Raw genomic sequence first — 63635 nt, forward strand, 5'->3', positions numbered from 1 at the left:
ATGTCTCTGCCTCTCTCTGTGCCCCTCATGAATAAATAAATAAAATTTTTTTTAAAAAAGGTCATGTTGGCTGCCAGGCAGAGAATGAGTTATAGAGGTCAGACCTGATAGAGGAGGTTAAAAATTCACTGTGTAGTAAAGAGACCAATTCAAGTTCAAGTTCTGCACTAACTAGCTGTTTCTTTAGGAAAGTCTAACAAAGGACTTAGGAGTACCCTTTCACATTTACATGAGGGTGTACCTACCTAGGGCTTTTCCTTCCTCAGACCTGCAGGGGGCAATGTTTGTTTCATGTCTCTCCTGTTTTTGCTCACCACCATATAACCCTAGGGCCTCGCACAGGACCTAGCATGGGAAGGCTCGCCACAAATATTTGTTGAAAGAATAAATGAGCAAATAATATCGTAAATATTGGTCCTTGGCAGCAGATCTCTCTGACCTTCTGGTTCTGGAGGTTATCCACCAACCCAATACCCTCTCAGCAATAGGGCTGTGTCAGGGAGGAGCATTGGGAGAACATCTGACTCCATCTCTTCTGGCTAATTAGAAAGGACGAATACCCACCATTTGCTTCAACAGGGATAGAACTGGAAGGTATTACGCTGAGTGAAGTAAGTCAATCAGAGAAGGACAATCTGATGATTCACTCATACGGGGAATATAAGAAATAGTAAAAGGGTTTACAAGGGAAAGGAGGGAAAATGAGTGGGAAAAATTAGAAAGGATGACAAAACATGAGAGACTCCTAACTCTGGGAAATGAACAAGGATAGTGGAAGGGGAAGTGGGCAGGGTATGGGGTAGCGGGATGACAGGCACTGAGGAGGGCACTTGATGGCATGAGCACTTGGTGTTATATATATGTTGGCAAACCGAACTTCAATTTCAAAAATGGAAAAATAAGAAACAGCCAAGGAAAGACCAGAACAGGGCTTCTGGTTGCCCCTATTAATAGTCATGTACTCATTACCATCTGGCAAAACAAACAAATAGGTGCTTTCAATATTTAAAATAAAACTGTTATCTTCTTTAAAAAGAAGAAGAAGAAGGAGGAGGAGAAGAAGAAGAAGAAGAAGAAGAAGAAGAAGAAGAAGAAGAAGAAGAGAAGAAGAAGAAGAAAGAAGAAGAAGAAGAGAAGAAGAAGAAGAAAGAAGAAGAAGAAGAGAAGAAGAAGAAGAAAAGAAGAAGAAGAAGAGAAGAAGAAGAAGAAGAGAAGAAGAAGAGAAGAAGAGAAGAAGAAGAAAAGAAGAAGAAGAAGAAGAGAAGAAGAAGAAGAAGAGAAGAAGAAGAAGAGAAGAAGAAGAGAAGAAGAAGAAGAAGAAGAGAAGAAGAAGAAGAAGAAGAAGAAGAAGAGAAGAGAAGAAGAAAAGAAGAAGAGAAGAAGAAGAAAAGAAGAAGAAGAAGAGAAGAAGAAGAAGAAGAAAAGGAGAAGAAGAAGAGAAGAGAAGAAGAAGAGAAGAAAAGAAAAGAAGAAGAAAAGAAGAAGAAGAAGAAGAAGAAAAGGAGAAGAAGAAGAGAAGAAGAAGAAGAGAAGAAGAAGAGAAGAAGAAGGAAGAAGAAGAAGAAAGAAGTAGAAGAAAGGGTTTGGCTAGTAGGCCTCCTGCCCTGGACATTGGGTGCTGGTTCTAGCCACTTCCAGTGCTGCCAAGGACTGGAACCACCCCCAAGCTCATCACCCCCACCAAAGATGCTGGGAAGGCTGTGACGAGGAGGGTAGGGGTAAAATCTGCACAGTCTTACAAGTTGTTGTTTGCATTTTTTAAATCTTTTTTTTTTTTTTTAAGTAATCTCAACACCCAGCATGGGACTCAAACTCACAACCTGGAGATCAAGAGTCAGATGCTCTACCACGGAGCCAGCCAGGTGCCACCCAAGTCATTGTTTGCATTTTTAAAACTTCTAAATTGTAAATGTCCCAAGCAAGAGACTATTGCATTCAACAGGGTGTCTAAATTTCTACAACTTTCAGGCATTTATTCTTTCTAGAGGTATTGAGATGCCAAGATGCAAAAATGGATCAGTGTGGGCCCTTTCTTGTGGAGAGACTGTTTTTGGTTTTTATTTACAGTGTGAGGCTAAGGGGGCTGAGGGAGTGTGCAGCCCTCCCTCTTAGGCTCTGGGAGCCAGCCCCTACCTCTTTCTGTGCTCCTCCCTGTCCCCCCTTACTCCAGAGTGGCTTCCATTCCTCCCACACATTGGGGCAGCCACCACAGCAGCTTCACCCAGCAGGGAGCCTGGTCAGTACAGGTGGGCAGCCAGCCTGGCCTGACAGATTGTCCTCAAGTCCTACTCAGGGGCCACCAGGCCTGCCTTGTGTGCTCAGGCGCAGGTCACCTTCCCAGTCTGTCACACCTGTGCCCTTAGAAGCTCGGGAAAGAAGGAAGCAGCTGGTAGAGTAAGACCCAGATTGAGATCCCTTCCCTGGCTCCAAGACCATGACAAGTTTTCTCTCTACTTCAACAATAAAGCTGAGTTCTTAGAGGCAGCACCTGCCTCATAGGGCTATAGCAAAGACTCAAGTGAGCATAGTAAAGCACAGAGCCCAGGCTGGCAAATGACAAGGACAATAAACCACACTACGCCAGCTGTAGTCCTCCCTCTGGAACTGGTACTTCCTGGCCTCAGTGACTGCACAAGTGGCAGAGCTCTGTGGGTCATATGCCCCACTGAGCCCTCTCACTCACTATATTGCTGATTCAAAGCAGGGTCTGCTTTGTCTGAAAGTCCACAATCCTCCTTCCCTGCCTACAGCCCTTGCCCCTGGGAGTTTTCAGTCCAATGGAGGAGGTGAGGTACAGCTCCCACATAATGCCAAGGCAGGAAAGAGAAAGGAAGGGCGCTCGCCCTCAGCTGACCCCCACCCCCCAATCTGGACCCACGCATCTCCCAAGCGCTCACCAGAGATTGCTCCTGTCTTCTGAACATTCCCCCTTATTGCTGACTTTACTAGAAGATCAGAGAGATCAAGCCCTCACTCAAGGTCACAGAGCCAGTGTGATGCAGGCCTCCAGGCTAGCTCTCCAAGGCCCCACAGTGAGTTTTCTCCAGCCTTGTCCAGGACAGTCTTCAGCTCTGGAGCACATGTATATGCACGTGCACATACTCCTGGCCTGCCCTGGCCTCTGGCGCAGCGTGGAGCCACTACAGTTTGAGCCAAGTCCTGCACCCTGCAGACCTGTGTTCTTATCACGAGAATAGGGCCAAAAGACCCCATTCCCAGAAACCTCTGGGAACAGGAGCAGGCCCAGCAGGCCCCAAGCCCTGTTCCACAGCAACTGTTTCCATGGGGGCCGTTGGGGCTGAGCAGATAAAGAGATCCAATCAGGCCTGTGGCCAGCAGCTCCACCGTAGCTGGTGGACGGTTCTTATGAAAGTGCTTGCAGAATCTTGAGGTTTTGAGATGGCCAGGGGAGGGTGGGCGGGAAGGTTCTTGGGTATTATTGTAGCTAAAAGGTGCCAGAGAGGGAAGGCTCCTTTCTGGTCCAGGGTCTGGGCCACAACAGCACCCAGTAACCCAGAGCTGGCCCAGCCCAGGGAGACCAATGCCACTGACCAGGGGCACCAGGTCCTAAAAGATGAAGAGGAGCAGATCCATTCCCTGGCCCAAGAGCTGTGACGGGCAAGGTCAAAGCTGATCCCTCCATTCCACAAACACTTATTAAGGCTTTATACCAGGCATTGTGTTAGGTGCTGTGGCTACAGTGAGCAACAGAACAGGCACAAGCAGGCCTTTAGGGAGTTGGAGCTTAATCAGATCCAACCACAAAAATACACATGTAGTTACAACGATGTCAAGTTCTATGAAAGGAACTGTAAGAGCAGGAAACAGGACGGCCCAGCCACCTGAGTCCTGGCCGGTGGGGCCATGGCAGGCAAGGCTCCCTGTAGGTGGGACCTGAGGGTCAGTAGGAATCACCAGACACAAAAGAAGGGCCTTCATGTTTGAAACCGACAGCAGGTAGACACAGGCCTGCTGTAGGAGCTGGAAGCCAGTGGGTTTAGAGGGCAAGGAATAGAGAGAGGAGATGGGGCTCTGGGGGTGGGGGGAGGTGGCAGGAGCCTGACCGTGTGAGCCCGGGGGCTCCTTTCCTTAGGGGACGGCATATGGAGGTCCAAGACAAGTCAGCAAAGGGAACAGAATGCTTACGGGACCAGTGGTGCCAAATCCCCCAGGAGCCTCATACTCCCATGGCCGTCAGGGAGGGAGGGGGAGCAGGTGAAGGGCTGACCCACAGGATACCCTTACCCTTGCTCTGGCCTCCTTCTTCCCAGTCTCCACCAGCCTCATCTCCTCCCGTCACCCCAGGATGTCTCTTTGGTGAGTCTCAAACAAATCCCTCCCTCCTGTGCGGCTCAGTCTTAGGCTCTCATTTTGCCCATTTCATTTTCAGAGGAAGAGCTCTCCTGCATAAGTCCCCAGCCTCTAGGTCCAAGCAGGCCGCAGCCTGTAAAGAGCCTTACCCATACCCAGCAGTGAGTTCTGGACTCCACATACGGAGGGAAGAACTTACCCATGCCTTGGAGGGAGCCAAGCTTCCCAAACACCCAACCCTGGGTGTAGGTGGGTGGGGCATCCCACTGTGATGTCCTCTGCAAGTGGCCTCCATGCTTAGTTGGCTGTCCATCCTCATGTCCTTTGGATGTACCCACTCCAACTGCCCCCAGCACAGGTTCCTGCCCTCCCAGCCTTACACTGGGGATAGTCATGGGGCCCACCTAGCACCCACCTAAGGCTCTATATCACTGCCAGTGTGGTTCCCTAACCCCTGCCACACCCCAACTAACTGGCCTATCAGGCTCAAGGTCCTGGGAGTGTCAGACTGCCACCTGGAGCAGGAAGGAGAGACCCCCACTGGGTGGGGGAGGGGACATGTCCTCCTTTCCAGGGTGGAAGAGGGTATGGAGTTAAGCTGGGACACAACACAGTTCACTCGTGTTCCACGAACATTTCTGAACACTGGCCACAGGCCCGGCCAGTGCAAGGTGCTAGGTACACAGCTGTAAATGAGATCAGGCCTGGGGCCCCAAAGGACTCAGGGGCCAGCCCAGGAGGTGGACATGGTGAGAGTGTGGCCTTCGGTTCACAGCCTGATATGTGCTGAGAAAAGCATCGGTGCTCTGCTGATATAACCCAGACTGTGTTGGAGGGTGAATAGGAAAGGGATGAAGGAAAGCTCCCTGGAGGAGGTGACTTCTTAGCTAGGTTGTGCGGTTGAGTAGAAGTTAGTCAGGCAAAGGGACCATTACAAGGACTGAGACATGAGGGAGCACATAGCGCTTTCAGAAAGCACCATGGAGACCAAAGCTGGAGTGTGGTGAGCAGGTGGAGAGGGGTGAGTGGAGGCTGGAGAGGTCCTGCAGGGCCTGGAAGTGTGGAGGGATTTGGGCTTCCCTGGGCTGCTGTGCAGACTCCCAGAGACCATGACCCCGGGCCAGGCGCATCCCCAGTACAGCACATAAGCAGCCTCTTCCCCACCCCTCAGTGCTCAGAGCCCCATGCTCCCCCTCTGCCCTCCTCCAGGCACCCAAACTTGGGGTGTGTGAGGAGGGACTTGCAAATGAAAGCCTCTTGACTTGTCTTTTGTCAAAGGCAAGTGGAAGGGCAAAGCACCAGCACCAAGGACAGGGCAGAGGATGCAGTCACCTCCATGCAGGCAAGAAGGGGTGCACTGTCTGTAGGAAATGTGGGAAATTCTAATAACACAGACAGAAGGGTGGGCTGCTCCTGATGACCCACCACCGTGCATCACTGTCAGTGACGAAGACCTGTCCCCAAAGACATCTTCTGCCGGTCTCGATGCTACACAACTGTTGCAATTATTGTTGCTTTAATAACATGCATAAGCTTCAAATGAATGTGTCCTTATTGCTTATCCTTTAATGAGCACCGCGTTCTCCCTGGAGCTCATGTGGGAGGGTTCTCGCTCTGCGTGGCTCCCCTGGCTGCCTGCGTGCATCCATCCGGACAGTTCAGTCAGGGCGCGGGCTGCGGCTGCGCTTGGCTCCTTCTGTCCCCTGCTAGTGCTGCATACTCTTGCTTTTATTTTTATTTATTTTTATTTATTTTTGAAAATGAATATTTTGAATCTGAGAAGCAACCACAATATTTCATGTTTACAAAAGTTGACAAATATTACAAATATCAAATTCAGAAAAATAGAATACCCTATTTCTGTGAATTAACTGCTTAACACAACTATAATACTTTTTCTTACATTTTTCTGGCTACAAATACTTTGTCTCCTTATGTGACAACAATTTTTGGTATCACTTTATTTTCTAAGGAGAGGAAAGAAAGATCATCTTTCCTCCAGCATCATTGTTAAAAATTTGGGGTTTTTTAATATATATTTTTTTATTCATATATATTTTTTAGAGATTTCATTTATTCATTCATGAGAGACACACACAGAGAGAGAGAGGCAGAGGCACAGGCAGAGGGAGAAGCAGGCTCCATGCAGGGAGCCCGACGTGGGACTCGATCCCGGGACTCCAGGATCACACCCCAGCTGAAGGCAGTGATAAACCACTGGGCCACTGGGGCTGCCCTTTTTTGTATATTTTTTTATTGGAGTTCAATTTGTCAACATATAGCATATCACCCAGTGCTCATCCCATCAAGTGCCCCCCTAAATGCCCGTCACCCAGTCACCCCAACCCCCCACCCACCTCCCCTTCCACCACCCCTAGTTCATTTCCCAGAGTTAGGAGTCTCTCATGTTCTGTCTCCTTCTCTGATATTTCCCACTCATTTTCTCTCCTTTCCCCTTTATTCCCTTTCACTAATTTTTATATTCCCCAAATGAATGAGACCATACAATGTTTGTCCTTCTCCAATTGACTTATTCCACTCAGCATAATACCCTCCAGTTCCATCCACATCGAAGCAAATGGTGGGTATTTGTCATTTCTAATGGCTTAGTAATATGTATACATAAATTGTATACATAAACCACATCTTCTTTATCCATTCATCTTTCGATGGATGCCGAGGCTCCTTTGGAGAAGGACAAACATTATATGGTCTCATTCATTTGGGGAATATAAAAAATGGTGAAAGGGAATAAAGGGGAAAGGAGAGAAAATGAGTGGAAAATATCAGAGAAGGAGACAGAACATGAGAGACTCCTAACTCTGGGAAACGAACAAGGGGTGGTGGAAGGGGAGGTGGGTGGGGGGTTGGGGTGACTGGGTGACGGGCACTGAGGGGGGCACTGGACGGGATGAGCACTGGGTGTTATGCTATATGTTGGCAAATTGAACTCCGATAAAAAAAATAATTAAAAAAATAAAAAATAAAAAAAATAAAAATAGAACTGCCCTACGACCCAGCAATTGCACTGCTGGGGACTTACCCCAAAGATACAGACGCGGTGAAACGCCAGGACACCTGCACCCCAATGTCTATAGCAGCAACGTCCACAATAGCCAGACTGTGGAAGAAGCCTCTTATTTTTAGACAATGGGTTTGAGGCGACAGCAGGGACATGGTGACTGCAAAGATGAAGAGATAGAACTCGATTTCCTTCAATTCCGTCACTTTCTGTGACCATTTGGAGTCATAATTTGCATTAAACATTTGAAACAGGACAGCCCGGGTAGCTCAGCGGTTTAGCACTGCCTTCAGCCCGGGCCTAATCCTGGAGGTCTGGGATCAAGTCCCATGTCAGGCTCCCTGCATGGAGCCTGCTTCTCCCTCTGCCTGTGTCTCCACCTCTCTTTCTGTGTGTGTGTCTCTCTCATGAATACATAAATAAAATCTTTAAAAAAAAATTTTGAAACAGTGAAACAGGGTGAACTGCAAAGTACAGTGGGTTTAAAGTGCAAATTTTACTTCATACGTGAAGAGTTTACTGAATGTGGATATCTTTACCACTGAGATCAATTCTTCTTTTAAAATTTCAAGTTGTTTGTTTTAAGACTAAAAAACAAATTGGGAAAATAGGAACTGTGATAATATATTAACTATTATAATAAAACCACCAATATGTAGGTAGCTTTCCCCCTTTATTTAAAACACAGTCGCAGGGGATTCCTGGGTGGCTCAGCAGTTTGGCGCCTGCCTTTGGACCAGGGTGTGATCCTGGAGTCCTGGGATCAAATCCCACATCAGGCTCCCTGCATGGAGCCTGCTTCTCCCTCTGCCTGTGCCTCTTAGACTCAAGGAAAGTCTAAAATCCCTCCAGTGAGGTTCCAGTGGGCGTCATGAAAAGCCCATGGGGGGAGTATGTGAGGCTTGTGGCCCCTCTTCTGGTCTCTGTGTGTTTTTGCCCTGACTGCAGAAAAAAGCATGGGTCAAAGCAAACCACTGTGAGACCTGCCAAGGACCCCATGTGGCCTGACCTGCCTCCCAGTAAAGGTCACAGCTGCAGAAGGGTGCAGGTACCCAAACTGGAGAGGCCCTGGAGGGCTTCTCCCTCCATTACTGTCAGCCCACTCGGTTTCCAGTGGCCCAGAAACTGGCACCTGCAATGGCCTCTCTGACATGAGGAGGAGGGCTCAGAGAGCCAGATCCAGAACAACCCTAACTTTAGAGGCCAGCCTCCCTCCCTGACCTCCCTTCCTCCCTTCCTTTCTTGCTTTCTTCCAGGTGCCAGGGCCTGGATGGTCTACACTGCCTCCTGCCTTCACCCTGATGATAGTTGCTCCCCTTGTGGGAGAGCCTGGAGTGAGCTCAATAAAGGAAGCACGTGGAGGCCAAACAACAAGGCCTATACAGCATTACTGAGTAGCCGCTGTGTGCCAGGCACTGTGGTGCCATTTTACATGGATTCCTGTAAGGTAGACATAGTAATGACCTCCATTTGACAGTGACGGAGTGGGCTCAGGGGTGGAGCAGCTTGCCTGAGTGAATGACAGTCAATGAGCTCCTAAAGGCTCAGGGCTGTGGTTCTTGGAGGGAGGTTTCCTGGAGACTCAGACCTGGAAGCAGGGGTATGGGGGAGTCATCCATGGAGGGTTGGGCCTCTGGAGCTTAGAGGCAGGGTCTGTGGTAGGGTGGCAGAGAGCAGGCCAAAGGGGCAGCAGAACCACAGGGCAGACCTAGCTTTTCCTTGGGTCTCCTTGCCTGAACCTTTGCCTGCCAGCCCATCCCTGGCCACATCCCCTGGGAGCGGGCCCTCCATAGATGGCTTGTTCAGGGCCCCTCGGTGGTCCCTTTCTATCTGCTTGCCTCTCATCCCTACCTCCAACAGTCAATGGGCCCCCCTCCCTGAGACCAGCCAATGGGACAGGGATGAGGCTAGAAACAGCAGACATTTGGACCACCCTGAACAACTCACCCCTGCTGAAGAATTGGAGTCCTCTCTGAGGGGAGAGCAAAACTCATGCCAAGTCTTCTTTAGGAGGCATCCTGGGAAAGAGGGCAACCCAGGGTAACTATACCCCACCTTGGTTGCCAGTCTTCTGAGGCAGCTGGCTCCCTGTGGGCAGAAGAGGTGAGGTGCATTTGAGGAGCACTCTACAATTTTAAAAATCTCTGCTTCCTGAGGCTCACTGTCCCCATCTCACAGGTAGGAAAGCTGAGGCCCAAGGAGCCATGTGATTTACCCCAGGTCACACGGGGACAGCAAGGAGGAACTCGGTGTGCTTTTAGCCACTACACAGTGACTTTCCATCCAGGCTGCCTTGTCACAGGAGACAGGCACCTGGTTAAGAAAGGGAGATAAGATCCGCAGGGCTCTTGCCTTCAACTGGAGCTTGTGAAAGACGTTGCTTAAGGGGTGTCTCAAGGGCAACCGCTGCCAGGGCTGGGGGCACTGGGGTGGGAGGCGGGGTTGCGGATGATGGGGAGAATGGGGCTCGGAGCAGGTGCTGGTGGCACCGGGGAAGGGATGACCCTGGAGCAGGAGCAAGGACAGGCAGGCTGTGGGGCGCCGGGGGTGGGATGGGATAGGACGGGGTGAGGATTCTGGAGCGCAGCAGCAGCTGGCACCCTACTCCGGGGGCGGAATATGATGGGGCAGAGCCAAGGACCAGCGGCTGGGGACGCCCTGGGAGGAAAAGCAGGGGTAGGAGGAGGCGCGGCCCTTGGGGGCCTTCTACCCTTCTGATGTGGAAATGGAGGCCCGGACAGGGTCACACAGGGAGTGACTGAGCCAGTCCAGACCCAGGCCCACTGCTCAGCGCTAACCACTGAGACACCGGAGGAAACCCGCTCAGAAGCGCGGAGCCCGGGACTCCGCTTGGGGGGAGGACTTTCCCCGCGTGCTACCGCCCCTCTGCAGGTGCTTTCCCTGTGACACCCGGGGGGGGCCCCGATGCAGCCCCTTATTTTCACGGCCCAGCTCTGCCTCAGCCATCCCCTCACCGTCTCCTTGGCATCTTGCAAGGAGCTGGCAGGGACAAGCAGTAAGGGAGAGGGGTCCGAATCACTGACCTGACATCATTCCTGCGCTCCATGAACATTTACTGAGGCCCTACTGAACGCCCAGCCTTGCGCTGAGGTGTCTCGGGAGATACAAGAGTAAGGCCGCCCCAGTTTCTGCCCAGTTGGGGGAGGAGAGGAGCCTTTCCAACAGTCTGGTCCAAGTCCCACTTTAGGGTCATGGAAAGTCAGTTCTGGAGAGGGCAAGACACTTGCCCAAGACCATACAACTTGGTTAGTGGCAGGCCCAGGCCCAGTCTTCTGAGGCACATGGCTCCTTAATCTTCCAGCAACTATTCATTGAGCAGTGCTCCAGGCACTGCCCTGCATGTGGAGGGAAATACCAGTGCACTCAGTAGCGAAGAGGGTGGGAGTGGGGTGCTTCAGTTTTACAACTCCCCTGAAAATTAGAGGGAAGTTCCAGGGCTCCACCTCAAGAGGCTGGGCTTCCCCTCCCCCACCCTGGGACAAGATATAAAAGTCCCTTTCCAGACACTTCCAGAAAAGAGGAGGAGGTCAGCTTAGAGACCTCCAGGTGAGAAGAGAGCAGGGGACCCACCTGTGTGCAGGATGTGGGTGTCGATCCCTTGCCCCGGTATGGCTGGGTGCCTCATCGCCAAGATGAAGCTGTTCCTGGCCCTGGCAGGGGTCCTAGCCACACTCATTCTGGCCCCACTGTGTGAGGGCACTGGCGCAGGTAACATCCCTTTGGACAGCCAAGGAGGAGGGCAGTGGAGGGGGAGGTGTTTGGGTCTGGGGAAGCCCGCGGCTCCTCTGGACTCTGAGCCCCCTCCTTTTGAACAGCCTCCCCTAGGACAGTGGAGACCTCGGTCCTTCGGGGCTGCATAACAGAGGCCAAGTTACTGGTGGATGCTGCCTACAATCACACTCAGAGGAGGTGGGTCTGGGAGGGTCAACGAGGTGGGTGGGCTCCAGCCACGGTCATGTCAGCCATCACCCTGCCCCCGGGCACCTTGGGGCAGTGCCATGTCAGCAGAGAGCCTCCCTTCCATCCATCCTGCCTTCTCATACTGCCCTGACTGTCCACCCCCAGGCTGGGGCTCTGCTGGGGGCTTCTGCTGGGGGCTCTGCTTCCTCTCTCCAGTCCTTGCTCTCCTTGTGCAGCATCAAGGAGCGCCTCCGTAGTGGCCTGGCCAGCCCCTTGGACCTCCTGTCCTACTTCAAGCAACCATTAGGAGGCACCAGAACGATGGTTCGGGCTGCCGATTATATGCATCTGGCCTTGGATCTGCTGGAGGAGAAGCTACAACTCCAGGGGTCAAGTTCCTTCAATGTCACTGGTACTGTGCTCCCCACTGAGCCCCAGGGTCTTCTCTGGCCTGGGAAGGTGGGGTACACAGCCTGGGCTGTCAGGAGGGAAGGGGTAAAGTGATGGGAGGTATGGAACAGACCCAGTTGGGAAGGAGCTAGGACCCTGGACCCAGGACTCTGCCCTCTGCCCCAACCCCAGATGTGCTGACGGAATCCCAGCTTCGACTGCTGTCCCAGGCCAGTGGCTGTGCTCCCCAGGACCAGGAGGAGAAGTGCAGCAACAAGTATCGGACCATCACTGGGAAATGCAACAACAGGTGTGTGCCAGAGGCCACTCCTGACCCAAGGGCCCCTCCTTTCCCTCCCCCACACCCTCACCCCATGCTCAGTGGTCTCTGGGTCCAGAACCCTTGCTGACCAAAGCCTACCCACTGTTGCAGGAGAAGACCCTTCCTGGGGGCCTCCAACCAGCCCCTGGCCCGCTGGCTAGCCCCTGAGTATGAGGACGGGCTGTCACTTCCCTTCGGTTGGACACCCAACAAGAGGCGTCATGGTTTCCTCCTCCCTCTTGTGAGTGGGGGCTGAAGGTCGGGAGGAGGTTCCACTACTTCTCATCATGGGGAGTAAGAGCACAGCCCAGAGCCAGCTGGAGTCCGGGCTCTCCGCTCGCCAGCTAGGTGACTCTGAGCAAGTCATACAGCTGAGACTCAGTTTCCCCAGCTATAAAATGGCAGTAAAAGCCACTTCATATTGCTGGTGTGTATATTAAATAAGGTCTTTAGTATAAACATCTATGTAGGATGTGATCTAGTAACCTTAGCCATTATAGTTTTGCTTTTTCTGAAAGAATTAGTGTCAAAAAGTATCTTAGCTAATATAAAGAGCTGTATGTCTTATTTTATGTCTATTGATCTAAGTGATTTCATGTGTATTGGTTTATCATTCTTCTATTCATATGTCAGTATAACAGCCACCTATTTATCCACCGACATCTATTTATTAATTCTTCCTCCATCTATCTATCCAGTTCTCTCTGTATTTATTACTCATCACGTACCAACTGGTTCATGTATACAAGTCACTTCTGTCATCTAGGTACCCGTTAGTCTATATATAAATTGATCTATTGACCTCTTTGGAAGAGCTGTAGGATTCCAGCCAGCCAACCTGGCCTTTCCCCTTCTCTACTCCTGGAATCCTCAGGAGCCACACGGGGGGTCATCCTCCTACACATGACAGCCACGCAGTGGGTGGGACAAGGTAGGAGTAGGGAGGGGAAGGCAGGAGAGAAGGAGAGACTGTGTTCACTCCAGCATGGCTGGTCTGCAGCCCCATGCCCCATGTTGACCATCTCTCCACCAGGTCCGGGCCGTCTCCAACCAGATTGTGCGCTTCCCCAATGAGAGGCTGACCTCCGACCGGGGCAGGGCCCTTATGTTCATGCAGTGGGGCCAGTTCATTGACCATGACTTGGATTTCGCCCCCGAGTCCCCAGCCAGAGTGGCCTTCACTGCAGGTGTGGACTGTGAGAAGACCTGTGCCCAGCTGCCTCCCTGCTTCCCCATCAAGGTATCCCCACCGGTCCCCCAGGTCCCAGCTATGGCCTCCACTCTAGGCCAAGAGCTGGAGGTGGGGGTCTGTAAGACTGAAGCGCCCTCCTTAAAGAGCTGTCTTTGATGCTGGAGTATCAGACAAAGGAGAGGAGCACGGCCCCTGCACAGAGCCCCAGTTCTGTGCATGTCCTCGGGGTGGGGCTGGGGGTGGGGCTGGGGGCGGGGCAGTCTGCAGGCAGGTTTCGGGCTGGCTTCACTGACTACCCTTGACACATGGATTGGATCCCAACAGGAGAAGCCTCTGGGCTGCTGCTCTTGAGAGCCTTTAGGGTCTCTTAGCTCTTGCCTTCCTCTCCTTTCTGAATCAGTCCAAGGGTCCTGCAGCTTTCACCAATTCCCAATTTCTGGGATGGCGTTGTGAGCAGGATGCTGTCCTTCAGGCTGAGAGGCAAGGATGGAGTGGAGCACTAGGGAAGAAAGACAGACTCCAGAAAGGAGAGCCTTTCTGGGGATATAGAGGGGGACACATGTGCATACACTCCCACATCCATTCACCCCTAACAGGTAGGGCGACATTCGTGGGGCACGACACGTGAGGGCTCGTAGCTGATTCTTCCCTGGTGCAACCTTACCCGTTCCTTGAGCACCGGTTCAAGGGCAGTTCCTCGTGGGAATCTTCCCATATTTTCCTAGCATACCTTTCACTTTTGGCTTTTAGATCAAGCATAGCAAATAGCGCCTCAATTTAGAGTTATACTCTCTATGTGTGCACCTGTTTTCACTGAATGCCAGCTTCCTGAAACCTGTGCTGGATTTTGTTGACTTTTGTTGGTCTCCAAAGCACTTGGCATAGAAGGGTGCTCAGGAAATGTCTGTAGGATTAAATGGAATGAGAGGGGCACAGGCCCAAATGTCAGGAGAACTAGGTCTTAATCCTTCTTCTCCCGCTATCTAGTTGTCACTTCCTGTCTCTGAGCCTCAGTTTCCCCATCTGTAAAGTGAGGATCAAAGGCCTCATCCATTTCTCACCTTTTATAACTCTATGATACAAAGTGCTAAGGATGCTCAGATCCACCTGGTGAGTAGCACGAATCTGGGTGAGTGGAGGAGGGCTTCCTAGAGAAGAGGAGTTTCAAGCAAGGTTTTGAAGCAAGTGAGGGATGATCCAGAAGAGTGAGCTTGCTCTTGGGGGGGCCCCTTGTCACTGGCTCCTCTTCCACCTCAGATCCCACCCAATGACCCCCGCATCAGGAACCAACGTGACTGCATCCCCTTCTTCCGCTCGGCACCTGCATGCCCCCAGAACAGGAACAAAGTCCGAAACCAGCTCAACGCGCTCACCTCCTTCGTGGACGCCAGCATGGTGTACGGCAGCGAGGACCCTCTGGCCACTAGGCTTCGAAACCTGACCAACCAGCTGGGGCTGCTGGCTGTCAACACCCGCTTCAGCGACAACGGCCGGGCCCTGCTGCCCTTCGACAACCTGCGGGACGACCCCTGCCTCCTCACCAACCGCTCTGCACGTATCCCCTGCTTCCTGGCAGGTCAGTCGCCAGCCATTGGTCTGATGAAGAGTAAATAAGACCTGGTACAAAAGAGTTTAATTCAAAGCCAGCAAATGACGGTGTGTAAGGCCCCCCTTCAGGAATTTGCTTTCCTCCCTGGCCTTGAGGGGAAGCTCTCTACAGGAACTGGCTCTGCCCAATCCTCTCTCTGTTTCCCCTGGGCTCCCTGGGGAGAGCAGCCTGATCCCCAATTCCATAGCTGGGGAAAGGTCTAGCCCTTAGTGGAGAATGCTGATGGATGCAGGTCGTGCGACAGATGGGTTCACAGTCCCAAAGTCAAGGTTCCTGGAGTCAGCCAGGTCCCTCTACCAGGAATCCATGGACCTGATCACTTGTAGAATAGAATCATCAGGCCCAAGTTCAGCAGCTGCTCTGTGCTTTCCCACCTTGCCTGAACCTGTTTCAGTAATTTGGGGTCTGAGACCCCACCGTCGTCCCCCTCCTGATCCCCTCCTGTGTGGGGCAGAGGGTGGCAATCAGTGAGGAGCCTCGTAGCAGAGCTGTGGAGATGGAGGTCCAGCAAGGGCCTGCAGCTTGGCCCAGGTCACAAACTGCTACCACCTCTTCCTAGTCCCCAGAGCTCTGTCTTGGCAGAAAGACATTTCTCTGGGAAGTGCTGTGGTGACTCTGAACTTGGGGTTTTCAAGGTGACTCCCGATCATCGGAAACCCCCAAACTGGCAGCTATGCATACCCTCTTTATGCGAGAGCATAACCGGCTGGCTACGGAGCTGAGACGCCTGAATCCTCGGTGGAGTGGAGAGAAGCTGTACCAGGAGGCCCGAAAGATTGTGGGGGCCATGGTCCAGGTAGGGAGCCCTAGGCCCAAGTATCCCCTAGGAGATAATATGGCATGAGACACCATTTGAGAGAGTGGCTGCCATTTTCCTTAATACATCCTTTGGGGATATGCCTCAGATTAGCTAGGTCTGGGTGACTGGGAGTCTACCTGAGATCTCACCTGTACCCCAAACTCTGCTGCTGTGTGACCCTGTCCTTGTCACCTCACTCTCTGAGCTTTGAAATCCTCTTCAGCCAATGGGAAACTTAAGATTTCCACAGTTGACATGATGGCAGTAAAGAATTAGGATGTCTGAGCAGCTCTTCAGGAAGCAAAGGCAAGGGAATGGGGTGGGTGGCCACTAAGGTAATTAATGTTCCTCCTGTCTTCTCTTGAAGATCATCACCTACCGAGACTTTCTGCCCTTGGTTCTGGGCGAGGCCCGAGCCAGGAGAACCCTGGGGTGCTACCAGGGGTATTCCTCCAATGTGGACCCTCGTGTGGCCAATGTCTTCACCCTGGCCTTCCGCTTTGGCCACACCATGCTCCAGCCCTTCATGTTCCGCTTGGATAGCCAGTACCGGGCCTCAGCACCCAATTCTCGTGTCCCGCTTAGCACTAGCTTCTTTGCCAGCTGGCGAGTCGTGTATGAAGGTGACTAGGTTTTATTTAATTTTTTTATTATTCAAAGATTGTATTTATTTATCCATGAGAAGCACATAGAGAGAGGCAGAGACACAGGCAGAGGGAGAGGCAGGTTCCCCGCAGGGAGTCCGATGTGGGACTTGATCCCAGGACCCCATATCACAACCTGAGCTGAAGGCAGATGCTCAACCGCTGAGCCACCAGGTGCCCCAGAAGATGGGAGTGGCGCTGGGGCCAAGCTTAGTGCCAGGAGGCCAGGCTGCTGCTCAGGCCACTGCTAATCATCTTCCCAGGGCACTGAAAACAAAGCAGGTGGCTAAGACCCTCAGGCCTGAGCATCCCATCCCCTTGGGGATAGAGGATTTCCAAAAGGGGAGGAGACTCCTGTCAGATTGGGGGGGCTTGTGGGCCTAGTAAGAGCTTGCCTTCTCCTTCTTTAACAAGTGAGGGTGACTTCTTTCCCTGCCGGCCCCAGCTCCCTTCAAGTCTATGCAGGCCTTTGTGTCCTGATACAACTATTACAGAATATAAGCCACTAGCTTGTCCAGCTCTGAGCTAGCTTGGCATCAAGTGATGACCCATGGGCTCCCCAGAGGCTGACCCAATCTGTGCTGCTCACATTCCCTGCCACCAGGTGGCATCGACCCCATCATCCGAGGCCTCATGGCCACCCCTGCCAAGCTGAACCGTCAGGATTCCATGTTAGTGGACGAGCTGAGGGACCGGCTGTTTCAGCAAGTGAGAAGGATCGGGCTGGACCTGGCAGCTCTCAACATGCAACGCAGCCGCGACCACGGCCTCCCAGGTGAGGGGGCTTTGCTTGGTCCGGGGCTGCTTCTGCTGGCAGTGTGGGAGGGGGCTGGTCAGAGAAGATCTTCCGCGCATCCTCTCTGGCTGGAACTAAACCCCATGTACTGTGGTTCAGAGGCAGGCAAGGCTGAGCTTGATGCAGTAAAGCGGCCCTGGGACCACCCTTTTGCCATCCTGCCACATCTCCCCCAGCCACTACAGGGCCTTTACCTGTAGGTTCACACCATGGCTGGGACTTGGACACAGGAGTGGACAAAGCAGATCAGATGGAGAAAATAGTAGGTTCAAAGGGCAAGGAAAAACTGCTCCATTCCCCTCTACCCTGGCGAGTTCCAAGGAGGCAGACGCAAGTTCTGGGGACATAGAAACTAGCTCCTGCCTCTAAGTATGGAAAGGCAAAGAGCCGGAGAGGCAGGAACAGGTGGAGTGAACTTAAGACAGCCTTGGCTGTTTCATGAAGATACAAAAATCCCAGCAAAGAAGAAAAATTTATCCCAGGAAAGAAGAAAACTTTGGCATTTTGCCAGGAATTTTCATGGCTATTAATCATTTCTTTCTGCCAATGACCTTGAGAAGCTGAGGAAATAAGCTCAGAGACATCTAGGTCATTTTCTCAAGGCCACAGAACTAGGAAATAGTAAAATTTGAATCAAGTTCAAATTTCTCCTTTCTTTCCCCCTGTGCAAGCTACAGTGTTAGGGGAAGGCTTTGGTCACTGCCTTGCTCCCCTCTCCTCCCGACCTATTACTTTCCTGTCTAAAGACAACCCGAAGTGCCATCTGCCTTGGCTAATCTGTGGCTGTGTAGAACAGGGTGGGGGCAATCTCCACCCCACCTGATACAGTACCTGGCAGGCACACAGCAGGGGCTCAAAAACCTGTTTCTTTCCTCCTTACACTTGGGGGCTCCAGACAACTAGAGCCGTGGGCGCCCCCTGCTGGAGAACCGAGATTGCCAGCCAACCAAGTGCCACAGTTTCTGTGCCGCCCCGCCCCCATACCTTTCCTTCTGCGCTGTCCCAGAAATATTGTCCTGATACTAGCTCTGACAGTCTTCTACAATCCCTTCCTAAGTTCAACAACCAAATTTGGAATTGGAAGAGCTTGTTTGGACTCCACTTAATGGAGTGACCTTAAGAAAGTCACACTTGCTCAAGCTCAGCAAATATCCATGGATACACTGGAGATTACAAAGTGCCTCACAAAGGTGTTGTGAGGATCCTAAGACATTATCACACACCAGTGCTGAGTGAGGTAAAGCATTAGAATGTTTTCCTTTGCTCAGCTGGAAGTTGGGGTTTGTGAGTTGTAGTTCAATGGACAATCATGTGCAGGTGTTTCTTCAAGGTTAGGGCAAACCTGTCTCCTATCTCGATGGACCCCACCTCATCATCTGGCTTAGTCTTGGTGTGGGATCCTCTAACAGCCAAGAAGTCAGAAGGTCGGCCTTTGGAAGTTTCTGAGTAGGTGAAAAAAGAAATTCCAAACAGCTTTACTGGAATCTAATTAGCATACCATAAAATTTACCCATATCAAGTATACAATTCAATGACTTTAGTATATTTAGAGTTGTAGATTGATCACTTTTTTCTTTTTGGCTGTTAAGGTCTTTGGCCCATTGGTCACCATTACTAATTTTTATCACTACCTTACAACAAAGAAACCTTACAGCAACCATCACTCCTGGTCCCCACCCCAGCCCCTGACAATCACTGATCTTTGCACCTACCTCTACATGATTGCCTATTCTGGACCTTTCATGTAAATGGAATCATATAACGTGTGGTCCTTTTCTGAGTAAACTTTAACCACACTCTTCAATTCTTGGTTTGTTCACCTATGTGTTTATTCATGCCTTCTCAAAACCTGATTGAGTCTTTTATGTTCTGGGTCCATCTTATTTGTACCTAATTGATGCATTGGTGCCCAGTAATGTCTTTGTGGTTATGATTGTTGAGTTACAGCAGCTTCTTATGTTAGGACACACTCCTTGGTTGATGCATGGTTGTCCACTCACTTTGAAAATTAGAGGGCAGTGGTTTGATCTTTGCAAGTTTTGGCCCTCTTCTGTCAGCAGAGATCTTGTTCTGCCTGACATTTCCTGACCACAGAGCTCTCTCAGGAGAAGCTGTGGAGAAGCAGAAGCTAAGGGGAAGGCAGCAGGGTAAGACTGAACCGCCTCTGCCCCCTCTCCCTACAGGGTACAATGCCTGGAGGCGCTTCTGTAGCCTCTCCCAGCCCCGGAATCTGGCACAGCTTAGCCGGGTGCTACGAAACCAGGATTTGGCAAGGAAATTCCTAAATCTGTATGGGACACCTGACAACATTGACATCTGGATTGGGGCCATCGCAGAGCCTCTTTTGCCGGGGGCGCGAGTGGGGCCTCTTCTGGCTTGTCTTTTTGAAAAACAGTTTAACAGAGCCCGAAGTGGTGACAGGTAAGTGACTCTCCCCTAAAAAGACCAGCCCCAGAGGCAGGGCAGAAAAGCACTAGCATGTCAAGACTTGGTAAGGGGGATAGTGCCCTTTTTAGATTCATTTCTTCCAAGTTCACAGGGTCCGAGATCAGGAGACTTCTCTGTGGAGAGGTCAGTCAGAGCAAGAGAGACCATGGGCCAGGCAAGGCTGATGGCATCTGAGCTACATGCACCTTTAGCCCACAAAGCAGACTTGTTCCTCGCTAATGGATCCCAGAAAACATGAGCAGGAAAGGCTAAATCTGACTTACTTCCAACAAAGCTTATGGTTTAAGACCGGACTCCTTATTTGGATTTGGCATTTACTTGGGTTCAAATCCAACCCAGGCCACTAAAATTACTGTGTTTAATATTGAGCAATTTACTTGACTGCTGAACCTGTTTCTTCATTTATAAAAGTGGAATACCTATTTTTCAGGAATTCTAGAGAATTCAATGAAATGATGTCAAGTACCTGGCATAGCTAGCAGATGCCTATTATGTTTATTTCTCCCTAACCTTCACCCACATCCCTCCACTTATCTCGGTAGGTTCTGGTGGGAAAAAAAGGGTGTTTTCACCAAGAGACAGCGCAAGGCCCTGCGCCAGATTTCCTTGTCTCGAATTGTGTGTGACAATACGGGCATCACCACCGTTTCGAGGGACATCTTCAGGGCCAACGTTTTCCCACGGGGCTTTGTGAGCTGCAGTCGCATCCCCAGGTTGAACCTGTCAGCCTGGCGAGGCAGATGAGGCCTCTGCAGGTAAGGGAAGGCCCTCCTCCAATGGGCTCTGGGCGGAGCCAGGCCTTTGCATCTTCCCCTGAGCCAGGTGGCTGAGTCCTTTAAGACCTCTAACAGAGACAATACTTGTTACTACAGGCAGGGTAATCTTCCCTAGTGGCTTCTGGTATGCTAGCTTCAGGATGGATAGTTAATCCAAGGCCTAGGACTTTGGGGGGCAGTTAGGAAGTGTCCAATTAGCTTCAGCTTAGTCTTCGGGACCCTAAAAGAGCTCTGTCTGGATACAAGCAAGTTCCTTCCTTGTCCACTTGTGCTGCTTCCATAGGAGCCCATCCCAAGCCTCCAGCCTTATACACAACTTGAGGAAGACCACAAGGCTGCCTTTTACCCTGGAGCAACCACATCTGCTGACGCTTCTGCTGGCTATGGCTCAGAGCTGGTTCCGTGGCTGACAGCTGGCGCTCTTGGCAGCAATGAACCCTCCCACCTTGGGAGCCTCCTAGGTATTTGGTCAGGCATCAGCTGGCTCCCAGTGCAAGGAGGTCTTGAGGCTCAGGCAAGAAGAGTTATCCGGATGGTTTCCAGTCTCTTTTTTCCCAGCCTATCCCCATCCCCCACCCATGACTGCAGCCCACACCACACCCAGCCCCAGCTGCCCCACAATCCTCTGCTGGAGCCTGCAGGCTGGGGAGCGTGCTCTGGTTGTACCAATAAAGGACTGCTGAGGCCAAGAGCTGGTTTCTGCGTTGGGCTGGGGAGGGCATAACTACAGTCCCATGCTTTGCTCCAAATATTTAAGAGGAGCACTGCCAGGACACCACCAGCACTAACCCCTAAATTTCTCCTGCGGGCTGACTTAACCCAAAGAGACACTCTGGAGTAGGGAAGGGCAGAAAGGGAGAAGGTTCAGGAGAATACTTTGGCCACACCAGAGCCTGAATACAAAAACAGCCGACACGTCAGTCAGTATAAAAAGTTCTTATGTACAAAAAGCACAATAAAAGATACTACCTGGCTAGCAGAGAGGACTGGGCACTGCCTTCAGCCTTCACTTACTCATATCTCAAACCCAACAAACCCCAGGCAGCAGGACAAGGCTACCCTAGAAAGAGGAGGCTGAGGCTTTCAGGCAGGAATTCAAGATCTCTCCTTCTTCCCTTACTTGAGCCTCCATTTGTAAGGCAGGCTGAGAAGCAGGAGGCACCTGCAGCTCCCTACTCTTGAGACAGTGAGACAAGCCAGAAAAGAGAACCCCACACTGGGCTAACCCAACAGGCCTGCCTTGTTGTGACAGCCACTTGCAGGAAAGGAAATATGAAGAGGGGCACCATAGGGTCTCCAGCGTTATTGCTACCCAGCAGCGGGGAGGCCCTGCTGAAGATTAGGCAGAGGGGCTGGCCTGGGACTTGCTCAGTTCTTCTGGTTCTCGGCAGTCCAATGGGGTCTCTTGTGAGAAAGATGAAGATGCGGGAGGGCACTGGCCTCAGATGGTACCCGTCTTGTCCTCTTGCACAGGGGACCGGGGCCACAGTGAGCTAGGAAACCATGGTTCCCGAGGGGCTCACCAGGTCCTGGGGAAGGCTCTCTCGGGCCTCCTGCATGCGGCGCCGGGCACGACGGAAGGCCTCTGGGAGAAGAGTGATACAGCAGTGAGCCACTGTGGCGCAGGCAGGAGCGTGGCTCAGGCTGGTGTGGGGGGAGGTAGGGAGGGTTAGCTGCGAAGAGGAGGGAAACCTACCCAGCACACTGTGAACTGAACTCTGCTGGCTGAAACCTTCCAGACGGTCCAGCACACTCCGCATCCTTTTCCGGAGGAAGCTTGACTCCATGAAGGCCCTGCACAGAAGCCCACCATGTGGCCACAGTTGCTCTCCAGCCTTCAGGGGTATGGCTGAGGGCCGGGGTCACTCACCTGGACTGCTGCAGACAGTGCAAGCGGAATGTGACACTGCCTGTGGTCTCGGTGCGGAACCCAAAGCGGCTCAGACGCTCCCCCTATGGAGTGCAGTTCAGTGTTAGGCTTCTGGGCACCATGCTAACCTCACCCCCGTTCTTACTCCCATTCTCGCAGAACAGATCTGCTGGGGAAACCTCATTCCCACAGACTCCATCACCTCAAGGCTAACACTGGGCTCCTAACTGTAAATCAGGGGATGCGCCAACCTCATTTGAGATTAAGCAGTCTTACAAGTGTCCTGACAATCCTCCCCACCTCTGATTACTGAAGCCTCAGTGATGGGCTGGAAGGAGGGGCCGGTAACTCTGACGGCACCCGGGGAATCTCTAAGTATACTCATTTCCCAAGATCTCCTAGGATAGCAGTATAGATGTCTGCACCTGGTTCAAGATGTGGCCATGACCTCCAGCTTAAGCTACAGGAAGGAAGGGATTAAGTAATAATGAAACAATTAAGGGGCCTTAACCCAAATCCCACCTTCTCCAGAAGAGACAGGAACCTAAGCTCCCAGCACAAAGTCTTCCCAGAGACAAAAGTCACCTTGAAGGTTCCTGGTATCCGCACGTAGGAGAGGTCCTCCAGTTCCAGAGAGCCTCCAATGAAAAACCTCCTCAGCTCAGCCACCGTGCCGAGCTCCATGGGCCTCCACGTGGAGACGGTCAGGGTGTGCGAGCCTGTGCCAGAGAGGGGAGAGGGGCCGCAGCCAGAAAGGACACATGGTCTCTGACTCCCAGCAATGACATAGGCCCTAGCCTCCACTAAAACACCTTGTCTGGTGATAACCTGACCACCAGTGAGGTGATCATGGTGGTCTGAGGCACCTGTTTGGAAACCAATCAGCTAGAAATTCAAATTTTAGCCCTGCCAATTATGACCTGTGTCCCTGAGACAGGTTTATTAACCCCTCTGAGCCCCATTCTGCCTACTAGGAAAGTGGCAGCGGTAAGGCCTATGCCTCAGAGTGGCGGTGGAATTAAACGAGAAGCACTTAGTATAACGCTTGGCACCCAACAGAAGACAATGGCTATTGTTTCAAAACAAAGAATGATCCATTCAATACATGTATGCCAAGTGCCCACCCTGCCTGAGCTTCTTTGTCAAGGCTGCATGTCAAAACAGAGGAGCATGAAGCAGATGCCACAGACGCTCGGGCTACACCACTTCAAGGTTAGTTGTGACTTCATTCAGTTGTCCCTAATGCAGCGGGGATAATTCCTCAAAAGGAGCAAGGAATCTTGCAAGTTAAATGCTTCTAATTCCTAAGTATCCCTCCTTCTCATGGAAGAGGCCAAATCTTTTAGAAGTGTTAGTCTTGTTCCTAGGAGCTAGGGCATGTGGGCCAGTGAAGGGCGGGGACCAGACGTCACCTGGGGTGGCAGGCAGCACCATGGCCCCGTAGCCTTCCACACGATACCTCTGCCAGAAGTCCAGTGAGAGGACCTCACAATAGAGCACAGGCCACTCTGGAAGAGCATCTGGGAGAAGGGAGAGAAGTCAGCCGGGTCACAGGAGGCCTTCCTGAAGAGGGCACCACCAGAGGAGACCCCGAGCCTAGGACCTACTCACCAGTAGATTCGTCTTCATGGAGGAAAGAGGCCTCAAATGTGAATGGGTAGGAGAAGTAAGCCACCTTCTCCTAAAGAAGAGAAGTATTATTTTATACTCAGTGTCATTGGGTAGGCAAGGCCTCATTGAGAATCTGTTCTTCCTGAAGCCTTCGCAAGGAAAATGAAAAACTATCACCCCGTGTGGGAAATAAGAGGCCGAGAGAAGAAGGGGCACCCACATACAAGCTACTACCATTCTCAGAAAAACAGAGAGGGAACCTCTGGACCAGGCAGCCCTATAGAGCCTGCAGAGAAGGGCCAGACCCAACTCTGAATTCTCCCCAGGGTGGCAGCCCCATAATTTCCTCTCCAGATACCCCTCTTGTTTTCCATACCATTCCCAGGGATTTGGTGGCACAGGTCTGTGTTATTCCTGAGAGCTGCTGGAATGCTGGGCTTGACCAATCTGAAAGCCAAAGACCATATATAGTAAGATGACCTGGGAGGAAGGCAAGTAGTTGAGAAAAAGACAAAGTTCCTTTATCCATTCATTCACTCACACACTCACTCATCCACTTAACATTTACTGAGTGTCTCCTATGTGCTAGGACCAGTCATTGGCGATATATTGGTGAGCAAACAGGAGAGATCCATTTCTCACAGAGCTAATATTCCAGTTGGAAGGGGAGACAGACAACAAATCAACCAACAAGAGGCTATTAGGTAGTGATAGATTTATTTTCTAAAAATAAAGCAGGCTCTTTTATTTATTTTTTTAAAATATTTTATTTATTCATGAGAGACACAGAGAGAGAGAGGCACAGACACAGGCACAAGGAGAAGCAGGCTCCATGCAGGGAGCTCGACGTAGGACTTGATCCCAGGACTCCAGGATCACGCCCTGGGCCGAAGGTGGCACTAAACCACTGAGCCACCCAGGCTGCCCAAGCAGGCTCTCTTAGATCGGGTGGTGAGGGAGGATCTCTCAGAAGTGACCCTTATGTGAGACCTAAACTCAGAAGAACCAGTCATGCAAAGATATGACTGAAAGGTTTTCAGACAAAGGAAATGATCCCCAAAAGGCCCTAAGGTGGAAATGAACTTGGTATGTTCAAGAACAGAAAATCTGATGGGAATGCTGTAAGGGAGAGATAGGCAGGGGCCAGCTCGTTCAGGCGTTGGAGCTGGGATTTTACTCTAAGTGGGAGGGGAAGCTGTTGGGGTTTAAAGCTCAAGAGAGACACAACTAATTTACATTTTCAAAGGTTCAATTTGGCCATGGTGTCTGTGCAAATGAACTGTAAAGGAAGCAAAAGGGTAAGTTAGAAAGTTAATTCATCAGCTGCGGCAGGAGATGTAGGTAGAAGAGAGAAGATGTTCAGGACATCATTTGAAGACAAAGTTGACCGGACCCAGTGATGGAATGACCGGCTATAGGGAGCTAGAGAAAGTGAGCAATCAAGGGTATCCCTGGGTTTTGGACATCAGCAACTAAGTAAATGACATTGCCATATCCCTTAAGGAAGACCATGAGGGCACGTTTGACGCAGGAGGGAGAATCAAGAGTTCTCTGGATCCCGTTAAGCAGGAATGACAAACAGACAATGGGATATGAGCCTGGATTCAGGCGAAAGGCCAAGGCTAGAGAGAAATCTAGGGGTCAGAGACATACATAGTATTCAAGCCATGGGATGGATGGGACCGCCTAGAAAGACTCTAGAGAGACAGTAACAGAAGGCCCAGCCCCAGACTTGGCCACTCTAAAGCTTGGAGACCAATAGATGAGCAAACAACCAAGGGACTGATGAACCACCACCAAGAGAGAAGAGAGGCATGTGGAGCCAGAAGCCAAGAGCAGAGTTTCAGTGAGGAACAGTGAACTGTGCCACATGCTTCTGAGAGGCCATGCAAGGTGCATACAGAGATGTCACCGCAAGATTTGACAACTTGGAAGTCATTTATGACCTTAAAAAGGACAGTAACAACCTCTTTGAAAAAAGTGGGGAAGCCGGACTGAATGCCTCTAGAAAATGGTCAGAATGGGTATAAAAGAGACATGAATATTACTTACTAGTGGTTGGCAATTCCACAAAGAAGTGGACGTAGAGATTGTCATACTCATAGCCTTGGGCTGAAACTAAGAGAACAAGATACAATTTCAGCTTATTCTCTTATCTCCCTTAACACCCAACAGTCCTGAAGGGTCTGCACACTTCAGGAGGCAAGTCCCTTGAGGGCCAGGACCTCTCTGTGCTTCCAGGAAAGACTCATGACTCAGTTTTCCAAGTAGCGTAGACAACCCAGGGCCTCCCCTGCAGTGGGGCGGGTTACCTTGCAGCTGTCAAGGCACTTGCACAGCAGTAGGGGAATGTCTGTCTGGAAGGACACTTACCTACCTCTCCGTTTACAAAGAGCCGGAGGGCACCTGGGGCAGTCTAAGGGAGAGAGGAGAGGGACAAATCAAGAGGTCTGGGGGAATCAGCACTCCGCCTCCAGAGCATCCACAAATCCCCGGAAGACCTGACACGGGCTTCCAGATCTGAGTGCACCACTACTGAGCTTCCTCCCCGCTCTGCCACCTTTCCGCTGCTCTCTTTCCTTCATTTCTAAAAGTTTGTGACAATAAAGAAAGTACATAATTTAAAGGGTGAGGAGGGCAATGAAGCATGGAGAGCTTATAAGAATAGCCACTTTACAGTGGGAAGCTGGTGGCCCCTGTTCCCTTTAGATGCCTGAGATCAAGGAACTAGGGAGTTCGCTTTTTTAATTACTTGTGATTTCTTATCTGACTTTTGGACACTGAACATCTGCTGCTGATGCAATATAAAAATAATGATTTTTTTTTTAGGGAGAGGGAGAAAGAGAATCAGAGAGGGAAACCGCTAGGTAATCCTACGCTTGTTTCCTGATCTAGGAATGGAATTTGTGGAATAAGAAAGCAGGACAACAGAATAACTGACATAAACTATTTTGTTTGGTTTGTTTAAGAGCTAAACTATTTAGGAGCACCTGGGTGGCTCAGTGGGTCAAACATCCGCCTTTGGCTCAGGTCATGACCTCAGGGTCCTGGGATTAAGCCCAGCTTCTTCAAGCTCCCTGTTGAGCAGGGAGACTGCATCTTCCTCTCCCTCTCTCTCTCTCTGTGATCTCTTTCACTCTCATTCTCTCTCAAATAAATAAATAGAATCTAAAAAAAAAAAAAAAACTAAACTACTTGATAAACAGAAAGGGTGCCATTCCTTCTCTATGGGGCACTTAGGAAAAATATCCACATGAAGAGTGAGGAAGACATTGTTCATCTTTATATTAATTTTAAAAATTAATTGTAAAGTAATATGTGAATGCATTACCAGTGGTAATATTTTAAAACCACTAAGTTTAGGGAATAAAAAGGAAACATCCCTGACATATCCCTCTCACTACCCAACACCCATCTACCTTCCCACCCCTACCCCCACCCCAGAGAAAGCCACCCATAGCATGTGTGTACCCTTCTAGACTTTTTTCACTGACATCTTCTTTTTCATTAACAGTTCTTTTTTAATATACCATATTTTATTTTACTTTTTTAGAGAGAGAGAGCCCGTGAAAGCTCTCTGAAGGGGGGTGGGAGGAAGGGGTCGAGGGAAAGGATCTCAAGAAGACTCTATGTTGAGCACAGAGCCTGACATGGGGCTTGACCTTATGACCCTGAGATCATAACATGACCCAAAATCAAGAATCAGATGCTTAACTGACTGAGTCACCCAGGCACCTCTGCTTTATTTTGTAACACATAACAAGAACTCTGCTCTATATGCTATTCTCTGATTTCCTTCTGGCATAGAGAATATGTCTTTTAAAAGAGATGCTATTACTCAGCCACATTCTAAATGCTCTGGCTAATCCCAGCTCATGGTGCTGCGGGAAGCCAGGCCACTCACCATCTCAAAGTCCGTGCCCACAAGGCTGCTGAGATACTCCTTGTGCCGGCCATACAGCTGAGGAAACAAACCATATGCAAACTCAAAATGCAACCCTAGCCAGACCAGGGTCAGTTCTGAATGAGAGGGAGAAAAGAAGCTGTAATGGGAAATGCCACAGACAACTGGAAGCTGAAGCATCTAAGCCACTGACATTTTAAAGTGAAGTACAGAGCCTCTGGAGTCTGCTGGTCTGGGACCCAGCCTTGGCTCTTGCACTTACAAGCCCCATGACCTTGGGCAGACTTCTTAGCTTTTCAATCTCAGTTTCCTCGTTTATAAAAATGGTAATAATAAAAGCATTCGCCTCAGAGGGTTGTTGTATAGTCTCAATGAAACAGTATGTGAAGGGCCTCGCAGAGCACGGTAAGTACTCAAACAAATGGTCATTGTTATTATTATTATGTTATAGTATGATCAAAAGTTCTTGATATGTCAGCAATGCTTCCTATGTCAGGAGAGGACCAGTAAGAAAGACCCTGCAACTATGAACATTGACCCCAAACATGATTTCAGCTCTCAGGCACCAAGGCTCATCCCTGCGCTTGGAATGAATTCGCTCTTACATCCTTGAACACACGCTGTTCCCGCTCTTCCTCCTCTGGCTGTGCGAGGGAGGATGCATTGTCCACTGTATACTTCCACACCTCCTGCTTCTCCCCCTCAGTCTCAATTCTGTAGGGTCAAAGTCACACAAAAAGACCAACTCTGGTAAGAAGAAATGTGTCTCTCCAGACCTAGCTCAGGGATAAGCCATCATTGGCCATACACCTCACTTGAAGCAAACGAGGATGAAAGTGGCCAGAATGATGAGCAGGCGAGGGAAACAAAGCGGAAAAGCAGAAGGGGCATTAAAGTGGACACACAGCATAGGTTTGGGGCCCATTTCTGTCTCAAAGTCATGGGGAAACCCTAAAGCACAACATCCTGGTACCCAGTTCTCTCACCTTGATCATTTCTAACATATAGTTCTCTTATTGTAAGACATAGAGGTAGGAATAGTCAGGCCCAGAGGAAGCGATCTGTCTGAGCTCACCCCACCCTGTTCTGGCTGGTCCTACAGGCAGCAGCACAGAGAATTATTTTCACTTAATTATACCACTGAAGTCGGCCCTTTCAAACTGGTATAGCTGCACACTTTCCTAGAACAGAGTCCCCAGGATCTTAAGGATTTATTATAAGACAGAATATGAACTATTGGCTGGGAATTTAGAAATCAGGGCAGATGAAGGACTTTCTCAGAATCCCCTTAACTAGGGGCAATAAGTGAAGCCAAGGGAAGGAATGAATGCCAGTCCCCACTCCCGCTTTTTTCTTCTCCTCACCTGTAGGGTCCTTTGAGGCCAGTGAAATCAGGTTTTACTGTGATCACACCATTGCTGTCCACCTTCAGAGTACAGAGGACATGTTCATACTTCTTATAGCCAAGTCTAGAAACCAGGAAATCAACACCTAGGTTCAGGACCGCTGGTCCCATCAACCAGAGAGGAGGAGGTAGTCGGCCCATGCCAGGGGAGAGGACAGAGGCTGTAGTGAGAATTATCATAGTCAAACACCTTCTTCTAAGTACAATCAAGAAGAAAAAGAAAAAGTCCCCCCCTCCTACATACCCCAAGGTGACTATAACAGGATAGGTGATGGATAGAGAGAAAAGAGGAGGATCTGAGCTGGGTGGTGAGGGACTTCTCTCACTTTCCATACGGCCCAAGGTCTGCCATGATGTACATTGTCTGAAGAGGGGTGTTGATGACATGGTTGTTCCTGACAAACTCTTCTGAGGGTTCCCAGGTGACAATTCGTGACTTGAGGATGCTGCCTTCCCTGAAAGGCACCACAGGAAGCGTCAATTCCCAGGCACCCCCTGAAGAGCCTGAAGCCCGCACTTGGGAGAGCATGCCAGGGGCGAGGCCTATGCAGGATGGGGAGCTCGAGTTGGTAGACATACCCAGACACTGGCCTAGAAGGACTACAAAGGCCCCTCCACCCAGCCCCCGTGCTCATTTGCACTTACATCCCTCGCCTGTCCTGCCGTCGTCGCCTGACATTGGCCATTCGTTCGACCAAGAATGATGGCACCTCCCGGGCTGCAGTGGTCATTTTCTGACAGTGCTAGGAAAAGAGAGCAGCGCCCTGTGACCCAACTGGTCAGGGCCACATGGGATCAGGTACTGAAGGCAAGTCTTCCTTCTGAAACCTCATCTGGGACCTGAATCTAAGAGGTAAAGCCATCTCACAATTATATGTGTTGGGGAGGGGAGCAGTGGTACGAACAAGCCAAAGAAAATTCCTACCACGCCTTGGTTTGTTCCAAGATTTTAGCAGCATGTTATCCTTCAGAAATGGGTTTATTTATGCTAACATTAAATGAGTGTGTAGGGGTACCTGGGTGACTCAGCATGGAGTCTCCTGGAATTTCTCCCTCTCTCTGTGCCCCCTCCCCCTGTTCTTGCTCACTCTCTCTCAAATAAATAAATAAATCTTTAAAATGAGTCTCCAATTTCTGAGTACATACCAACCAAAAGTTGGGTAAAAACAAAAACAAAAAAAGTTGGGTGAGTGTGCCTGGTAGATGTTGATGTTACCAGGTACTTGGAAGATGCCAAATAGGATACAAAGCATAGTGTGAAAAGTCCTCCCATCGGTAATTCAGCGCTAACTGTAATTTCATTTACTTTTCTAAAACAGAAAACCCAAATTTTACATGCTACCAACCCAGAGCTTTCTTAACATTAAGCATTAATCTTCCAAAAATACTCATTTAATACCTGCTTCATGCAGAGCTACAAGGTCATAGACAAAAATCATAAAATATGGGCTCTATTCTCAAGGAGTTTAAAAACTCCCTGGAAAGAACATGTCATATGGGGACTAAGGCAAATGTAAGGGTGTGTGAGCACAGGCAAACTGCACTAAGCGATTACCCACAGCTGTACTGATTGTCTCATCAAACCCATAGACACAGAGTTGTGGCTGCATTCTCTGATGACTTTTATCTAGATGGTTCGAGACTCCACCCACCTGTCTCATCTCATGATGCATGGAAAAACTCAAGCCCAGGGCTGCTTCTCCTGGTCTCTAGTCTGCAAGCCTATCATTAGATACAGCGCCAGCTCCCCTAGGCCCTCCAGCAGGTGGGCAAGGAGCAGCAGCCATACCACTTGAAGACTGTGTCCACTCTACTCCAGACTGGCTGCCAGCAGTACAAGGTAGTTCCTAGTTAGGCTGTCTATCTTAACAGGCTTCTGGTTTAATGCACAGGACCCAGTGAGGCCAGAAAGCGAGGGGAGGAAAAGAAGGAAGCTATGGGACCCCAGAAAAAACAATACCTCCTCCACGTTGGTGTATCTATCAGAGTCCGTGTAGGTAAAAATCCTTCGGTTCTTCCTGCCACCAGAATCCTCCAGCTTCAGGATCTCTTGACGGTACTGATGATCCAAAGGGCTCTGACAGGCTGCTTCATTTCGGTACAGATCTACTTCAAACTAAGGTCGCAGGGACACAGAGATCTACTCAGAATATGTCAAACTTTTGTTCCTGTAACTGTTTAGTCAAATCAGTTCTATAGAGCCGATGCAATTTGACATGTTTCCATAGCCAACTTCCATTTATCTGAACTAACAGAGGGTAGCAGATCCAAAGAATGTTAAAGCTAAAAGGAGCCAGAGTGATGGTCTAATCCAACTCTGCTATTATAGATGGCAGATTTCTTTCACCCAGAGGTGAAAAGTACTTTACCCAGGATTGTAAAACTCAGTAGTCATTCATTATGTTATATTGCCCTTTAAACACAACAGGGGAGTGGGGCACCTGGTTGGTTCAGTCTGCTTTCAGCTCAGGTCATGATCTCGGGGTCCTGGGATTGAGCCCCATGTTAGGCTCCCTGCTCTGTGGGCAGAGTGCTTCTCCCTCTCTCTGTCTATCCCCCTGCTTGTGTTCGCGCTCTCTCCCTCTCTTGTCTCTCAAATAAACGGATAAAGCTTTAAACACCCACCCACACACACACACACACACACAGTGGGGGAAAGTATAACTTTCTGGAAATCAGTTAGGTAATATATATCAAGAATCTTTCCCCAAGACCAGCTAGGTGGAGGTAAACTGAGTGGATAAGTGGCACTGGCTCACCTGGCTAAAGAGCTTCTCCTGCCACCCAATCACGACCTCTTCCTCTTCCTCTTCCTCTGAGCGGTGTCCACCTCCAAAGATCACAGAGTGAATCAAATGTTTGAGTCAAATCAGCACTACTTCTTGCTCTGTGAGTAGTTATATCCCAGGTCCTTGCCCTAATATTTACCACAAAACCAGCTGGAGTTTGGGGATTTATTAAGCACTCACTGTAAACAAAGGTTAGAGAGGCTGTGAATATATGTAGAAGCCAGGATTAGAACCCAAAGAGTCTTAATTACTACTCTAATTTGAATAAAAGGAAGTCATGGCTCCCAGGAATTACTTAATCTAATTCAGTGTCAGGAATTAAATTCAGAATATAAGCTAGCTAGCTCTTCTTCAATTCCAAATGTCAACATTTGCTAGAAAGGAGCTCTGGTGTTCTTGTCTTTGCTGTTCTTGAGGCCATATGTCTAGAACCACAAGCACTGCAGCCTTAGGAGACCAAGTACCAGAAGAGAAGAGGAAAGGCAAATAAATTATTAAAGAACCAAATCGAATACACTGCTGGCTGAGTATGCCTTTTTGAGACACATGCTTCATAACCCACCAACTCATACTCCTGCCCAGGAGTATATCTGAACAGATAACAACAAATGCAGAGAGACTAGTGATTTAACACAAACACACTGCCTTCCCTCACTCTTCTGGCTTCTGTGGTAAGGAAAACTACATTTGACCACAATTCGGATCAGCTCTTGATGGCAAGAACCATGTCTTACCCGATTTTCTTACACAACATAATGGAGTAGTTAAAAATGCTTGCGATCAAATCCTTGCTTCAACATGTACCAGCCATGTGACCTTGGGCAGGAACCCAACTTCTCTATGCCTTTTCTCAGATTACAGATCTGGGCCTATTCTATCTTAAAAGTTAACTACTGCCCCCAGACCCTTCCCCCGATCCCCCAGAAGCCGCATCAACACCATACACCCACTGGCAGTTGGGTGAGGCCTAAAAGTGGCCAAGTCTATGAGGTCCTTCCCAAGCTGGGCAACGGGCTGGTAACGGAGGAAGTTGCTGGATGTGATTCTTTGCAGGTGGACTCTGTGAGGAAAAGAAAAGCCCGGAATACTCATTACAAGACACATAACGTGATGATGAACACAGAGCAAAGATGGGGGTGGGGGGGGTAGGGGGACAAAAGAAGGAGGGTGGGGCTAGCAAGGTGGGCTAGGTGCACATGAGCGCGGCCGGGAGTCTTAAGGGAAGAGTGCGGATGGAATCTGAGGAGGGCAGCCTTGAAAGGGCTTGGGTAGGTCTGGAGGCTGTGAGTGGAGGGGGCTGAGGGTAGCGAGGGAGACGCGGAGAGACCAGGGAGACAGAGATCAGGACTGAAAGCGCAAGTGGGGACTCAGCAAACAAGAAGTGAGGTTCAGGCTCCAATTATCGGAGAGCAGTAAAGGCACAGGGCTCTGGGACGACGCGACTACCGGAGGCGCAAGTTGAGCACGGGGTCCCGGGAGCGATACACAGCCTCCCCGGTGTCAGGGTTCCAGACCGTCTCCGCCATGACAGCTGCGACTCGCCGCGACAGCGCCGGAAAGCGCACCGCCCCCAGTGCCCCTGGCAACGGGGACGCGGAGCTCAGGAGGCGGCTGGGGTGCTGCGCGCGCAACCTACGGTGGCCGGCGACGCGCCGCGCGGAGAGGGCCCGGCTGGGGCGGAAGGCCTGGGCGCCGTCGGGTAGAGGTACGTGCGGGGTCACGGCCAACCACGTGTGCGACAGAGCTCGTCCACACCCAAGGTCGGATCGACGCACTTTACCAGTGAGGACACTAGAGCAGCGCCGTTGGCCACTTTCATAAAGATCCAGAAATGGCGATGGGGACCAGACCCAGGCGACCTGAGCCCTCGACTTCGACCTGTCTCACCACACCACACCACACCACACCACACCACACCACACTGCCTTCCGTTGAATGCGGGGGAACTTTCTCCTCAAAATCGGTGGACGTGCCTCACAGAAGGCACCCGTTCTTCCCGGAGGAGTCGGGGACGGCGTTGGCCCTTCCTCAGACGTGAAAAATGTGTTTTTGGAAGAAAACAAAAAAGTGTCAGAAGTGTCGTTAGTCCTGGTGTTCGTATTCACTGAGCCAGAGAAAGAAGAAACAAGGAAGCTAACAGTAAGGAAGGGAAATGGGTTATTATTGAACTGGTACCCCCCCCCCCCCCCCCCCCCCCCCGTATGTGTTAGTTCCGGATTTTTAAGCCACCTGAGGATACTGTACCGGCCTCCTGAAAAGGCAGCAAAGTGCTATTCAGAAATCATGCTTCCTTGGTCTATCAAAGCGAAGACGCACCATGACCTGGAGTCCGGCACCTTGGGGTACGTCAACAGTCACCAGTGTTGGCCGTTTGCCACCCTCCCGAGAGAGTAAGCAGTTGTCCCCTGAACTCCGGAATCTCATGCCAGTTTGATAACCTGGCATTGGGAGCCCGGGGCAGGGTAGCCGCTGTTGTCTAACACCAAGGACTCACCATAATAGCGCCATTTATGTAGAATCTAATTCAGCCTGCTCGCTCTGTTTGCATTGGCCTGATTCTCATAAAATCCCCTTAAGTAGGCATTGTTACTCCCTCTGAATGGATGAAGTCCCTGAAGGCCAGGGTTTAAAGGGCTTACTAGGGTTGAACTCTTCTGAATGGTGAAGGATCTGGGATTCCAGCCCAGGTTGGTGTTTGAAGCCTGACACCTTCCACTCTGCCCTGCAGCTTCTCACCACCAGTTTATTCCATAAGAGCACACAATTTCCAACGTGGGAAATAATTATTTCAACAGATGAAACTATGAAGACAGAATACTAGCTCCTAAGAAATGGTCTCTTTAGGGGCGCCTAGGTGGCTCAATTGGTTACATGTCTGCCCTTGGCTAGGGTCCTGATCTCAGGTTCTGGGATCATGCCCCACGTCAGGCTCCCTGCCTAGTGGGGAGTATGCTTCAGCTTCTCCTTTTGCCTGCTGTTCCCCCTGCTTTTTTTTCTCTCTCTCTGTGTCAAATATTTTTTAAAGATTTCTTTTTTTTTAAAAGATTTTATTTATTTATTCATGAGAATACACAGAGAGGAGAGAGAGAGAGGCAGAGACACAGGCAGAGGGAGAAGCAGGCTCCATTCAGGGAGCCCAACGTGGGACTCGATCCCGGGTCTCCAGGATCACGCCCTGGGCTGAAGACGGTGCTAAACTGCTGAGCCACCCGGGCTGCCCCAAAGATTTTATTTATTTATTCATTCATGAGAGACAGAGGCAGAGACATAGGCAGAGGGAGAAGCAGGCTCCCCATGGGGAGCCCAACATGGGACTCGATCCCAGGATCATGACCCGAGCCAAAGGCAGACGCTCAACCACTGAGCCATCCAGGTGCCCCACAAATAAAATCTTTTAAAGAAAGAAATATCTCTAATTTTTCCTTTTAAAGTTGTAAATAGACAACACTATGCCACATGAACAACAAATGATAAAGGCAGAGCATGAAATCAAAAGTTTAGTTTAGGGATTCCTGGGTGGCTCAGCGGTTTAGCGCCTGCCTTTGGCCCAGGGCGCGATCCTGGAGTCCCGGGATTGAGTCCCGCGTCTGGCTTGCAGCATGGAGCCTGCTTCTCCCTCCTCCTGTGTCTCTGCCTCTCTCTCTCTCTATGTCTATCATAAATAGAGGAGGAGGGGCAAGATGGCAGAAGAGTAGGGTCTCCAAATCACCTGTCCCCACCAAATTACCTAGATAACCTTCAAATTATGTCTATCATAAATAAATAAATCTTAAAAAAAAGTTTAGTTTATAGCCAAATCAAACTTATAGTGTCAATCTGACATAAGCAAAATAGGTACTATACCACATAGTATGGAAATGTAAATTATTAAAGTAACCATGATCAAATTACTTTTTAAAAGAAATTTATTTATTTGAGAGAGAGAGAAAGGACAAACTGGAGGAGGGACAGAGGGAGAAGCAGACTTTCCACTGAGCAGGACTGCTATGGGGCTCCGTCCCAGGACCATGGGATCATGACCTGAGCAGAAGGCAGATACTTAACCAACTGAGCCACCCAGGTGTTCCAACTGAATTATTTTTATACTAATAAACTAAGTTTCTTTTCTCTTTATTTACTGGTATCTGTATATCAGGGTTCTTAAAATGTGGTCCATGAGTGAGGTTCAAGGGATCTATTAATTCTTTCCCTAGGATTTCATGGGGTGCATTTTCTGGAACAAGTTCATGGCTTTTATCTGATTCTTGAAGGAGTTCATGCTGTCATATCAATGTCATATCAATGTGCTCCCCACCACACTTATATACTGACATCTTTCTAAGAGTCATAAGTTTGGATTATATAGTATAAAGGGCAATATCCTTTGAACCGTCACCAGCAACCCTACCACCCTCATTGCCAACCAGGGTGGTTCAGAGTTGACATCAGTGTTCTCCCTAAAATAACATCATCATTTGGAGGAATTGATTTAGAAAGCACTTGTACAAGCCATCATGAAGGGTATTATCATCTCCATTTCATGCATTTATAAACCAAGATGTTAATCAAATTTCTCACAGTCTTAAGACCAGGAAGCAGAGAGCCTGGACTTTATGTAGATGTTCTGACTCAAATCTATGGCCTCTCCTTCGAATTGTGCAGCTTCCTTAGATCTCTACTCCTGCCCCAACCACTTCCCTAATTTTTTCATTCCTAAACCAGAGCAATTCTGAGCCACACCAGAATAGCCCATCATTCTTCCTTTCCCTTCCCCAGTTAGTACTTTATAGCTCACTCGGGCTGTCCTCACTATAAGACTTCAGGAAAACATTAAGAAGAAGAACATCACTATAGTTCTTCAATAACTTTTCTGGGTCCCACAGTGTCCATACTTTGTGCCTAAAAAATATCCCTTGAACTTACCTTGGTCCCAGGAAGAGATCCTCCTGAATGAAACAATCTTATGAGGAAAAATAGGACCAACTTCTGCTTTAGTCTTTCTCTCTCCAATTTTGAAGATGGAGGAAGGGGTTGTGAAGTATAAACACTCTGATTATAAATCAGAGATTGTCAGATTAGTTTTTTTTTCTTTTTAAATTTTATTTATGATAGTCACACACACACACACACACACACACACAGAGAGAGAGAGAGGCAGAGACACAGGCAGAGGGAGAAGCAGGCTCCATGCACCGGGAGCCCGACGTGGGTTTCGATACCGGGTCTCCAGGATCGCGCCCTGGGCCAAAGGCAGGCGCCAAACCGCTGCGCCACCCAGGGATCCCTGTCAGATTAGTTTTTTAATAAATCCAACTATATGCCACCTACAAGGAGCCCACTTTGAATATAAAGATAGTTTAAAACTGAGAGGAGGGCAGCCCAGGTGGCTCAGCGGTTTAACGCCGCCTTCAGCCCAGGGCATGATCCTGGAGTCCCGGGATTGAGTCCCATGTTGGGCTCCCTGCATGGAGCCTGCTTCTCTCTCTCTCTCTCTCTGTCTCTCATGAATAAATAAAATTTTTAAAAAAATCTAAAAATAAAAAAACTGAAAGGATGGAAAAAGATCTACAATACAAATTAATCAAAAGAGAGCTGGAGTGGCTATATTCATAACGGACAAAATAGGGGCGCCTGAGTGGCTCAATGGTCTAGCGCCACCTTCAGTTCAGGTTGTGATCCTGGAGACCCAGAATCGAGTCCCACATCGGGCTCCCTGCGTGGAGCCTGCTTCTCTCTCTGCCTGTGTCCCTGCCTCTCTCTCTGTGTGTGTCTCTCATGAATAAATAAATAAAATATTTTTAAAAAAACCAGACAAAATAGGCCTCAAAATGAGGAATATTAACAGAGATAGAGATATATTTTGTAAATATATGCTAATAAATGCAATTTATCAAGAAGACATAGGAAATCTAAATGTTTATGTACTTAATAACAGAGCTTTGGGGATCCCTGGGTGGCGCAGCGGTTTGGCGCCTGCCTTTGGCCCAGGGCGCGATCCTGGAGACCCGGGATCGAATCCCACGTCGGGCTCCCGGTGCATGGAGCCTGCTTCTCCCTCTGCCTGTGTCTCTGCCTCTCTCTCTCTCTATGTGACTATCATAAATAAATAAATTAATTAATTAAAATAACAGAGCTTCAAAGTACATGAAGCAAAAAATTGATAGAAATGAAAGGAGCAATAGGAAAATCCACAATTATAGTTAGAGATATAATACTTTTTTCTTAGTAAATAATAAAATATGTGGGGAGAAAACCAGTAAGTTTATAGAAGGCTTGAACAACATCATCAGTCAATTTGACCTAATCAACATTTGTAGAATATTTCAGTCTGCAACAGAAAGCATATTCTTTTCAAGTGCACATGAAACATTGACTAATAAGACCATTTCTGGGCTATGAAACAAGTCTAATAAATTTTAAAGGATCAAAATCATATAAAATACATTCCAAGACCAAAACAGAATTAAACTAGAAATCAAAAACAAAGTTATCTGGGAAACTCCAAGTATTTAGTATTTAACATCTAAACAATCCATTTTTCAAGGAAGAAGCCATAATGGAAATTAGGAAATATCTTGGATTGAATAAAAATGAAAATACAATGCATCAAAATGTTGGGTATGCTTAAAGGGAAATTTAGCATAAAATGCTTCTGGGGTTCGTGAGTGGCTTAGTCAGTTAAGTGTCTGCCTTCAGCTCAGGTCATGATCCCAGAGTCCTGAGATTGAGCCCCACATCAGGTTCCCAGCTCAGCGGGGAGCCTGCTTCTCCCTTCCCTCTGCCTGCTGCTCTGCCAGCTTGTGCTCTCTCTCTCAAATCAATCAATCTTTTTAAAATGTAAAACAAAATGCTTCTATAAGCAAAAACCTTTCAAATCAGTAATCTAAATTTCAATTTAGATTGAAATAATAATTACTAGGAATAATAATAATTACTAGGAAGAAAAAACCAAAGTAAGAAGCAGGGAAAGAATAATAAATATAAGAGCATTAATCAGTTAAATAGAAAACAAAGACAGTTAAAAAAAAAAAAACTACTTCTGGAATGGTGGAGGAAGAATCTCAAAAACCGACTTCTTCATAAAAGCAGTAAATGGCAACATTTATCCAAATCAACTTTTTTAGAAATCTGGAAATTAACCAAAAGCATGCAATAATCCAAAGAGCATTTCTTCAAGCAAAACAGCCAAATTTCAGTAGGAACAATGAGATGTGTGGCATCTTAATTGTCCTTTTCCTTCTTTCCTCTCCTCAGCTCAAGCTTACAGTGAACAGCCTTTTCCCTGAGGGGGAATGTCAAAAGCACCAACATTGCTTTTGTTCAGTATTGCACTTGTTGAATACTGCAGCCATTTGAGGTGATGATAATACCTGAAACAAACAAGAAACTAACTAAAAAACTTGAAGGAAAAACTGGAGACTGATAAATGTTCATGAAACTTTTCAAAAGCTCTGGTATTATCTTGGAATTCTAGAAGGCAACACACATGTGCAGGGTGGTGTGTATATCCAGGAAAGACATGATTCCTGAATCTCTCATCTATCTATCTATCTATATATAAAATGATAGATAGATAGATAGATAGATAGATAGATAGATAGACAGACAGACATATATGTATAATGTTTATATGAAAATAATTTTTAAATGAATATGTTCAAAGAACTAAACTGTCTGAAGAACTAAAGGCATGTATGAGAATGATGTCTCACCAAACAGACTATCAATAAAGAAATATAACTTATTTTTTAAAAGAAACAATATAAATTCTGGGGTTGGAGAGAACAATAAAGGAAGTGAAAAATTCACTGGAGAGCCTCAGTAGCACATTAGCACTAGCAGAAGAAGGAATCAACAGACTTGAAGATAGGCCAATTAGTTATTCCCATACCCAGACCCTGGTTTCTAACTACCATACCATTCTGTATTACAAAACAATCAGGGATCATTAAATAATTGACTCCCTGAAAGAAGCAAAATGGAACTTCTTAGGCATCTGGGCTAGGGAACACCCATCAGCCAAGAGCAATCCTGAGATATGTGTGCATGTAAGCAGTTGACAGTCAATACGCTCAGCAGCTGGTCAAGGGGACCAGGGCAGGGCACCAACAGCATCCGTTATAAGTAAGTTTGAGGGAGGTGATCCTAAGAAACACTGGTATGGGAGTGGGGCTAAACCTAGGCCAACTTACTCAGGCCATCCCTATCTTTCCCTAGTCTCTTCCAGGCAGTGTACCCACGGGTGGAATAGGCAGTACCACATGGTTATTTGCACACTGACATTACCAGACTTGGTAAGAGAATAAGCAGTACCCAGAAGCTCAGCTTCTGAAGCAGTTCATTCATATGCCCTAGTTAGATCTCAAATGCCTTTTCCCAAGAAATATATTCAGTTTTTGATTAGCTGCTTTTTATCGTGGGCAGCCCCATTTTCCCTACAGTCCCTACAGGTTAGCCCAGGCCTTCAGTGTTGTGTCAAGGCTTGGAGCAATAGGAGTGTTCTAAATTGTAGGAGTCTTGATGACATCAGCTTCTACGGCCCCTCCCCCTCCAAGAAGTTTCCATTTTTAGAAATATAGAGATTTTAAAATTCGCTTTCCATGCTCCTTTCTTTCTTGGTATCCTCCTAGAAATGCAAAGAAATTAATGTCTTCAAAAATTCTAATAAGCAGCAGAACTTTCTGCCACCTGCAGGCTTCTTTCAAGTTTAATCATATTAAAGCCCACTGACTTTCCTTGAATTGAATTTTTGAAAGTCTATATTCATAGCTACACTTTTGAGTTGAGTTTTTGGCTATTCTCTCAAAAAAATCATTTGGCCACAGCTACTGGGGTTGAAATTAGGGGGTGATGCAACTTGCTTTGAGTAAGGATTCTTAGCAATGCTGTCCAAGCCCCTAAAATGTGGTAGGTATGAGTTTATTCCACAATTCATCAATTCATTCATTCATTAACTTAACAAATATTTATTGCTGGTCTTCTACGTGTGGGGCACTGCGTTAAGCCCCAGGGACATACAGTCTCTGACTTCATGGAATTTACATTATGGTCCAGGTAGATAGTAAAGAAAAAAGTAAAACATGGTACAATATAGAGTGGTCAGCTCCATGAAGAAAATTAAAGCAAGGAAAGATGGTAAGAATGCCAGGAGAAGAGTTTGAAATGTTTTTTAAGGGAAATCATAAAAACACTCACTGAAACTGTGATATTTAAGTAACTACCTGAAGATGGTGATGGAGCAAGCAATGTGGATATCTGGAGAATGAGCATCCAGGCAGAGGAAACAGTGTGAAGCTGGGTGGTAGAGCATGGTATACATCGTATTTATTCTCAACTGTATTATGTGAATTATTACAATAGTGTGCATGGTTAAATTGGATCACTCCAAGTTTCCACTCAGCAAAGCTGATGAGAAATCCAGTATCAGCTGGTACTGGCAGCCCTTCCTGCTTGCTGGACTTGGAGTCATGGCCCTGGGCCTTGGAAGGACATCCACTCCATCGTGGTCATTACTGGGATAGTCATGGCCTTCTCTCTCACAGGAGTGAGCTACTTTGTGCTCATCATGCCCATCTTCCTCATGACTAACTTGGTCCCCAGGATGGCCAGCCTTTGGGATTAGTCCCAGGTATCCATGTACCAACTCATCAGAAGTCCTGTGCCATCTGGGAAAGCTGAGTGGGAGTTAAAGTTCCCTGTTTCTGGGCCCTGCATCTCCCAGGTGACTAGCAATCCCTCCAGCCCTTCAGGCTTCAAGAATCCAAGCCATTTCCTCTCTACTGTCCCTTCTGCACTGAGTACCTCAATGGAGTTCCCTAACCTTTGTGAGCTAAGTTTGTTGGGTATAGTGGTGGTGGTGGTGGTGGTGGTGGTGGTGGTGGTGGTGGTGGTAATGCTGCTTCTGGTGGGTGGGTGGGTGAATGGTTGGCTTATTTGCTTTCTTGTGTAAAACAAAGGGTTGTTAATTTCCCAGGAGGCAAGAAAAATTCAATCCACCAAGACTTTAATTGCTTTCTTGAGGGAGGGTGGAGGGAAAAATACTTTTTTTTTTAATTTTTTATTTATTTATTTATGATAGTCACAGAGAGAGAGAGAGAGAGAGGCAGAGACACAGGCAGAGGGAGAAGCAGGCTCCATGCACCGGGAGCCCGATGTGGGATTCGATCCCGGGTCTCCAGGATCGCGCCCTGGGCCAAAGGCAGGCGCCAAACCGCTGCGCCACCCAGGGATCCCCGGAAAAATACTTTTATTCTTTCAACAGAAGAAAATAGAGTTAAGGTCTCAGTCAGGTTAATCTGCCATATAAATATCTCTGGAATCTTGTTCTGGCTCTCCACCGCCAGGATCACTGGTCACTATCCAGTAGCTCTTGCCTACTGGATACCACCCGACCTCTCTGTTTCTGGTCCCCACTCGATTCTTCTCCATACTGAAACTAGAGTGACCTTTCTAAGACAATAATCTGATGAGGTTTAAAATCTCTTTGCCAGTTAAGAGACTGGCATGTGATCCAATTCAGATCAATGAGATGTGAAAAGAGTCTTGCCAAGATTTCTGGGAAAGCTCTTCTTTTTCTTCTGTGAGATTCTCTGCCTTTCTCTGAATGTGGTTGTGTGCCGTCTTGCCTCCAAAGGAAGGGTAAAGGAAGTCAGAGTCATTGAGTTAAATCAACCCTGAAGACTGTCTTATCTCTAGACTTCCTGTTAGAGTTTTTTCTTTTATATATATATATTTCAGATGATCAAAAATATGGAACAGACATTGGTTGCAAAATAATGTAAACACACATAATACTGAAATGTGCACTTAAAAGATTAAAATGTTAAATTTTATGTTGAGTGTATTTTACTTCAATGAAAAAAGTTACAACAATAGAAATATGGAACAAATAGTATAATGGCTACTTGTGTATCTAGCATCCAAATTGAAAATTTCCCTATTAATTAGGCTAACTTGAGTTGGATTTTTGGTGACTTGGACCAAGCAAATACATGCTAGGTAATGCAGAATTTGGTGGCAATAAGTATGACTGTTGCAGTGAACAGATCTTAAACTGATGGAATTGGCTGATCTGAAGAGATGGGCTTGATCATGGGCTGGAAAGTCTGCAATCCTTTTTGGGTGGTTGTGATATACTTGGTTTATCTGCCTCTTGAAATTTAATGGGAAATTTAAAAATCTAGGGATCTTGTTCAAATGAGGATTCCAATTCAGTAGGTCTAGGGTGGGGGACCAAGAGTCTGCAGTTTTAACAAACTCCCAGATGATGCCAGTGTTGCTGATCCATGAACCACACTTTGAATAGCAAGGAGTTAAACCAATATACCCTTGAGGAGGGACCATATACCATGCAGGCTGTTGCATCAGGAGGATGGTGGAGAAAATTCAGGATGTTGGACTATGTTAGCAACTTACAGCCCTGGGTAGGGTTTTATGAGGGACATTCTTTTTTTTTTTTTTTTTTTTTTTAAGGGTTTTTTAATTTATTCATGAGAGACACAGGGACAGAGGCAAAGACAAAGGCAGAGGGAGAAGCAGGCTCATCACAGGGACCCCGATGCGGGACTTGATCCCTGCACCCAAGATCATGCCCGGAGCCAAAGGCAGACGCTCAACTGCTGGGCCACCCAGGCGTCCCATATGAAAGACATTCTTAGCCTCACACTGGCCTGTGTGAAAACAGAGAAAGAAGAAAATACATTTCTGTTAAGAAAGGTTCTCACTCTGTGAACTGCAATAAAGAAATAGCTGAAATTTTAATAATGTGATTGTGTCTATTTTGGTCACCTTTTTAGAATGTGCCCATATTTATAGAAAATACAAGTGAATGGTGAATGAGAACTCACTATTTTAAAAAAAGCTGCTCAATAATTAGAACCAGCTGATCTGTCGACTAAACTTTAATTGAAAAAAAAAAGGAAAAGAGAGAAGCACCCAGCAAAGAAGCAGGTTTCTATGTAAAGCAATGAGGTCCCCAACCCAGGGGTTTTAAGCTGTGACTTGGTGACCATCAAGGATGATCAAGGATGGTCAAGGATGAGGAAGAGTGGTGCTTCTCCAGATTTGATGTAAATAGGTATTACCTGATGATCTTGTGAAAAATGAAGATTCTGAGTTGGTAAGTTTGGGATAGGGCTTGGGATTCTGTATTGATAAACAGCTCCTAGAAGATTACAGTGCTGCAGGTCCTTGGACCACACTCTGAGTGTACGGAATGCAGTGGGAAATCCAATGATAGGTAGAAAGTTCAACTAGGTTATTCGTTTCCAAACCTGGTGCATGTCAGACTCACCCAGGAGATTTATTAGAAATAAGGCTTCTTTAGCTCCAATGCCAGAGATTCAAATTCTGTAGATCAGAAGCAAGCAAGGCCTGGACATGGGTATTTTTAACAAGCTTCCCACTAAATCAGACAGTCTTTGGGAACTACTGAACCAGAAGCTTCCTAAATGTATTTCAAACTCTAAGCTTCCTTTTTTTAAAGAGTCCAACAAATATAAATCAGGATGGGACAAAGCCAGGTTGACAGTGATTCTCCCACTGTGTTTACATGGTAAACAACACAAGGTCAAAACATTTCCCTGTTTTAAGAGTCTACATTTACACTCACTCCCTTTCCTAGGGAGTTGGCATTTTCCATCCTTTTGCAGAGTGACTTCCATTGTGCTCTAAAAATAGCTACATTATTGATTTCTTGAGCTCCATCAACCTACTGTGCTACAACATAATTATGTTGAAAAGAGGAACTTCCACCATGGGTTTCTTGGAGAATTTTCCAAAAGACAAAAATAGCAAGGAAATCTAGGCTTGTGTGACACATTGAAAATATCCCACAAACATGAATAATCCAAACTGGGCTTGTTAGAGCCATGATCTTTTGCTCCGGATGCAGCTGTGAGCAAGAGTTGCAGAGCCCTAATCTGAGGCTATAGAGTTTTATTTTGTAGATTTAATAAATTCCAGGAGGATAGAATCAGAGACAGTGATTCCTGTTTTTCTTACCTGCTCATCACCAAAATCTCTCTTGTGACAGAGTCACATAGGGAAGGGTTTGTGGAGATGGCAGAGACTTGGTCCTAGACCTTGGGGCTGGAGAGAGCCTGGATATTCACGGCACTTCAGGGGATCAGAGAAGGGCCCGTGAATAGGAAGGAAGCAAAATCTAGTGAGGACCATGATGCACTACTGATGAGAGCCTGGAAAGATGCCAGTGTTAGAGGAGGCCTGTGAGATTGGCCCTGGCAGGTGTCTTGGCAGGTGGGCACAGGCCTAAAGGAAGAAAGTAGGCAGACTGATGGCTGTTTCTGGGTGATCTGCCCACAGTCCCATCAGTCTGGGTCATATGTCCCTCCACTGTCTTCCTAATGCACAAGGCTGTTCTCAGTGTGTGCCACCTCTGTCTGACATCTTCCTTCTACTCCTCTATGTCCCTACTTAAGCCCACTTCCCTTCATACTTGCCTCAAACATCCCCTTGCTCAGGGCAGCTTCCTTTACCCTCATCTATGTTAGGCCCCTGCCACATGCCTTCAGAGCATATGTTCCCTTATTGTCTGCCATTTTCACAGTTGTAGTCACACAATTAAAAGTGTGATACAAGGGTGCCTGAGTGGCTCAGTCAGTTGGGCATCTGCCTTCAGCTCACATCATGGTCCTGGGGTCCTGGGATTGAGCCCCACATTGGGCTCTCTGCTTAGTGAAGAGCCTGTTCTTCCCTCCCCCGCGGCCCCCCATTTGTGCTCTCTCTTACCCTCAAATAGATAAATAAAATCTTTTTTTTTAACGTGTAATTTTTAAAAAATTACTGTCAATTCTAAGTTCCATGAAGGCAAAAATCCTATCAATCTTGAGTCCCAAAGCATCCCCAGAACAAATGAACAATTATCTTTTTATATGTTTTTCTGCTCCACTAACCAGTGAACTTCCTAAGAGGAAGAACCCAGACTCAATTTATCTTTGTATCCTCAGGTAACCCAAACAATTGCTCAATGCATAATTATTTGAATTGTACTGAACTGAATTAAATTATCAGGAGTAGCAGTGTCCCAGGGAGTGGGCTAGAGTCCAGGGGGGAAATTCCAGGGTTTGAACAGGAGAGGGTAACGGTGAGGCCATCAACTCAGGGGCCCAGGTATTTTGATTTAGGTAGGCCTCATAGGGTCTGCAGCCAAAAGAGAAGAGAGAAAACATAGGTTGCTATTGGCATTGCAGGCTCGTTTTAAGATGTAAGGCTAGGAAACCCTGCAAAGCTACTTTCCAGGAGACAGGCATCACCAGCTTTGCAGAAGCCAGGCCCACAGGGACTTCTGAGAGGTGGGAGCCATTAGCCCAGGTTGCTGGGTTCAAGGGCAGCTATCTGGGCCAGCTGCTGTCCCTAGGCCATGAACATCCACATCTCCCAAAACCAAGAGCTGGCTTCTTGGGGGACAGGATGGTCCTCCTGGTTCCCTTTACCTCTCTCTTTCTCATCAGACAGTAGGCAGGCCATTTGGGGAGGGGGTGTCCCCACAGTCACTAAGACGTACAGGAAGTCCAACAGTAAAAGCCAAAAAAAAATTTTTTTGCCATTTCCCTCTTTCACCTCTGTGACATGCAACTCAGCAATGAGGACACAGGATTTAAGCAGCTTCCTTTCTTAGTTTCAGCTTTGGACCCTCCTTGGGACTATAAGTGGAGATTTATTTATTATTTCTTTTTTAATTTTTATCATTTATGATAGTCACACAGAGAGAGAGAGAGAGAGAGGCAGAGACACAGGCAGAGGGAGAAGCAGGCTCCATGCACCGGGAGCCCGACGTGGGTCTCGATCCCGGGTCTCCAGGATCGCGCCCTGGGCCAAAGGCAGGCGCTAAACCGCTGCGCCACCCAGGGATTATAAGTGGAGATTTAGAAGATGCCAAGGGAGCACAAAATGTGATGTCTCAAGGACAAGCTCACACTGCAGTGGCTGCTCACCCACCATGCAGTGGCTAAGAACGCATCTTGATAACCATCTCGTACATGTGACTCATGCTTTATGTGTCTGCACACATGATCTCAGGTGTCCCTCGCAGCACCCCATGGTACAGGCTGCTGCTTTCACTCCCTTTTGCCAGTGGAGGTAGCCCAGGCTCAGAGGCCAAGTGACCAAGTGACCAAGTGACAGCTACTGACCTGGATTGTTAGGACCCACTCAGTGAGATCTTCTGATCCCACTCCAAGCTCAACCTCTGTGACTCCAACTGCCCAAACTAGTTGGACACTTCTCCAGGGGAGCAAGAGTAGCCCAGAGAACATAGGGCACAGGCTAATGTGGCTCATATTGGGGTGTCTGTTTCAGCTTGATGTTAAGTAAATTTAAAATTTTTATATAAAAACCAACACAGTTAACTTCTGGAATAGGATACAAAAGGAAAGCTTTTTAAAGTTAAAATGCAAGATCTCAAACTTCCAGTTCATAATAATGTAACCATGTGGGTTGATTAATTGTGACAAATGTACCACAGTGACATAAGATGTAACATCCTGGATCCTGGGTATGGGTATGGGTATGGGGATGGGTATATGGAAATTTGTACTATCTTTGCAGTAATACTGTAAATCCAAAACTGTTCTGAAATAAAAGTTCTGTTAAAGGGGCACCTGGGTGGCTCAGTGATTGAGCATCTGCCTTTGGCTGGGGTCATGATCCCGGGATCCAGGGATCGAGTCCTGCATTGGGCTCCCTGCAAGGAGCCTGCTTCTCCCTCTGCCTGTGTCTCTGCCTCTGTGTGTGTGTGTGTCTTTCATGAATAATTTTTTTAAAAATCTTTTTAAAAATTCCATTTAAAAATGGGATACTATTAAAGAAATTGTAGGATCTCGGGTTTTTCCAGGGGTACCTGCTCAAAGTCCTATTTTGTTTGAGGTACACAGAGGTGATGTTTAAAAAGCCTTGCCTGGGCAGCCCCAGTGGCTCGGCGGTTTAGGGCTGCCTTCAGCCCAGGGTGTGGTCCTTGGAGACCCGGGATTGAGTCCCACATTGGACTCCCTACATGGAGCCTGCTTCTCCCTCTGCCTGTGTCCCTGCCTCTCTCCTTCTCTCTCTCTCTATGTGTGTCTCTCATGAATAAATAAATACAATCTTTAAAAAAATAAAAAGATAAAAATAAAAAGCCTTGCCCATGTCCTGTTGTTTGCAGAGTAGAAGAACACCCTACAGCATCCCAAAAAGTCTGTATTTCTTGAGAGAAAAACAAGAAGATAGAACAGTAAAGATTCTTTCACTGCCCTCTCCAGACCTCTGCCCCCTTTTAACACTGTAAGAAGAATGACAGGCACCACCCCCAGGATCCCACCAGAGTGGGAAGGATGCTATTACAGAGTTGGCTTAAGCACCTCACCCTATTCTAGCCTCTACAACAATCTTCCAGGGCATGTTATCCTTGCACACCCCCAAATCATCTGGGTGGAGCCCCAGCAAGAAGTAGTGAGAACTCATCCACTTACAGTTAGTCTGGGAAGTACACACCTTGGCACCCAGCAGGCACCACCACCCACAAGTGGTGGGCTAGTCAGCAGGGGAGCACGGCGCCTTCTCAGAGATGTCCTCCATCCAGCACAGACACCTACGGATGCAACTCTACAAGATTGGGGGCACGTGGGTCCTGCTGTTTCTGAAAGTTACTTCAGCCATCTGGGAAATAGGCGTTGAAGTTCCGCCTTAAAGTTGAGAAACGGATTCAAGCTGCTGTTTTCTCCCAACTATAAAAGGACCAAGACTCAGATGTTCCTTATGATCATTTGGCTCTATTTCTGTGTAGCTTAGGATGGGCAGTGGGGCTCTAAGTTGGGGGAAGTGAAGGAGAAAAGAGAAAAACCCAGAATTGATTTCCTCAAGCTATACCTTAAATAGTCACAGTCTTTGAATCAGGCCAGGAAATGGTTTCCAGACACCAACTTTAGGACTGACAGTCAAGAACTTGAACTTGAATGACTAATGTAAGCCACTTACAGTTACATATCACTGTCATCATCTTTATAATCAAAACAAATATTAATGATTTCCCAATATAATTTAGAGCTCGTAAGATATTGATAATCTAATTTTGGCAACAGAAAAATGCATAAAGAGATCATAAGTAGGAAAAGCAAAGGGAAAGAACCAATTGGCAGTGCTTTCGGGAGCTTGGCGGGTAGGGAAGGCTTCATAGAAAAGATAGGGCTTGAGCTAAACATTGGACTTGGACAAGAAGGGAGAGAACAAAAGAGACATGGAGGACAGCCGAAGGAAAAGCACAGGAGCAGGAATGTGCATAGCATGTTGGAGAAAAGGAGTAGGTGAGTTTGGTTGGAATGGAGAACCTAGGTAGAGAAGTGATGTGTGATGGGCTGAGAAAGATAAAAGGGGAGGCAGGATAGAAACTTGGCTAAAACCTGAGACTTTGTCCTTTGTGTAGTGGTTGTTCTGTGGTGAAAACTCTAGTGTAGAGGAGGGCTGGGATGGAGAGAAGTGGTGGCACGGAGACCAGTGAGAAGGTGTGACACTGGAGCAAAACAGGTAATTCAGAGCAGAACCAGAATGTGAGGAAGGCAAGGAAGTGACAGATGCAAGAAATTTATGAAGGACAAATGGATAAGAGTTGGTGACCAAGATGTGAGACAGAAGGAAGAGAAAAAGAAAGAAAAGGAGGAGGAGGAGAAGGAGAAGTAGGGAAAGAAGGAGGAGGAGGGAGAGGAGAACCGAAAGAGGAGAAGAGTAAAAACACCTAGGACTCTCTGGTTTCTAACTTGGGTGACTGAGAGAATGACCACATTCCCAGCAGAAATTTTCTTACTCTTTCTCAACAAGATTCCTCTCATTCTTTTATTTCGATTGTTCCTCAGAACTAAAGAAAACCCCCTCCCAGCTGACCCTGAAAGTAAATAATATAGGATTCTGGTCCCTTATTTGTGCAAAGAGAACCTGAGGATCTGGGACTTGTACAGGATTGTACAAAGGGGCAGAAGCAAACTGGTACCAAGACCTACTGGATCTGATGATGGAATGCTAAACATCAGAGCCATCAGAAAGCACCAGTTATTGAGTGGATCCACCTCTCTTTTCAGATAAGTAAACTGAGGCCTGCAAATGAGTGACTTCCCCAAGGTCAACAAGCTAAGACTAGAACCTGGCTTGCTGAGTCTTACTCCAGCGCTCCTTACTTTTCCACTTGTTCCTTCATGTTTCGTGTATGTGTGTGCTTGTTTGCTTGAGCAACAGGGAGCACTTTTTGAGTGATATTTTCTCTGTGGATTTACCACAAAGCATACCTCAACAGACTCCTCACATAACAGTGATAATAATTTAAGGTTGCTTTTGTTGAAAATCCTGAGTTTATTTTTTTTAAAGATTTTATTTATTTATTCATGAGAGAACACACACACACAGAGAGAGAGAGAGAGAGAGAGAGAGGCAGAGACACAGGCAGAGGGAGAAGCAGGCTCCATGCAGGGAGCCCAACGTGGGACTCGATCCCGAGTCTCCAGGATCATGCCCTGGGCTGAAGGTGGTGCTAAAACACTGAGCCACCCAGGCTGCCCTGATCCTGAGTTTATTCATGACATATATGGCAGTTAGCTTATCTCCCCATCTCTACCCCAACCATACTGGATTTATTTGGGGGCATACTGAGTTGGCTGAACTCTTAGATCTATTGTTTCTCCTAGCCTTATCCCTACATTACACTGCCAAGGCAGGGAACAAATCTGATGCCTTTTTCATCTGAAGCAAACCTACCAAAATTCATAATTTGTAAGCTAAGAAGAGAGAAGATTGAGAGTAAGAAGAGAAAAAAAAAAAAAAAAACACTGAGACATTCATAAGGCCAGGTGCTCAATGAATATCCAAGAAGACAAGAGATTAAGAGGAAGGAAGGAGAGATAGAACACTAGTGGGAAATAGGAGAATGGCCTTGACAGAAAAAGAAAAAAAGGATTTTCATTTGATGAAGAGAAAGAAAGGACAAGATTCTTCCCACTCCACCAGATTCCTGGGAAAGCCCTGAACAAGACCCAGCCCTTCAGTTCTCAGCGTGCTGTGACTAGTTAGAAAAACTCATTGATACTAAGTTTGCCATTCAGAACCCTTATATTATGTCAATCTCAGAAACCACCAAAAATCCAATGAATCCTCCACTACAAAATACTTAGAGAGACAATGGAGCCTGCTAAGGGACGCACACAAATTATCCCAGACATTTTTATCTTCCACAAATCCCTCCTTGCTCTGAAGGGGGCTGCCTGACAATGTGCCATCCCTCCCAAGGGCCCATGCTGCCCAGAGACAGCATTCAGAGAAGCTTTATCATCTCCACCCCACTCTAGAAGCCAGGATAGCTTAAGCCAGAGTACCTGGGTTCCTCCTTCTCTAAGGCAGAACAAATGGATGAGGCACAGACAGGGTAAACATTGGCATATGGAGGGGTGCCTAGGTGGCTCAGTCGGTTAAGGTTTGATTTCAGCTCGTCATAATCGTGGGGTCATGAGATAGAGCCCTGCATCATGCTCTATACTCAGCAGGGAGTCTGCTTGAGATCCTCTCTCTCCCTCTCCTTCTACCCCTCCTCTCTGTGCTCTCTCTCTCTCTCAAATGAATAAATAAATCTTAAAAAAAAAAAAAAAAACTTACATTGGCATACAGAGCCATGCTGGGGACAAGAAGTCTGTTTGGTGTTCTGAGAAATAACAAAAGGAAATGCATTTTAGCCAAGAAAGAAAAAAAATAACCTGCTCAGGTCTGAATGACAGCCAAGACACTAGGAGATGGGTGCAAACAGACAGCTGAGGAAGGGACTGGCTAGGCTTCCAAGGAAGGTGGTATCTGAAATCATAGGGATGTGGGGAGGCCATGGGACAGGGTGAGGGTCACGATCACCTCATAGAAACAGAGTGGCCACTTTGTCACTGACCATGAGTGTTCCTTTGGTCAGCCAAAGATTTTGCAGAATTCTAATTCTGGGTGGCTCAGCAGTTGAGCATCTGCCTTCAGCTTAGGATGTGATCCTGGAGTTCCAGCATCGAGTCCCACATTGGGCTCCCTGCAGGGAGCCTGCTTCTCCCTATGCTTATGTCTCTGCCTTCTCTCTATGTCTCTCATAAATAAATAAATAAAATCTTTAAAAAGAAAAAAACAAAACAGAATTCTAATTCTGGAAGGTGATAAAGGAGAGCCAACTATGTCTGAGGTCAGATGGACTTTATCTTCATTTCCCAGCTGCTACTGCTCTATTACTAAAATACCTTGGAATCTCTGTGCTTATATAAGAGAATCTGTTGGCCTTTTTAGCTTTCTACCAAACTTCCTGTCTTCCTGTCTCCATTTCTCAGTCCAGTTTGCCATTCCCTAATAGGGAGATAACTAACTGTGCTAAACAGATTTACCTAGATTGAGATAAGTCCATGAAAATATGTCATCACATGTCAGCTAAGTTCTAAAAACACAAATTAGCCACAGGCCAGTTATATGTCCACTGTGACTGCCTCAGGTATACTTCGTGCCAAAAACAAAGGAAGGACCATAGTGGTCTGTAGCTGACACTGCCCCATACTTGCCCATTACAAAAAAGGTCAGGCCTAGGACATATCATATCTTGCATAAGATGATCAAGACCTAGGGAGAGGGGTGCCTAGGTGGCTCGGTGGTGAGTGTCTGCCTTTGGCTTTGGTTGTGATCTTGGGGTCCTGGGATCAAGTCCTGCATCAGGCTCTATGCAGGTATCCTCCTTCTCCCTCTGCCTGTGTCTCTGCCTCTTTCTGTGTGTCTTTCATGAATAAATAAATAAAATCTTTTTTTAAAAAAAAAGACCCAGAGACCCAATCTGCCTTTTGCTATTACCCTGACTCCAGAAGTTCAATGTACATTGCACATAGGAAAGTGGTGTTATCCCACAGGTTTTCTAGAAGAAAGTTCCATCTCAAATCAATTAAAATCAACTAGGTCAGGATTCATCCAAAGACACAGCTTTGTTAACCCGTAAAGCATAAAACTCAGAAGCGAGAGCCTTAAGAAGCATGTTCCAAAGTTCAGAGAATGGTAAAAAAAAAAAAAAAAAAAAGAAAAAGAAAAAGAAAAAGAAAGCAATGCTTGGCTGAGAAGCAGAAATGTCTTTCAAAGAAAACAAGAAGAGGCTGACGTCCCTCACTCATGTTTCCTGGACAGCTGCCTTTTTCTGAGATGCCCAGTTCATTTGCCTGGGCAAATCACAAGAGAAGCAGCTTTTGACTACACTCCATCAGCTGGAAAAAAGGGATATCAGTTTTTGGAAGGTAAACCCAGGGATTTGATGTTTGGTTGTTGAATTTCTGACAGTCTCCCAAAGTAGTTTCAACCCAAGGTATAATTTCATAAAGAGCTTATGTTTTAAATTGTCTGTCTATAAACTACAATGGGATGAAATTTTATTTTCTCCGAACCTTCCTGTTTCCTTCCTGTGTGGATCTAATGAACTTGAAATTTCAAACTCATTGGGGGTAGGGGTAGTATATAATATCATATTTGGGCTTTGAATCTCAGATAATTGGTATTTTTTAATGGGCCACACTATAGAAGACATGAAGTCATAGACTCATAATAATCATCTAAACCAACTATAAATTTTGTAACTAGAGAATGTGACATACCAGAAGATGGAATGACTTGCCCAGAACCATATAATGACAGAAGCAGGGACTTAATCTACCACTCTGGCAACAAGTCCAGAGTTCTCACCTCTTTGGTGGCCAAAAAGGGGACAGTAATTTGAAATTCTGACCAAAAAAAAAAAAAAGTCAGCATTTTAAAATTGCTTTAAATCCAAAAAGACAAATCTATCTGCTCCTACAAAGTAGGATGAAAAGTAAGGGAATGATCAAAGGGCAGTGAATAAATGAATGGGGAAGAGAGCCATTCAATTGTTCCTAATTTTAAGAGCTATTCAGATCCCACAAAGGGCTTAAGAGGAACAAGCATGCTCAGAGTTTGGAGTTTTGCCTTCCATGACTACAGCAGACCATGTATTTAACCTTGAAAATGGGAAGAAGGGGTTCTACTTTACTCAGTGATATTGCATCAACCAATCACCGCAGTTTCCTTGTGCATTTGCCTGGAGTCATAGGGTGTTTCCTGCTGAACCTGAATGTCTCCTCCTAGCCACATTAGCCCCTCAAAATCTTTCCTTCTGGGCCTTTCCCAGAAATAAACTCTTGGTGGAAGCTATAAAACACCAGCTCCTCCAAGCAGAACAACTCTGCTGGCTGCCACCAGAGGCCAAGGCACTTGGCAGGTAAGATACATTAACTTTAATCTTTCCTGACTTCTGCAAAGTTGACGATGAAATTTCCTAAAGGCTTCTCAGAATCTTGCTACTGCATTTGGATTTGTCTTCATTGGCTATTTTCTGGTGCCAGATTTGGCTGCCACTATGGCAGTTCATCCCTGTTTGGCATAAGAGAGAATGTGATTAAATCCATTGAGGGGCAAGGCAGCTTTTCTGAGTCTGAAAACAGGCACAGAATCATAAACTCTTAGGGCTAGAAAGTACCATAGACCTCTCATCCGTCCATTTAGAAACTGAAGCCTAAGAGTTGGGGATAAATAGTAACAGAATGATGCTCCATATGGCATTCTTGAGACCAATGTGCTATCATGTGACATTCTAAACTACAGTGAAAACTTTGCAGTGTTTTAAGGGTTTGCTGAGCCAGGGCTCTCAGATTTTTATCTTGTTTCCAGCATCGAATGCCTGCTATTTATAGCATATCTGAACATCTATTTAGCCCTGAATGTCTAGTCCCAGGTGTTTTCAGTGCCCTTGCAGACACTTGAATCTCCATAAGACATATGAATTGGAGCAATATTAGATGGGTTTCACATTGGAAGAATGAAGTTTGAATCATACTGTGTTTTATGTGATTGGTGTCCCAAACCCTGTGGCTGAGGTGGGGGATAGTTTCTTCTGAAAAGATCTTGGTAAGTATTTTCTGTTCACTATTTTCCTCTTGATCCTGGAGCTGCTCAAGGGATGATGGTGTGTTTGTTGGTTTTCCTGCTGGCTCATCCACCACCCTCAAAGAGCTCTTGTCACAAAAAAAAAAAAAAAAAAAAAAAAAAAAAAGAGCTCTTGTCACTTATGGAAAAGAATCCTACTGATTCCTTTCCTTCTCAGGTGTTCCTGCAGCCTGTCTTGGTGACTTCTCAGCAAATCTGAAAGCCAGTCTCTGGTAGGCCTTTGCACTCAGAGTGTGGTCTATCTACAGACCAGCAGCATCAGCATCTCCTGGGAGCCTGTTGGAAGTACAGGCTCTCCAGCCCCTTCTATGACCTTCTGAGTTAGAATGTGCATTTAACAAAGTCCCAGGTGAATAGCAGGCACATTAAGGTGTGGGCTAAGGGACTATCACAACCCTTACCCTCTGCATCCTCCAGATGCTGAACTTCTCTGCCTTTGGAGTTTCATTCATTCAGCATATACCCAACACCTATTATGTACCAACAATAGGCTTGGGCATGGGAAAAAACAAAAGTAAATAGCTGTTGGGGAGCTCAGGGTCTGATAGGGGAATAGAACATGAAAACAGTGATATGTGATATGACTAGAGTACTATGGCAGGACAGGAAAATGAATGACTTAACTTTGCCTGGAGAAATCTGCTATACTTCATAGAGAAGGTGGCATTTGGCCTGGTTGTTGAAGAATGAATAGTACATCAAGCAGGGAGGGCTCTGCATAAGACAGTGTGAGTGGAGGCAAGGAATTATGGACCAGCCTGCCATCAGAGAGGCAGAGACTGTGACTCTGTCTCCAGATAATGCTTCATGCCACAAGGAAGGTTCCAGCCTTCCAAAGGGCTTGGAAAATGATATCTTCATTTAGCATGATGATAAGAATGTAGATAAATATCCAAACATCGAAGAAGCCTTTTGTTGGCCTCTTAACGCTCTGAAGCCCTATGTCCTCCACTCTCTGCTCTGCTTGGCTCCAGCTACAGTGTCCCCACAAGGTCCGAAGATCCTCCAGGATCTTTTAGCACACCTTTTTTCCAGTGCAGTGGCATTAACTTGCTTGCCTGGCTCTGCTTTCTGTCCTACATCCTTCCTTCACATGCACCAGGGAAGTTGGCCAAGACATGGAAAATAATTTGGCTTTGGCCTTGAGGTCCCTCTCCTACTTCCCACTGAGGGGAGTATAAAGGGGATTCCAAGGAAAGAAGAGAAATGAACATCAAAGTTGTTTCTCCTGTTCAGATTTCTCAACTGTCATGTCTTCAGCTATATTTTTCTTCCTCAATCTATCTCAGATGATGCCTTTTTTCCATAGACTAACCTTTTACTTTTTGTTTTTAATCTATTATTAGTCATTGAAAGAGTAGTATAATGAATACTTGTGCGGCCATCAGCCCTCTTTAAAAATCAATGATATGGTGGTTGCCAGGGGCTAGGAGAAGAGGGAAAAGGGAGTTGGTCTTCAGTGGGTATAGAGTTTCAGTTTTGCAAGATGAAATAGTTCTAGAAATCTGTTGTACAACAATGTGAATATACTTGTCCCTACTGTACTGGATGGTTAAAAATGGTTAAGATAGTAAATTTTATGTTAGAAGCTTTTACCAGAATTTTAAAAAATACCTTTTACTCCAAAGCCATCATCTTTGTGTTCCTGAAAGGGCAGAGATTTCTGCTGGCTCAGTGGTCTCCTCAAGTCACAAAGAGGAGGATTATGGTTCTACTTGGGGTCATAGAAGTGTAAGACAGGATCTCACTGAGGGCCAATTATTTGAGAACTCCTCCTTGAAAAAAAATAAAAGTGCCAGGGAGAATCTTGGCCAGAAAGGTATATATTTATACTTTGCCTTTTTTTTCTAAGTTAGCTTACAAACTATATATTCATACAAGATAAAAGTTGGTAAGGGAATCATAAAAGGACAGAGGTAAAGATTGGGGAAGTGTGGACTGAAATTACCTCTAGATACACAGTTCTCTTCTGGGCTGGCCTAATTCAAGAGAGTATCCGGAGGGTGTCCAGAAGACCACCTGGGTGGCCTCTCAGGCAAAGATCCAGAACCATAATTTCTCTTAGGAAGCTTCTAATAGATATGGAGGGGACAGCCAGTCCGAGATGTTCTTCTTGGGGTGTTTCTGGAGTCCAACCAGTGAATGCATACAGAAGGGAGAATCTGTACTCACTTGTGATATCTAAGAGATTCACAAGTGTCAAGAGCCTATGTCTGTCAAGAGCACGGACTAAGCACAGACAGGATCATTCCATCTGCATGCCATGGGTGCTCCCCTGGGTGGGAGGTAGAAGCTCCTCAAAAGATATTTTGGTTCTATTCCACCAAATCTCATGAACACTCTAAGCTCCAAAGCCCCTTATCAGCAAACAAAGCTGCACGAATTTTAGTCTGATGATTTAGGCCCAGGGTTAAAGTGCACAATGAAGTGGTTAATCTAAGTGCTGGAATCTCTCCTGGCAGACTGGGACACAGCTGTGGGCTCGGGGGAACCCTGAGCTTTGTTGTAACTTTCATTCCTGTGCTCCCATATTGGCTCTTTGAGGAAGTGGGAAGCTCCTGCTGGTTTCTGAAGGGAGGAGATGAGTGTCTGATGCAACACATCCTCAGGTGAAGGAGGAAGGAGAACTCCAAAGACATGCTCCAGGTCTGGTAACAGCATTTCTCACACCTGGGACAAGATGGGTGCAGGATTTCAGGTCACAGGCTGTCAGGGCAGAATCAGACAGCCTGAATCACTTGGTCTGACCCCCTCACTTGACAGGCCAGGGGACAAGAGATGTTAAGTAACCTGCCTGATGCCACAGAGCTAATTATTATAGCAAATGCAGAACTACACCTCAGGACCTCTTGACCCCGAAGCCTGAGTTCTTTCCCTTCCAGCACTGCCTCTTTATACATACTGCCAGTAGCTAGCATGGGTCTGCACAGATGGTAGATGCTGACTTAGTTATTGTAGTTTCCCCTTCTCTGCTCCAATATGAGGACATCTGCTGTTCCCTGGGCCTTCTCTGCTTTACTATCCCTTTCTGTAGAGCTCCCATTGGAGCTCTACAAGGCTCACACATGATCCTGGGTCTCATTTCAGCAATGCGGGTCCTTCTCCATCTCCCAGCTCTTTTAGCTTCCCTGACCTGGCTCCAGGCTGCAGCACTGGTCACAAATGGTAAGTGTCCCCCTGTATAGGTTTCCTGGGACTACTATAACAAACTGGGTGGCTTAAGACGACAGAAATTTAGGGGCACCAGGTGGCTCAGTTGGTTAAGTGGCCGACTCTCAATTTCGGCTCAGGTCATAATCTTAAGGTCCTGGGATACAGTCCGCGTTGATCTCAATGCTCAGTGGGAATTTTGCTTCAGGATTTTTTCCTCCCTCTCTCTCTGGCCCTCCCCCTACCCTCTTTGGAATAAACAAATCTTAAAAAACAAAACAAAACAAAAAGACAACAAAAATTTATTTTCCCATTGTTTGGGAGGTTCAAAGTTCAAAATCAAAGTGTCAGCAGGGTCCTGTTCTTCTGAAGGCTCTAGAGGAGAATCCTTCCTTGCCTCTTCTTAGCTTCTGGTGGCCCCAGCAATTCTTGGCACTCCTTGGCTTATGGCTGCATCAGTCCAATCTCTGCCTGTCTTCACACACTTCTCTGTGTGTATCCTGTGTGTCCTCTCCTCTTGCTCATGCTGATCCTGTGCCTTTATGACCTCCTATGGATTAATTACATCTGCAAGGACCCTATTTCCAAATAGGGTCACATTCTGAGGTCCTGGCTGGACATGTATTCTGATGGGACACCATTTAACCCAGTAGACTTCCTTTGTTCAGAGAATGCATCCTGCCTCTCCCCCATGCTCCAGACTCCAATGCAAGTGAAAGCAAGAAATCCTGTCTCCACCCTATACCATCCCCTTCTCTACTTCAGGGCCCTGATCAGCTAAGCCCTTTGATGGAATCCCTTAAGCAACTACCTCATCAAGAACCAGAAAGATCCCTGCAGCCCAGTAGCCCAAATCAACCTGAATGGTCACACAGCTTAATCCTATCCCTGGGTATTCTAGTGGACTCCTGAGGAGCAATGTTGACATCTTAAGGAGGATCGGAGAGCATTCTTCCCATTCTGTGCTTTTTCTCCTTGAAGATTCTTATGAATGTGTCCTAATCTCGATCTTCTGCCTGCTTAGATTTGAGAGGTGGAGGGAATGGCTGAGAAAGAGGGAGACAGAAGCAGAGGGTACCTCGAAGGAAGGGTGTCAGATACTCTGCTCCTTGTCCCTCCCCCTCCAAGCACAGACCACCAAGGTTGCTGCCATCTCTGATGCTGTGAGTCAGGTCAAGGTCGAAGTCAACAAGGCCTTCCTGGAATCCCGGACCAGGTATGTGAGACACACACACACACACACACAGAGCATACCTCCCTTCCTAGGCTTCCTGCTAATGACAAGCACATCTAGGCCAGCCTTGACAAGCCAGTGAGCAAAGCAGTTATACAAGCTGTGCTACCACCACCCCACTTCAGAGTAATAGCCCACAAGTCCTAAAATCCGCAGCCTGTAAATCACCTTGAAGAAGATGCCTGATCTAATCCTATAAGCACTTTCTTCCACGTAGCCGAATGTTTCCCGGGGTCATGCGTTTCAGAGTCTCAAAAAGCTTGTAGGTAGAATTTCTCCATTCATTCAACTCATATTGACTGACTTAGGTCCAATTCCCTAGAAGTAGAAACTGAGACATAAATTCACGTGCAGGTGACTTATTAAGAAGTGCTCTCAGGAAAGCTGTAAATGAAGTGAGGGGGCGAGTTGCAGAGGTCGAAGGAGGAAGTTAAGCAAGGATTGGCTAGTAATCACACAAGTAGGGTTCAGGTGTGAGTCCTCAGCAGCTGCATCCAGGGCAGCTAGGGACACAGCACCCCAACCCCATAAAAAGATCCAAGGGTGCTTGGTGACCCCCACAGGGGTAACCAGCAGAGTGAGCCACCGTCCAATCACTTGTAGGGGCTGGGATCTCCAAAATAAGCAATGCAGACTGCATCCCTGCCCTCAAGAAGCCCATCCAGCCAAAGCCAGACAAACAAGAATAACCATTGTGTTGAGCAGAAGGCAGCCTTATTCCTTCCTCTTGTTGTCCCTTTGCACTAGAATGGAGGCTTCCTTCCTCCTTGGCCTTTGAATGAACTCTTAAGCAGTCCCAAAACTGTTTATCCTGACTTTTAGATGACAATATGTGCTCTGGTCACTTCTAGTCCCAAGAACAGTGTCCTTTCAGGAATTCAAATGTCAGTGTAAGAAGGCAAAGCCCAGAATTTCTTGCCTCCCTCAGCTCAAAGCTATGTTAGGCTTCAGTGAGAAAAGGGAGCACAGTCGGCTCATCCCTCTTTTCTGGGCTGCTCCCTTTCCCTCAGCACAGGCTTCTGATTCTTTAGGGGTTAGGCTGGGGAAGGGAGGAGAGATACCAGAGAGCAAGGTCTAAGTCACCTCATAACTTAGTGCTTTGTGGGAGTCAGAAGCTCTTCCCCACCTTGGGCACTTGTCAGCTCTCTCAGAGATTCTGCTGCCAGCTCCCTGACCCAGAGAAGTCTCTGGCCAGTAGCTTACACTGCCAACCCTTAGCCTAGAAGTATCTAGCTTACTCTCTCACCTCCCCATACCCTCTTGAGCCAGGTCTCTTTTAAGCAGGCTTCAGAAGACTAAAAGCTTTGCCCTGCTGCCAGAGGATATGTGGATTTTGCCCAGGGCTGCCCTGTCTGGCAAATTCTATCAGGTGCATAGTGCCAGACAGCACTTCTTTAGGCTCTTTGGGCAGATATCAACCACTGGCCAGGACTCTAGGACATACAATCAAGCCCTCCTTTTGAGATCCTTGTCACCAGAATTAAAGCACAGAAGAAGCCCCATGGTGGCAGTAGTGAAGTGCCTGGCGTTTCAGGAACCATCTCCAAATGAAAAATCTCTTTCCCTCCTTAACTTCAATCCTTTTCTAGCCCCAAGGTGGGGATACAGTAAAAGCCACAAAATCAGTGTTCATCACCTCCTTTGCAGGTTGTGTACAGGATGACCAGCCCCACTTTAGAATTCATCCCCACTGGTTAGTTCTTGGACTTAGGGGTCTCACAAAGACATAAAGAATCACACATTAACATCTCATTACATGACACAAACAATCCAAAGAGTCATGATTTGTGAACAGGATAGTGAAGAGAATAAACAGAGCAAACAGTTACTCTAGGTCAGGGATCAAGGAAGCCTGGTGGAGGATGAGAAGCAGCTAGCCATGTAGAGAGCCAGGGGGATAGCATCCCAGGGTCTGGGAGGGGCAAAGGCAAAGGTGCAAAGGCAGGAAAGAGCTTAGGGGGCTCGGGAAACAGAAAGAAGGCCAATGCTGGTGGAAGTGGTAGGCGAGGGGCAGCACATACAGGTGAAAGAGAGAGGTGGATCCTGAGGGCCATAGAGTCAGAAAGCAGATTAGTGGTTGATGGGTGTGGGGAGGAGGTGGGAAGCAGGGGAGAAATTGGAAATGACTACTTAATGGGTATGCGATCTCCTTTGGGGGTGATGAAAATGTTTTGGAACTAGACAGAGTCAGTGAAGGCACATAGGAGCATGTGTGCAGTAAACTGATGGATTCATCCAGGTCCCAGGGTGAGTCGATGAAGTGTTTTCATCAGAGTGGCATGGTTTGCCTCTCCTAAAAAGTTCACTGCAGCAGCTGTGTGGGGCATGGTCAGGAGATGGGGAAAGGAATGGGAATAAGGGCAAGGGCCCAGTCAGGAGGCTGTGGCAGCTGTCTAAATGAGAGGTGATGGTCGCTAGGGTGAGGGTGGAGGTATGGAGATGGATAAAGACTTCTTCCCAAACCCTGACTGCCCCCATGGAGCCGAGCCCTGAGCAAAGTAGGAGGTAAGTCTCCAGGGAATCAGCATTCCGGCAGGAGAGCCACACAGAGCTCAGGGCAGAGGAGGACAGAAGGCAGCATGAGAAACCTTGCGTGGGACCTTCCAGATGGAGCCCTACAAGGCCCAACAACTCACTTTGTTTATGGGGTGAAGAACCCTTTGGGTGCTGGCTCATGAGGATGGTGGTGCTGATGCTAACACATCCTGAGTGCCAGATTCTATTCTATGCCAGATGCAGCTCTAACTGCTTCACATTTCTTCCTCCCCCAAATCCTATGAAGTGCTGACTCCAACTACATGAAATAGCTTGTTGTTGAGGTGAAATGATCAAATTGCCTGGTTCAACCTAAGGTTACTGTCCTTATCCTCATTTTATGGATAGGGAAACTGGGTACAGAGAAGTTGAGTAACTTGTGCAGAGGCACACAACTAGTAAGTGGCAGGAGTCAAAACAGCCAGGGTACGGTCTTGCTTACTAAGCTCAAACTCTAGGCCACTGCTAGCTGATAGAACTTTGTGTGATGCTGAAATTTTCTATATCTGTGCCATCTGATACAGGAACCACTAACTATGGTTACTGAGCACTTAAAATGTGGCTCGTTCCAATAAGGAACTAAATTTAATTTCATTTTAATGAAGTTCCATTTAAATAGCCATGCCTGGTTAGCAGTCATCATATTGGACAGCACAGTGCTCTGGGCCACTGGGCCATACTGTCTCTTGCAACAGCAGCCAAAAGACAGTCTGGTTTCTTTTCTTGGGTTCTTTTTTATTGTGGTTGGGGGAGGCTGATTGGGGGTAGGCCTGCTGATTGGAGCGCAGTCATCACAGTCGTCCTTATGCCTGTCCCGTTTGCCCAGGAAGTCCCTTAGCTGAGACATCGTGCATCTCACTGATCCATAGTGACAGGCCAGGTATTGCAGCCAGTGAATGGTACCCTCAAAATAGAGCTATATTTTGTGAGAATTTGAGCCACTTCCAACATTTCAGAGTCTAGAGCCATAGACATAATCTCACAGAACCCTTCTTCTTCCACCCAAGGAGACTGAGGCACAGGGATGGGGTGGGGGATTCTCATGGGGGGACTTTTCTGATACCAACTTGCAATAAGCACTCTGTGTTGTCACAAACTTCTTAGGAGCAGGGATTTGGGCTTCTCATTTTACACATTGGAAATTAAGAGTAAAAAGACTGAACATCTTGCCCCAAAAATGGCCAGCAAGAGGCATGATGCTACAGCCCACATCTAAGCAAACTTCATGCTAATTCTAGGGCCAGATGAAATTAAGGATGTTTCCAGTGGAAGAACTACAAGGCCCACTATGCCTGTTATTTCTACAAGTTCCTTAGTCTGTATCAGTATATCCAGGGCTTGGGTGTTTTTAAGTTTCCCCAGTTGACTCTGACCTGGCCAGCACAGCTACAAGCCTCCGATTTTTTTTTTTAAGACTTTATTTATTTATTCATGAGAGACACACCAAAAGAGGCAAAGACATAGGCAGGGGGAAAAGCAGGCTCCCTGTGGGGAGTGTGATGCAGGACTCAATCCCAAGACCCCTGGATCACGTCCTGAGCCAAAGGCAGACGCTCAACTGCTGAGCCATCCAGGAGCCCCAAGCCTCTGATTCTAATTCAGGAAGTGCTCACCTTCATCTGCCTGCCCTTTCTGAGAACCAGACACATAAAGATGTTTCCTCCTCCCAGAAGAGATTTTCCAGATGCATTAGGGGGAAGAGTGAGAAAAGAGCACAGGGCGTGCTTGTCTCCTGTGTGCTGCACCCCCTCCACACACACACACCTGCGGCTCCTCCCCAGACACCTGTCACTTCACACCTCTTCCACAGGGTTGGAGCTGGAGGGCTTGGTCCTGACTCTCCCATTGCTCTCCACTGCAGGCTGAAGACTGCCATGAGCTCCGAAGGGCCCACCACTCGACAGCTCTCGGAGTACCTCAAACATGCCAAAGGCCGGGCACGTAC

General features: G+C 47.4%; 2 protein-coding genes across 4 annotated transcripts; one reads left to right on the top strand and one right to left on the bottom strand.

Annotated features, from left to right (window-relative positions):
• The first annotated feature begins 10865 nt into the window (after positions 1-10865).
• EPX (eosinophil peroxidase) lies at positions 10866-20921 on the top strand. The gene is made up of 13 exons (XM_072747569.1): positions 10866-11062; positions 11170-11263; positions 11491-11666; positions 11837-11954; positions 12078-12207; positions 13000-13206; positions 14416-14734; positions 15403-15563; positions 15934-16189; positions 16815-16985; positions 19190-19427; positions 19997-20209; positions 20514-20921. The coding sequence occupies exons 1-12, from the start codon at positions 10936-10938 to the stop codon at positions 20196-20198; spliced, it is 2199 nt and encodes a 732-aa protein (XP_072603670.1). The 5' UTR covers positions 10866-10935; the 3' UTR covers positions 20199-20209; positions 20514-20921.
• A 230-nt stretch (positions 20922-21151) lies between these two features.
• Positions 21152-33478, bottom strand: MKS1 (MKS transition zone complex subunit 1). 3 transcript variants are annotated; one of them, XM_025996014.2, is made up of 18 exons: positions 33256-33478; positions 32760-32869; positions 31780-31850; positions 30981-31136; positions 29666-29763; positions 29347-29475; positions 28980-29084; positions 28221-28329; positions 27616-27672; positions 26085-26127; positions 25764-25829; positions 24088-24158; positions 23712-23781; positions 23513-23620; positions 22686-22819; positions 22101-22183; positions 21927-22024; positions 21152-21815 (listed from the first exon to the last, which is right to left on the bottom strand). In XM_025996014.2, the coding sequence occupies exons 1-18, from the start codon at positions 33333-33335 to the stop codon at positions 21724-21726; spliced, it is 1680 nt and encodes a 559-aa protein (XP_025851799.1). In that variant the 5' UTR covers positions 33336-33478; the 3' UTR covers positions 21152-21723. The 3 variants fall into 3 exon arrangements, with proteins under 3 accessions (XP_025851799.1, XP_072603671.1, XP_025851800.1); XM_072747570.1 differs by having other exon boundaries at positions 31780-31988; positions 33256-33370; XM_025996015.2 differs by lacking the exon at positions 22101-22183 and having other exon boundaries at positions 21462-21815; positions 33256-33477.
• Between the last annotated feature and the right edge of the window lie 30157 nt (positions 33479-63635).

Source organism: Vulpes vulpes, chromosome 2, assembly GCF_048418805.1.
Source record: "Vulpes vulpes isolate BD-2025 chromosome 2, VulVul3, whole genome shotgun sequence".
Lineage (NCBI taxonomy): Eukaryota > Metazoa > Chordata > Mammalia > Carnivora > Canidae > Vulpes > Vulpes vulpes.

Coding starts and splice junctions, on each gene's coding strand:
- EPX (XM_072747569.1), top strand. CDS start 10,936: ATGTGGGTGTCGATCCCTTGCCCCGGTATGGCTGGGTGCCTCATCGCC. Junction 11,955..12,077: donor ACTGGGAAATGCAACAACAG/GTGTGTGCCAGA, acceptor CCACTGTTGCAG/GAGAAGACCCTTCCTGGGGG. Junction 12,208..12,999: donor ATGGTTTCCTCCTCCCTCTT/GTGAGTGGGGGC, acceptor TCTCTCCACCAG/GTCCGGGCCGTCTCCAACCA.
- MKS1 (XM_025996015.2), bottom strand. CDS start 33,335: ATGGCGGAGACGGTCTGGAACCCTGACACCGGGGAGGCTGTGTATCGC. Junction 32,870..33,255: donor GTGCTCAACTTGCGCCTCCG/GTAGTCGCGTCG, acceptor TTTTCCTCACAG/AGTCCACCTGCAAAGAATCA. Junction 26,128..27,615: donor TGGGCACGGACTTTGAGATG/GTGAGTGGCCTG, acceptor TCTCTCCCTTAG/ACTGCCCCAGGTGCCCTCCG.